Source organism: Salvia splendens, chromosome 2 (genome assembly GCF_004379255.2).
Source record: "Salvia splendens isolate huo1 chromosome 2, SspV2, whole genome shotgun sequence".
NCBI lineage: Eukaryota > Viridiplantae > Streptophyta > Magnoliopsida > Lamiales > Lamiaceae > Salvia > Salvia splendens.
In genome coordinates this window covers 32,699,667-32,770,640 of record NC_056033.1, presented here as the reverse complement: position 1 = coordinate 32,770,640, position 70,974 = coordinate 32,699,667, and the positions used below count along the sequence as shown (strand labels likewise).

Genomic DNA, 70,974 nt, shown 5'->3' with positions numbered 1-70,974 from the left:
TTGTTTATCACCAAAGTGGTCTTGTTATATTGCATTTATTTATTGAAAATGATAAATGATAATAAATTGATCATGATTATAGAGATGCTATAAATGACATAAGAGTTTGATTGATCAATTATTTTATTATCTATATACTGGGAGATCACCCAAAGGTGGATCATTGTATATAGTTAATAAATACAAAGTGGATTAATCATTTATTCATGTGTCATTTAGTATGTAAGCCCAAAGGCAACATGCTTATTTGATATATGTTTAGTTTGATTAATTGTTAAAGAATATATTCTAGCATCGATGAAAGTACGTGTGTTTAAGTATTGCCCAAAGGTTGCTTGAATGCATGTTGTTTAAAGTTTATTACAGTTATCTGAATCTGTGTTAAAGTCTCAAAGCACTAATAGAAAGCATGTATATATGTTGTAGCCTCATAAAATATGTATGCATCTGCAAACTCTGTCGTTAAGTTCGACGGGCAGAACTATGGTGAATGGTCAGAACAGATCCGGTTTTCACTGGGTGTTATGGCGCTTGACCATGCCTTACTTACGGAAGATGAACCCTTAGCCATTACAGAAGAGAGCTCCGAAACGGAACAGTCTCGATATGAGACGGGAGCGCTCTAATTGGCTAAGTCTGAATCTTATGAGGATGATGATGGTGGAAAGTTTTAAGCCATCCATGCCTAAGACAGAGAATGCAAGGATATTCATAGAAAAGATAAAGGAGTGTTCACAATCGGAATTGGCTGACAAGTCAATTGTAGGGAGTCTAACGAGTGAGCTCACTACAAGAAAGTTTGACTGGTCCCAACCTATTCACGATCATGTAACATACATGTCAAACTTGGCAGCAAGGCTCTCGACCTTTAGAATGGAGGTTCACGAACAGTTCTTAGTTCAATTCCTCATAAACTCTCTTCCTATTGAATTCGGCCAATTCCAGGTGAATTATAACACCATAAAAGAAAAATGGGACCTTAAAGAACTAAAGGCCATGTTAGTACAAGAGGAAGGGAGACTAAATAAGATGAATTACCAAGTTGTGAATCTGATAGGTCGTGAAGGAGCCGACACCAGTAAGGGTAAACAGAGTAAGGACAAACGTAAGGATTCTTCTTTTCTGAAAGGCCTCGAAAAGAAAACCCAGAAGGAAATGAAGTGTTTCTTCTGTGGAAAAATGGGACACTTCAAGAAGGATTGTCCGAAAAGAAAGGCATGATTTGATAAGAAAAGTAAACATAACAGTTTCGTTTTACTTTGAATCGAATCTTAGTGAAGTGCCTAATAATACTTGGTGGTTAGATTATGGTGCTACTACTCATGTGTCTCATATTGAACAGGGATTCAGTACGATCCAACCTATAAAAGGAAGTGAACAATACCTGTTAATGGGAAACAGGATGAAGGCACAAATTAAAGGCATCAGGACCTACAGACTGATCTTAGACACAGGCTGTCATATAGATCTTAAGGAATGTCTCTATGTACCAGATTGTGCTAGAAATCTTGTATCTGTTAGTAGGTTGGATATATTATGATTTAAAATCAAGTTTGTAAATAGTGTATTCACATTGTACAGAAATGATTACTTCTATGGAAGTGGTACTTTGTTTGATTCACTCTACAGTTTCAATCTTGATGCAAAGTTTTCTGAATCCTTGTTTAATATAGAAAGTAAAGGCAAAAAACGTAGTATGTCAAGTGAATGTTCGGCTTTCTTGTGGCATCAAAGACTATGTCACATATCCAAAGAAAGGATAATGAGGTTGGTAAAGAATGAAATTCTTCCTCAATTAGATTTTAGTGATCTAGATATGTGTATAGATTGCATAAAGGGGAAGCAAACTAAACACATAGTAAAGAAATCAGCCACAAGGAGTTCTCAACTTCTTGAGTTAATTCATACTGATATATGTGGTCCTTTTGATTCACCTTCGTGGGATGGTAGAAATTATTTTATCACCTTTATTGATGATTTCTCATGGTATGGTTATATATATCTATTGCGTGAAAAGGTTGAATCAGTGAATGTCTTGAAGATATTCATAGATGAAGTGGAAAGGCAACTAGATAGAAAAGTAAAGGTTGTTAGATCGGATAGAGGTGATGAATTCTACAGAAAGTTTAATGAGTCTGGACAACGTCCGGGCCCATTTGCAAAGTACCTCGAAAGTAAGGGCATTTGTGCAAAGTATACAATGCCCGATACTCCGCAACAGAATGGTGTAGCGGAAAGGCGAAATCGTATTTTTTTGGATATGGTTAGATGCATGTTAAGTGGATGTAATTTACCTCTTTCGTTGTGGATTTATGCATTAAAGACTGCAACGTATATGCTTAATCGGATTCCTAGTAAGGCAGTTCCAAAGACCCCTTTTGAACTGTGGACGGGAAGGAAAACGAGTTTAAGGCATATACATATTTGGGGTTGCCCTGCAGAAGTAAAGTTGTATAATCTACATGAAAAGAAGCTGGATTTAAAGACGGTCAGTGTATTCTTCATTGGCTATCCAGATAAATCGAAGGGATATACATTCTATAGTCCTAACCATAGTACGAGGATAGTTGAGAAGGAAAATGTTAGGTTCATTGAAAATGATGAAACTAGTGGGAGTGGTGAACCTCGTAAAGTGAACTTTAATGAAGTTCAAGAAAATGTTGTTCATCCATCTATTGTTGCACCTAAGGTTGTTGTTCCTATTGAACAACATGAAGTGCATAACCCACTTGTTGAGATTGAAGATGAACCAGTCATAATTCAAGAACAGATTAATGAAGCAATGGAACCTTTAAGGCGATCAGTAAGGGAACGTCGACCGGCCATATCGGATGACTATGTGGTATATTCTGTTGAAAGTGAATGTGACTTGAGCATTGATAAGGACCCGATCTCATTCCAACAAGCCATGGAAAGTGACAATCCTGAAAATTGGTTAAATGCAGCAAAGGATGAGATGAAATCTATGAGCGATAACAATGTTTGGGACTTAGTAGAATTGCCCACAGATTTTAAAGTCATTGGTTGTAAATGGATCTTTAAAACAAAACGTAATTCGAAAGGTGACATTGAAAGGTACAAGGCTCGCCTTGTCGCCAAAGGTTTCACTCAAAAGGATGGCATTGACTACAAAGAAACATTCTCTCCAGTTTCAAAGAATGATTCTTTAAGAATTGTGTTAGCTTTGGTGGCTCATTATGATTTAGAGCTCCACCAAATGGATGTAAAGACTGTCTTCCTAAATGGAGTACTTGAAGATGAGGTATACATGAAACAACCCGAAGGATTTATGATAGAAGGACAAGAAGAGTTAGTATGTAAGTTGAGAAAGTCAATATATGGACTCAAACAAGCTTCTAGACAATGGTATATAAAGTTCAATGATATCATTGTGTCATATGGTTTTATAGAAATCATCGTTGATCGATGTATCTATATTAAAATAAGTGGGAGCAAGTTTATTATATTTGTCCTATATGTTGATGACATTTTGCTAGCCGCAATTGACATGGGATTATTACATGATGTAAAGAAATATCTCTCTTCGAACTTTGAAATGAAGGATATGGGTGAGGCATCTTATGTGATCAGAATAGATATATTCCGCGATAGATCACAAGGATTGTTAAGTTTGTCTCAAAAAGGATATATCAATAAGGTCTTAGAGAGATATAGAATGGATAAATGCTCCGTAGGGATAGCTCCAATTCAGAAGGGAGAAAAGTTCAGTAAAATAAAAATGTCCGAAAGTGAATTGGAGCGTAAGGAAATGGAAAAGATTCCTTATGCATCAGTGGTTGGGAGTTTGAACTATGTTCAAACATGTACGCAACCAGATATCACCTTCACGGTTGGTATGTTCGGTCGGTATCAAAGTAATCCCGGAATGGACCACTGGAAGGCTGCAAAGAAAATCCTCAGGTACTTGCAAGGCACCTAGAGCACATGTTTATGTAAAGATGATCTGATGACTTAAATGTCATTGGTTCAGATTCAGATTATGCCTGATGCGTCAATGGTAGAAATTGATGATTGGCTATTTGTCCCTTTAATTAGTGGGAGCAATATCATGGAAAATGGAAAATAGTTTGTCATTGCTATTTCCATTATGAAAGTTGAATTTTGGTTTGCTTTGAGGCCAAAGTTCATGAAAAGTAATTGCGAAACATAAATCTTGAGAGTTGGGATTGTTAACATTATGGCCAAGTCACTAAGATTTTGTTGTGATGATTTCGCAGAAATCTTCTTCATAAAGAAAGATAGGTACATAAAAGGTGATACACACATGAAGTGTGTGTACTTATTTGTAAAGGAAGAAATACAAAAACATAAAATGTCTTTTGAGCAGAATAGAACAATATAATAAGAACGTTTACGTTAAATGAAAGATTCCCCAAGTGGCCATGAAAAGTATATGGGTATCATAGAGAAAGCCTTGCTACGCGAATTATATTGTGCTCATAAGGAGTAAGACACTTGGAATTCAATAAAAGTTTGTTTCTGTGTGTTTATATGTTATCATTAAAGTTTGTATACAGTATAGTTGTTTAGATAATATATGTAGTATTGAGAATTAAAGTTCATCTCAATGAAAGGTTTATTCATATAAAGTTAGAATTGACTTGTGATACATGGAAGGAATCATGTCGACTAAATGATTGTGTGACCGCCATGATTCAATCAAGTCTAACTTTATAGGTATTTAAAGGATATATGAACTTGATGTTAAAATGCGCAGAAAAGTTATTAAACCATTGAAAGATACAAAGGTCAAGTGGGAGAATGTAGGAATATTTATATTCTTATATGTGACCTATGTAGATATTGGTTTAATATTAAAGTTCAAGTTCATACTTAAAGTTGGATTCTAATATAAAAGACGATACCGTGATGGATCGGTTTCGATTAAAGAATTAGAATCGGGTGTATTGATAACCCTCCTCTCTTACTTTATAATAGAATATTATATATACATGAAAAGATAATATATGTATATATAATAATAAATTATAAATATGCATATATTAAAGTAGTGATTATATATGTGTGTAATGCCGTGGAGGCGGTTGGCTTATGGAAAAGTAGTTATTTTAATATAACTTCTATTTGGTTATTATTTTGGAAAGCCACGTCCCTTCAATTGTTAGTTAATGGTATCTGTTGATTATCTATAAATAGATGGAGATATCATACTAATAATACTCCCTCCGTCCCGGGCTACTCGCTCATTTCCTTTTCGGCTCGGAGATTAAGGAATGAGTGTATAGGAAAGTCAAAAATGACGGCTGTAGGTGAAATTTTTTACTAAAAATGGAAAGAGTGCAAGTAATTTGGGACGCCCAAAAAGGAAATAAGTGTGAGTAGTGCGGGACGGAGGGAGTATACGAGAAAAATCATATGCATGCAAAGTGATATGCATAAAAGTATAGCATTATCAAATGCATGAGAAAAGTACAACATCTCTCGGCAATTTACCTACGTAAATATATAGTCCATATATATACATACTTATATGTATATAAAAGATAAATGATTCTTTATCCATTAAAAGAATCATTAAAGGCTAAAGGTTAAAGAGGGGATAACATCAATTATGGAGGATCTAGTCAACGAGAGGACTAACATCAATTGGTGGATTTCAACCTCTACATCAAATGAAGAAAGCATGGATGGAGGTTGGTGATTTTATCTCCACTTATAGTATAAATATGTGGTTGAATTAATTCGAATCTAGAATCTGATTTCGGTATAGAAATCGGTAAAGCATCGACAGATGGCTAACATTTCCCACACCATTAGCAACTAGCAAGCATGATTTAGGAATTTTCCTACTTTTCTTCTGCTTCCTATTTGGATTCTAACTTTTAACTCGTATGAAATGATATGAATACATATAAAATTCTCCTGCAACATCTCGATATGTATTTTTCGATGTGGAATTTTTCGTAGATCTATTTCATCCAATTGGATGTATTGTTATAGGAGTCAGAAATTTCGAAGATTTAAATTAAATTCACCATCTGGTCAGATGCGATCGAGCCAGGTGAACTGAAGAATCATGGAATATAATTATGGCAAGATATGATTTAATTAAAAGATGAACGACGTGGTTCAAAACTATGTACAAACGCAGAGAAATACTGATTTCCGACATTTTTTCAGATATTTTCTTGTGAGCTTGTTGCCGAGGACAACAATTATTTCCGAGTCTGAATTTTTTTCAAAAGTATATATACTTATTAGTTATTACTAATATTTTTCTAAATGTTTTGTACTACTTTGTTTGATATTTACTGATTACATTACACTGATTAGTGCATATTTAATGCTTGTAAGATAGAATCCTGACAAATAAATGGGGTCCATAGCCCCATTCAAACCTCATTTAATTCATTATAAATTTTCAATAATGCTTTGGCTAAATTATATTGGATGCAAAGCATCGACCACTTTTTCAACCATCACCACAAATTTACTGTCGTTTATCGATTGAGAAGCAACGACGGACCCAGAAAATATAGCTCGAACTGAAAATTTATTACTAGTATATAATATTTAAATAATAATTATATAATATATATTAAACAATTATTTTTTTATCATTTTTGTTATCCTTATTATGTTTTTATTACAATCGATAACAAAATTTATAAAACTTGAATTAAATCAATTAACTATGCAAATTAACGTTTTTTAATATTTAACATATTTATAGGATCTACTAAAGCTAAATTAGTTACACAAAATAAACGAGCACATAGTATTAAATATATTAATTAATAGTTCACAGCATCAAACTAAAAAATAATGAAATAAAAGTCATAAATAAAAAAATATTCCTAGATTTACTAAATCGCCGCCCCCTCTCTTCTTCCAAGCAACTAGTTTACAGTTTTCTTCAAATTCAAAATTCATCAATGGAGCTTCCTCTTCACTAAATTTTTACAGTATCTTTAAATTCATTCTTCTTCTCTAAATTTCCTTCCTATTATAATCCACAATATTGGTTTCTCTATATTTCTCTACTCTCTTCTCATTTATTCATTAGTTTTCCGTAGAGGCGGAGTTGTCGCACGTGAGGTCGGGAGGCAGAGCTGCCGTGGGTCGGAGGGCGGATCATAGAGCTTCCCAAGCAGTACTCACGGACCAACTGTGGGGTCGGCCGACCCCGCCCGACCCCACCTGGGTCCGTCGTCGTTGAGAAGAAAAGCATCGAAAAAAAAGAATTGCAAATGATGGTTATTTTAGGCATATCATTTGACAAAAGTCGCATGAGATTCGGCGTCCTTTTTTGTGTTCCACTATGTTTATTACCGGCTTATTCTATTCTTTTTATTTTATAAAATATTTTAGTTTTGTAACTATGTCAAATGAGCTATGTAACTTCGGTATTGGACCCAAAATCTTGATATATTAATTAAAAAACCAATGACGGTGAATTCCAACATTATTAGATACCAACATATTATAGAAAATACTAGAAAGTGTATCCTACATCTGTCCAGAATTATGGCAGGAATGCATTTACACCCATTCGATTGGTTGTTTTCGTTGACCTTGACACTGATTAAATGCCAGCAATGGTTCCCTTGCTCAAGTGAAACAAGTCCCATTCACACTGTTAAAATATTCTCAATTTTTATTTATTTGAACACAAACTTCAACATCTTGACATGCACACTCCACCTTCAACATTAATTAATCAATTTTCGGAAGTCGGAACGCACAATCACATGCAGATTCAAGCACCACTTACCAACTGCTCCATTAAATAATAGGAGTAATACTACTATAAACTTTTAATATAAATTTTTTAATAGTATAATTTTAACCACTTGCACTGATTCTTATATATATGTAGTTCCGCATCAGTTTTTTAAAATCAATCGTCGAATAAAATTCAATCTTCCAAATTTCCATTGGAAAATTTACAATGGAAAATGTTTGGTTGATGTATTACCTATTATCCCCCATTATCCTAATAGCCATGTATAGCATATCCATTCACATCCTGAACAAGCTAAAAAACCAGCCTCCAAGCCCGTTCCCGGCCCTCCCTTTCATCGGCCACATCTACCTCCTCCACAGGCCTTTCCACAGGAGCCTCTCCGAGGTATCGAGACGCTACGGCCCGGCTCTGTTCCTCCGTCTGGGCTCCCGGCCCGTTCTCCTCATCTCATCGCCATCTCTAGCTGAGGAATGCCTCAGCAAGAATAACGACGTCATCTTCGCCAACCGGCCCGATCTCCTCAACGGCCGATACTTCGGCTACGACTACACCAGCCTCTCGTGGTCGTCTTACGGCGACCACTGGAGAAATCTAAGGAGGATTTCATCTCTAGAGCTGCTGTCGACACAAAGACTGCACACGCTTTCGCAAATCCGGGCCGACGAGGCCTTCTGCCTGGCCCGAAAGCTCCATCGCTTGACCAAGGATGAGCCCGAGAAGGTTGTGGAAGTGAAATCCGCTCTTTTCGAGTTCACTTTCAATGTGCTGACGAGGATGATCACGGGCAAGAGGTAGACGAGATTATACATGCTATACACACGGGGTGTTCAGTTTGCAAGATTATATCCTATGATTAAATTTGTATTATGTTTGGTTTATGAGTTGAATCTCATAACTTAATTCTAGATTGATAATCACCTGATAATTAGTCATAGTCAACCCCTCCTACTTCATAATCTCACATCTTATAATATCTAGGAAACCGAGTACCACCGTATTATAATATTTGTAAATTGGTTTTGTGATGAGTTTGGTTTTGTAGATATTATGGCAAGAGCGCGGAGAATTCGAGGGAAGCGAAGGTGCTGGAGGAGATAGCGGCAGCTACGTCGGAGGTAGCGTTTGAGACGAATGTGGTGGATTTCCTGCCGTTGATGAGGTGGTTTGGGTTCGGAGGAGTGGAGAAGAAGCTGATGTCGATACACGACAAGAGAGACGAGTTTATGCAGCGTGTCATTAATGACAATCGGAAACTCATGGAGATGAATACAGATGATGATGATGATGATGTTGATGTGAAGAAGAAGTCCATGGTGCAAGTGTTGCTCGATTTCCAGAGATCAGACCCTCACTATTACACCGACCAAACCATCAAGAGTCTCCTCCTGGTACGTAACTTTTTTTTTTCCCTTTGTTCCTCTTATGTTTAGTCAATGATGATTTTCCAATACTTAATTCATAATAATTGAATAATTAACCTCAATGTATTGGATGCATATATAAATACTATTATCATCATGATGTCAACATTGTGGAATTGGTCATTAAATGAGTACAAATATATAGCTGCACCCGCCAATTGTTTGTGTGTTGCAAATAGAGTCGAGTATTACGCTGCATGATGCATGCATGTAGGGATGTCAATTTAGCCCGCAACATGTGGACTGACCCGAATAGTCCGCCAAATTTATAGGGCTAGGGCTGAAAATTTCCAACCCGATAAAATTACAGCCCGGTTAGCCTGCACCTGATTAACCCGCAACCCGTTAGGGCCAGACCCGAAAACCCGATGGGCTGGCCCGGAAACCCGATAAAATTTCTATTATTTTATTTGTTTGACTCTAATTCGACACTTCATTGATTATTTTATAATATAGATTACTGAAAAAATAACTTTCCATTTTATATATTAAATATATAAATTATATATTAGGTTTTTATTAATATAATAATAGATAAATGAATTAGAAACTTCAAATTCACTAAAAAATATATTTAAATTTCTAAACATGCTTTCAAATTTCTTGATGTTTATGTTTTATTTTGCATAAATCTCAAATATTAGTATTTAATCATATTTATGTTTGAGTTTAAGCATATATCTCAAATTTATCATAATTAAATATTTTATATTTTATAAATATAACTAATTTTCACTATTATTTATTGGATTGATCGCATGTTAATTTTATCGATAGCAACCCGATTAACCCGATGGGCTAGCCCGAAACCTGAGCTTTTAGGGTTATGGTTGAACTTTTATAACCTGGAAAAATCACAACCCGATTAGCCCCCACCCGATTGACCCGCAACCCGAATAGAGTTGGCCCGAAACCCGGTGGGCTGGCCTAATTGACATCCCTACATCCATCTGAGTATTTGTTTTGATTTGTGCACTACATATCTTTAATAGCCACCGCAGTCCGCATATATTAATTACATACACATTTTTGTGAGCACGTCATATAATATAAATCACTTAAAATACAGTAGCTGCTCAATTTCGTACTATAATTTGAAGATAATCCAAAATATTGTCATACATATATGCATTTATATAGTGAGCATGTGCACTATTGTTTCGGAAATAAGGAAATAGTACAGTGACCTGGAATAACACAGGCTGTCACCAGCAATTAAACCTGACACTATCAATATATACTATATTTTATGGATTAATTAATGTGCTAAATCAAGATGTTCATTCTAATGAATCATGATATTCGCTACTTAATTGCCATCTGTTGCTTCTTTGAGTATGTGGATTCCAACTTGCATCACGAGGTTCGGACGATAATCCATAACTAGAAATTATTTGATTGTTTTCTATTTTTAGAAATAATTCTAGATTCTTTGTTATGAACTTATTATGATGGAAATATTAGTGACACAGTTCAAATTATAAAATGTGTACTTCCTCTCAGTGTCTAATAGTTATCCCAGGAAAAATTAGTGAGACGGTTCAACTTATAAAATGTTACTCCTTAGTCCTTTCAGTGTCTAATAGATATCACATCAATGGTAATCTAAAAAAATGAATAGCAAAATTAGTAGAAATATAGTGTCTCCTTATTAAAAATAGTAAAATAAAAATTTGACATTTATTTAGAACCATCTAAATAAAGTATAATGTGGAATAATTAATGGGGATGAAAAGGAGTAATGAATTTCAAGTTAAAGATTTTGTATCGCAAATATTAATGCTACTTGTTACATACAATAATTAAGTATCATGCTATTAAGGGTAAAGCCTACAGCCAACCAGGAATTTAGATTTAGCGAAACATTCATAATTCATTGGTTTCAGAAGACAAAATTAATATTCATTTAATTATAATTAGTTTCATGATGAACTTAGAATAATATAGGTTATGGTTCAACAGGCTCGGGAGAACGTAACATTAATATATTCGTATGAAGACATTAAATATCATATGACAATTTTACTTGTCGGCTAAGTTTTATAGTTGATAGTTTCATACTTACATATATAGCATACTTAAATAATGGCACGTGATGATTTGTGTGACATGATCGTACATAATTATTTACTCAATCATAAATAGACTCCTTAGGCCATCCACAACGCTGTTCCTATACCGTTCCTAGACCGTTCCTTAAACCACTATTTGAGGGCCCCACTGTACTTTTTTACTCCATTCCTTAACTAAGGAACGGAACCTGCAACCCTCCGTTCCTTAACCGTTCCTTAAATTACTATTCATTCAATTTCATTTTTTTTTTATTTCCAACCCAATTCAATTTAAATAAACACACTTTAAAAAACAAACACACTTTATTAAAAAACACACAACATTAAAAAAAATTACAACTTAAACGTAAAAAAATAAAAAGCACACAATTAAAATCCTAAAAAAATAAAAGTACACAATTTTAATAATTTCATCCGCCAAAATTTGCCCAAATGTGCTCAATTAGATCATGTTGGAGTTGGGTGTGGGCACTAGAGTCGCGTGTCCTTGCACGAATAGATAACCGTTCTTGTATAGACGGATGCGCTCCACTTCGAGGCGGACTACTTGCGGTTGAGCTTCCGGGGGATTCGTCGTCGAACCAATTTCCTGCCTCGGGTCCTTCGTCTTGGACAATCATGTTGTGCAAGATTATGCACGTATACATGATGTCGACCATGTTTTCCATGAACCACGTACGAGTCGGGGCTTTGATGATGTTGAAGCGCGCTTGGAGAACCCCGAACGCCCTCTCCACATCCTTGCGAGCAGCCTCCTGCTTCTGCGCAAAAAGAGTCTGCTTTGGGTTCGCAGACCCACTGCACGTCTTCACGAAGGTAGGCCACTTCGGGTAGATGCCATCGGCGAGATAGTACCCCATTTTATAAAGCCGGTTGTTGGCGACGAAGTTGATGGCCGGCGCTTTACCATCCAAAACTTCGGTCAAGAGGTCGGACTGGTGGAGCACGTTTACGTCGTTGTTCGACCCGGGGACCCCGAAGTACGCGTGCCAGATCCAAAGGCGGTAGTCGGCAACGGCCTCAAGTATAACGGTTGGGTGGGTGCCTTTGTGGCCGCTTGTGTAGAACCCCTTCCACGCCACCGGGCAATTCTTCCATTGCCAGTGCATGCAATCGACGCTGCCGAGCATCCCGGGGAATCCGTGCACTGTTTCGTGAAGGTTGAGCAGGAACTGACAATCGGTCGTGATTGGCCTTCGGAGAAATTCGTCGGTGAAGGCTGCCCGGACGCCTTGGCAGATTTTGAGCAAGCACATTCGCCCAGTGCTGTCTCCGATGTGGAGGTATTCGTCGAACATGTCGGCCGTTTGTCCAGTCGCAAGCTGGCGGATTGCTGCAGTACATTTCTGCAGTGTCGTGTGGCTGGGACGGCCGACCGCGTCGAACCCTTCCTAGAAGAACTCTTCCCGGGCTGCCAAAGTATTCGCGATGTGGAGAAATAACGGTTTCCCCATGCGGAAACGGCGACGAAAGTACGTATCTCCCCAAACCGGGTTATCGCAGAAGTAGTCGCGTACTAACCTTGCGGCGGCTTCCTCCCGGTTACGATGGATGTACGTACGGGAGCGTCGTTGGGGCGGCGCGGCTTCTTCCGCCTCCCGTCGTCGATCTTCTTCAAATGATTGTTCCAATATTTGACGCATTTGTTCATAAGGATCCATTAGTTTGATTAAATTTGGGAGAAGGAAAATATAGTTGATTTGAGATGAAAATTTGGGTGGAAATAGAGAGGAATAGATGTGTGTTTGTGATTGAAATGAGTATGAAATAGGAGTATTTATAGAGTAAATAAATAAAATAAAAATTTAAAAAAAAATAAAAAACGGATATAAAAAAAACGGTCTCATTACCTTTGCAAAAAAAAAATTTTTTTATTAAATTCGAATTTAAAAAAAAATGAATTATTGCGTCACCGGACGAAGCCCACTCGCGGGGCAACGAGTGGGCTTCACGAGTCGAATGGGAGGCCGCCAAACGTTCCGTTCCGCGTTCCTCCGGAACGGAACGCGGCACGGCATAGGAATGGCGACGGCAGGGAACGGCGACGGAACGCACCCCGCAACGCGTGCCGCCGCAGAACCGTTCCGCCGGAACGGCATAGGAACCGCAACGGCACAGCGTTGCGGGTGCCCTTATTAGCTGCCTTGATGAGACCCTTCAATATAATATGCCGAATTTATTTTTTTTCGCATTATTTTTCTAAATAAAGTTCAATTTTTAATTGATGCAATGCTATGCTAAAATTAACATTTTCTGATAATGTGCAGCATCATGCAGATAAATTTATCAGCCACCTTTTTGGAATTTGGACATAAATATATTTTTATAATTAATAATATATGATCAGGTGCTACTCCAAGGAGGAACCTCAACTTCAACAATTGCTCTAGAATGGGCATTTTCTCTGCTGCTCGACAATCCGGAAACCCTAAAAAAAGCCCAATCCGAAATCGACCGCCACGTTGGACGCAGCCGGCTGATCGCAGAATCTGACGTGGCGGAGCTGCCGTATCTCCGGTACGTGATCCTGGAGGCCATGCGGCTGCATCCGCCGGTGTCCATACTGATGCCGCACCTCTCGTCGTCGGAGTGTGCGGTGGGCGGGTACCGAGTGCCGGCGGGGACGGTGTTGCTGGTGAACTTGTGGGAAATCCACCACAGCCCGAAGTTATGGGCAGACCCGGAGACATTCAGGCCCGAGCGGTTTGAAGGGCTGGATGTGAAGAAGGATTTGGGGCTGAGGCTTTTCCCTTTCGGGTGGGGGAGACGAGCCTGCCCGGGCCAGAATTTGGCCAACTTGCATATCGGGCTGGGCCTGGGATCGTTGATCCAATGTTTCGAATGGGAGAAAGTTGGGGAGATTGATATGAGTGAACAAGCTGGAACGACTACACCTAAGCTTCAGCCGCTAACGGCTATATGTAGGCCCCGGCCATTTATTGTTGATTTTTTCATATAATTCATCATCTTTTTTTCTATTTTTCATCATGGAATATACACATTTATATGCTTATATTAGATTGTAGTGTAGGGCCGTATAAATAATTCAATAGTTTATGGGGTGTTCGATTTGCAAGATTGTATCCCGGGATTAAATATGTAGTATGTTTGGTTTATGAGATTCAATACCACAACTCAATCTTAGATGGATAATTATGAGATAATTAGTCATAGCTAACGTATAACTAAAATAATCTCACAACTATATTCTAAATTGTATGTTATAGTACTATTTTATCTAGTAAATCGAACCCCACTATATTTGAGAGTATATCAATATAATAAATTTATTTACAACTCAAATTTCAGTTTCTCAATAGTTTTGAATTTAAGGCACCTATTTCAATACTTAGTTATTATGGCTCTACTTTTTATTCAGTTTATTAAATAAAGTAATCATAAATCCGTATTATTTTTCGGCCTGAACTCTTTTCCATCTGCAATAAAAAAAAAAAGATAATTTAGTTTAGCTACTTAGTTATCTTCAATTAATTGAATACCTAAACCTTGCGTAACGTTTTTATCCATCTTCTTCTCTCAGCAAGCAAAATCCGGCGTACCCCTCCATAGATTCATGCGCAACGAAATGGGGCAGTACTCAGTAGTATCTTATGGATTCAATTTCTTTAAAAGCTACGTCATTAGTTTGGGCTTCTTAGTTTACGCAAAATCGGATGTTTAAGTAACGAGTATTATAATCATGAATTAATTGACGCAGTGAAATATGTGGTTACTTTTGGGAATGGATCCCCTGCTGTGGAGGGGTGCACAGCAGGGGATGCTGCTCCTCACACCCCCAATATTTTATAAAAAAAACATTTTTTTAAAAATTTAATTAAATTAATAAAATAATGGTGATGTGAGAAACAACATCCCCTGCTGTGCACCCCTCCACAGCAGGGGATCCATTCCCGTTACTTTTACTTCTCATTCTTCTTTTATTTGTTGGACTCTCCATGCGGAGTGCTACTTCCGCTACACAATAAGAATAATGTTTTGTCATTTTGGTCTATCCCATAATAAATGTCATATTTCACAACATGAATTAAAAAAAATTAGAGTTACCAATCGAGAAGGCATGAATTTAGGAAGAAATTAATAGATCTTGGGAAGGCAATCGAGTGTTGAGATTTGCAAAGAGAGTAGCAAAGAACATATAAAGAGTCGGGCAATAATGCATTTTTTAGCGAGATTATTTCAGATTCTTAGGCCATCCGCATCGCATCTCGATGCTGTCTCTATCTCGCCTCGGAGAGACGAGACCGCATCGAGACAGCGATGCGGGCTCCATCTCGTCCCCAGTCCGTCCCCATCCCGTCCCCTATCTCGCTGCGGAGCCCCGCGAGACAGCTCGCCACGCGCGTTGGCCACGTGGCGAGATGTGGTTCGTCCGTGACGCCCACTCACCGGCCCACAAGTGGGCGTCGTTTATTTCCGCTGAAAATGTATTTTTTTTTGTTTTTTTTTAAAATTCAGAAAAAATTCGAAAAATAAAAAAAAATCCCAAAATTATACTAGCCGTTTTTTACAAATTTTTAATTTTAAGCCCCCAATCACTTCTATAAATATCAAATCATTCCCACAAATTAATCCACCAAAAAAACTCTTTATTCTCACTCAAACACTCTACATTCTTCATCTCAAAACATTATTCTTCTCCCAAATTTAATCCATTCATGGATCTATTTGAGCAAATGCGTCGAATAATGGAAGAATCGCTAGAAGAAGATCGACGTAGGGAGGAGAAGGAGGCCGCGGCGCCTCAAAGGCGATCCCGGATTTACATCCATCGTGACCGGGAGGAAGCCGCCGCAAGGTTGGTGCGCGATTACTTCTGTGAGAACCCGGTATGGGGAGAGACCTACTTCCGGCGCCATTTCCGCATGCGGAAACGACTATTTCTGCATATCGCAAATACATTGGCAGCCCTGGAAGAGTACTTCCAAGAAAGGTTCGACGCCGTTGGCCGTCCCAGTCACATGACGCTCTAGAAATGTAGTGCAGCAATCCGTCAGCTTGCTACTGGACAAACGACGGATTTGTTCGACGAATACATGCACACTGGGGAAAGCACTGAGAGACTGTATTTGATGAACTTCTGCAAAGGCGTCCGGGCAGCCTTCACCAACGAATTTCTCCGGAAGCCAAGCACCGCAGATTGTCAGTTTCTGCTCCGACTTCTCGAATAAGTGCACGGATTCCCCGGGATGCTTGGCAGCGTCGATTGCATGCATTGGCAATGGAAGAATTGCCCTGTGGCGTGGAGGGGGTCATACACGAGCGGCCACAAAGGCACCCACCCCACCGTTATACTCGAGGCCGTTTCCGACTACTGGTTATGGATTTGGCATGTGTATTTCGGGGTCCCCGGATCAAACAACGACGTCAACGTGCTCAACCAATCCGACCTCTTCAGCGAAGTTTTGAATGGTAAAGCGCCGGCCATCAATTTCATCGCTAACAACCGCCAGTATAAAATGGGGTACTATCTTGCCGACGGCATCTATCCGAAGTGGCCAACCTTCGTGAAGACGTTCAACAGGCCGATGAACGAAAAACAGGCTCTTTTTGCGCAGAAGCAAGAGACTGCTCGCAAGGATGTGGAGAGAGCGTTCGGGGTTCTCCAAGCTCGATTCAACATTATCAAAGCCCCGTCTCGTACGTGGTTTATGGAGAATGTGGTCAACATCATGTATACGTGCATAATCTTACACAACATGATTGTCACCGACGAAGGACCTGAGGCGGGAAATTGGTTCGACCCTGAAACCCCAGGAAGCTCTACAGCAAGTAGTCCACCTCGCAGTGGAGTGCATCCGTCTTTGCAAGAGCGGCTGTCTGTTCAAGCAAGGACACGTGATTCTACAGACCACACCCAACTCCATGAGGATCTAATGGAGTATATTTGGGCAAAATTTGGCAACCAATAGACGCATATGATCGTCATTAGACAACTATTTCTTCTGCTTTTTTGAGTTATGAAATTTTGAATTTAGAGAGAGTTAGTGGAATAAATTAAATTATGTATTTTTAATTTTTTTTTGTGATTTTAATTATGTGTTTTTTAATTTTTTTAGAATTTTAAGTTGTAATTTTATTTTATTTAATGAGGTGTGTTTTTATTAATTGAATTTGTTGGAAATAAAAATAAAAAATGAAATTGAATGAATAGTTAAGGGGATGAGATGGTTAAGAGACAGTTAAGAGATGGAGGGATACAAGTGTTGTCTCTTAGTTAAGAGATGGGATGAAAAGTACAGTGGGGCCCATGAATAGTGAAGAGATGAGACAGTTAAGATACGGATAAGAGACAGCGTTGCGGATGGCCTTAGTTGCAAAACTAAAAGGTCTCTAGGGAGAGGGAGAGAGAGTGTGATAAAGAAAAATGAGTAAGAAACTGATGAGAGAGAGAAATTGGAGAGAGAGAAAAAATTACAAAGGAATAAAGTGGTGACGTGGTAATGTCGCTCAACCACCGCTCATCTAAGGAGTACAGCAGAACATTTCTCATATTAAATGAATCCTAAAAATATACTCTCTCCATTCCAAGGAAGATGACCCGTTCCCTGGGCGGTGTGTGAAGTGAAGAGAATAAAGTAAGAGATAGGTAATAAAGTAGAGAGAATGGTGTTTACATTTTTAGTAATGAGTCATCTTGATTGAGACAAACCAAAAAGGAAAGTGGATTATCTTTAATAGAATCGATGGAGTAATTTATAAATAATCATAAAAAATGACATAATGACAGCATTGGTTCAGTGATCCAGAAAGATAATGGGCTTATATAAAAAATGCTTATGGGTAGCATTTAGAGGCTCAAAGTCATAAAAGCACTTGGAAGCCCGCATGATTGATGAATATATATAACTAATACTACTATTTTTATTTCATTTTCAAGGGAATATATATGCATTAATATTCCCTCCATTTCAACTAAGTTGTATCAGTTCCAACTTCTAATTAAATTGTGTCGAATGAAATAAATGAAAATAAAATAAAAATAAAATAGATTGAATAAAATATGAGATATAAGAGGGAGAAATATATATACATTAATATTCCTTTCATTTTAACTAAGTTGTATCAGTTCCAACTTCCAATTAAATTGTGTTGAATGAAATAAATGAAAATAAAATAAAAATAAAAGAGATTGAATAAAATATGAGATATAAGAGAGAGTAAATTAGGTGATGGAATAAAGTAAAACGATCAGATGTTTTGTTTTTTATTAAAAAAAATTACGATATCCTAAAATGTAATACATTCAACTTAGTTGGAATGGAGGGAGTAATATTTTACTAATTAGGCAGGTATATGTGCAACATCATGCATGAAAAATATGATCCTAATTGGTTGAGGGTTATAGGGGGTGAAAGAATAGGGTGTTGTTTGGGTATTTATTTGACAGCAAGTTAAACGTGAGCGTAATAAGTAGACAAGCAGAGAGAAGTGGGGTTAATGGCGAGGCATGAAATACCAACAATATTGCATGTGCCAAAATTTAGTCAGACTCCCGTCACGCTTCCACTGTTTTCTTCTGATCAAATTTCAAACACAAACATTTAAAATTGGCCATCTATCCTGGCTTTAATTCACATCTTAATTAATTTCAACAAAACAAAAATGAAAAAAAGAAACGTGGAGCAAAGTTTGAAGTTGAAATTGTTTTATAGATTTGGCAATTTGGATTGGTAAAACTCGGCCTCAGCTAACAACTTGTTGCTTGTCCAAAGATTTGAAATGAACTAGTCTTTACCCCCGTGCTATGCACGGGGCAAATAATTTTTAAATAATGAATATAAATTTTAATGAAATATAGAAACTAAGAATTAAAAACAATATAAAGATTTACAAAAACATAAATGTGATTATAAATAAAACATTTATAATAAATGAAGAATTTACTCATCAACTGTAAATGAAATATTTCATATTCGACAATTAATTTTATACAATTTTAATTTATGATATAAGTGGAGTAAAATATATGATAAATAAGAGATGTATGACTAATATCAAAGAGTATGAGTTAGTTAGAATAAGATATACAAATAAAGAACATGTTATTTGAGTAGAGATTAAAGAGAAAAATTAGAAAATAACAATAAACCAACCAATAGTTCATAAGTTTTGAAAAACTTCTTGGTAAACAACATTAACATTAACATCGCTTCTATTATCATCTTCATCTCCACAAACTAAAATCTCGAGACCTCCATGACTCGTAAAATCTTGAGACCTCCACAAACAAAGCAACCTCAGAAACAGTAGGAAGGTTATAAGTTCTTTCATCTCTACCTCTCTTGCCAAGTAATCTTAAACTGACATTTGGATGATTTTCTTGATTAATCTTCTCTTTGACCAAAACATTTTCTTCATCCAATATTTTTTGGAGATCAACAACTATTTCTGAATGAAGATTATTCAAATCATTCATCCCCTATAAAATAATATTTAATTCAACACAAATTAGTTAAATTACAAATTAAATAATTTATTTATGTTGACTTCATAAGAAAATAGACATACCTCACCGAGTTTATTCTACGATTAATCTCATTTTCCGTATAATAAATTAAATACATTTATAACTTATTTCAACATATTTAATTAAACTAATATATTTACATATAAAATTGTATATTATTAGACATAACAACAATTAATGTTACACAATATTGTTCTTTGTTTGATAATGATAATAATTTTAGATTTTTATTAGTAGAAAGACAATTTTCTTTCATTAAATACCATGTTATCAATATCATTTAATTTATTTTTTTAATCTTTTATTAATAGTAAGAAATTTCCAATTAAATATATGAATAAATTAGATCATAGAAATTTAAAATATCCTTGAAACGCCAAGATTTTAAAAAAAAATTGGATCATTCAATAATCACATCTTAGTTGACTACTTATTTTCTTATGTTTAATTTCAGACTATGGAATAACTTGATATGCATGACCAAAGATTAAATGCAATTTTTGTATACGAAAAAAATAAATTTCTTATTTCCACCATATATACATATAAAAAGTAAATTATCACTTAAAATAAGTGATAACAGTTCATCACTTCAAATCTTTACTACACTTTATATCATAAGAAGTCATACAAACTTTATAAATTTAATTTAAATTTAAATATTTATAATTTCATCTAATTTCATAATTTATTCTATAAACTTTGTAGTATTGTTTAATTAATTAGAAACTAACTAAAATATATTATAAAATTATATACTACTTTTTAAAATATATTAAAATTTTCAATTAAGTAAATATAGGATGAGACAAACCATTTTCAATATCTGTGTTGTCATTTAGCTTGATTATTAATATGGAAGTGAGTATTGCAATAAAGGATTTCGATTTTCCTCATCACTATTATTTTAATATATATATATATATATATATATATATATATATATATATATATATATATATATATATTTCAATAATTTATTTTTTAATCTTTTATTAATAGTAAGAAATAAACAATTAAATATATGAATAAATTAGATCATAGAAATTTAAAATATCCTTGTGACGCAAAGATAAAAAAAATTGGATCATCCAATAATCACATCTTAGTTGACTACTTATTTTCTTATGTTTAATTTCAGACTATGGAATAAATAACTTGATATGCATGACCAAAGATTAAATGCAATTTTTGTATATGAAAAAAATAAATTTCTTATTTCCACCATATATACATATAAAAAATAAATTATCACTTTAAATAAGTGATAATAGTTCATCACTTCAAATTTATACTACACTTTATATCATAAGAAGTCATACAAACTTTATAAATTTAATTTAATTTTAAATATTTATAATTTCATCTAATTTCATAATTTATTCTATAAACTTTGTAGTATTGTTTAATTAATTGAAAACTAACTAAAATATATTATAAAATTATATACTACTATTTAAAATATATTAAAATTTTCAATTAAGTAAATATAGGATGAGACAAACCATTTTCAATATCTGAATTGTTATTTAGCTTGATTATTAATATGGAAGTAAGTATTGCAATAAAGGATTTCGATTTTCCTCATCACTATTATTTTAATATATAGTCCATATGTATATATTTCAATATTTTAACAGTATTAAAAAATATATAAGTAAGATTCTTAAAAACATTATATAATTTAATAAATTAGATCAAAGTAATTCAACACTAATGAATGTATACAAAATATAATAAAAATATAGAAAAGAAGAACTCAAAGCAATGTGAAGATTTAAAAAAATGTACTACTCCTTAATGAATGTATTATTTATATACAATTTTAATTTATGATCCAAGTGGAGTAAAAACAATAAATTTAGTGACAAAAAAATATGTGTAACTAAGGATCAAAGAATATAAGTTAATTAGAATAAATATACAAATAAAGAAAATATGTGTGAGTAAGATCAAAGAGTAGTGGAATAAGAAACGTACAATAACAGTATACCCATATTAGATAATTCAAAAAATATTTTAATTAATTAACTATAAATTTTAAAATAAATATTAACTAAAACACTTTAAAATATATAATACATATAGAGCAATCACACTTCAATGACATACTACAACTTCGTATAAAAATAGTAGTATTATTTTAATATTCAGTTAAACTCAAGAATAATTAAAACTTTCGGTCATTCAATTGAATCGAATATAAAAAATGTCTTTATTTTTATGAGGATGAAATATTAAATATTTTAATTAAATAAAATTCAACTCATTCTTTCATTAATCACCTCGGCCCACTTATCAATTTTTTAAAAAAAATTGCAGCCCACTTTACTTTAGCCTAATAGATAGCCCAAATCAAAATAAAATGAGGCTACCCTCAAATTATACCGCCTTCACCCATCGTATCTCTCCCTCATTCACATTCTTTATTTTAATTCTTCCCCAAATTCACCTTCCAATTGAAATCCCTAAAAAAGGAATAGAGAAGCCGACGCCTCTCTCCCCCACGCCTCTCTCTTCTCCGGCGTCGGCGTCGGCGTCTCTCTCCCTCACACCAGCTTCCCAATTAACATCAGTCTCAGCGTCGCAGCAAGGCACAATACTGTAGTCGTGCCTCTCGGCCACCTCCCAAACCAAATCCATCTATCTCTCTCGCTCGCTGGCTCTCTCTCCCTCGCCGCCCTTCGCGTTGCCCCGCCTGCACAGCCGCGTCGCTAGCGAGCGACGCCGACTCTTCTCTGTATCTCTTTCCTCTCTCATCGCTCTCTCTTTTCTTACGCCACAACCGCTGCTGCTTCCGATTCCGCGCCGGCAATGATATAATCACTCTCCGGCTGTTAAAGATTGGATCTTTGGATGAATCTGGAGATGGGCGAAGCAGCGGCTAGAAATGCCATGATAGGGAGATGGAGGTGGTGGGTCTGCACAGATGCAGTCGGCACCGTCGGGCTTCTCTCTTCTCCATTCCTATTATTTTTCTTCTTCTCACCGGTCTCCTTTAACAGCAAGCACATGTATTAGTGTTATATTATCTGTAATTTCCTTGAGAAGCTTTCTCTCTATTGGACCAATATTTGCCCAATCAATTTTGCAGTTTCTGTCCAATGTTGGCATATTGAGAAATGACAAAAAGGATAATCACAATAGCTGCACACTTTCCCGCCAAAAAGGGTAATATTGACTTTTCAGCAAACTGTCACTTTATATTAGTATAGATAAGTAGATTGAGCAGTAAAAGGTAAATAGCTAAAAGTGAAAAACAGTTGCAAATAATTAATTAGAAGGTAAAAGCCATGCATGGTAGTGACTGGTGAGGTGGGGCTGTGATTGTGTGTGCGGCCATATGCTCTCAGGAACATAATGCAAATTCCTACTCAAACAAAAAATCAAGCGTTGGTATTGAAATCTTCAAGCTGTGAATTAGATGACAGGACAATGCAGATACAGAATTAATACTCCCTCCGTCATACAAAAATATGAATATTTAGGACGGCACAAAAATTAATGCACAATTGGTAAAGTAATGGAGCTCACCTTGAAAGATTAATGGGCTAGATTAGATTAATAGGAAAATAATTCTATTGGGCTTGGTCCAATGTTACAATTATTCTATTATATATATGGTCTATTGTAGAGAACAGAAGACACATAAAACCTAATTTTCTAAGAGAGAAAAGCAGCGCTACGTTCACCAAGAGATTTCCTAGGTTTCTCTATAGAACGATTGTACCGAGGAATTGTTCCTGCATCGGATCAGAATACTGATAACGCTAATTTCATGCATTGGTTAGGAGGATAAACTCATGCATTTACGGGGTCTAACGCATTTTTTAAGCCAGGTGTGTGGAAGATATCGCCAGACCAATGAAGAAAGGAAGACAATTGCCTGGCGAAGGAAATTTGGCAATAAAGTGAGCATTATGAAGGAAAAATAGCCAGACGAAGGAGATCGCTAAGCTGAAGGGCAGAACAGAGATTTCAAGTGAAGGCTTCTAGAATATCACCTCTGCATCTATATAAGAGAGAGCATGCAATTTACAAAAAGAGGGAGAGAAATTTTTCTTTTGGCTCTCAGCTCACTCGCACACACTTCTACACACTTGGGTTTCGGAATTTGAGAGGGGTTCGGATTTCACTTTCGGTTTGATGTTGCGTACCACCGTCCTCACGTAGGGCGAAGAAACAATTTACTGTTTTCATTTCAGTTTCTGCAGTGAATTTCACCGAAACTTCACTGTTCGAAGCTCGGCTTTTGTTGACTGTTGAAATACTATTGATCCTTCTATGCAATTTCTATTTTCCGTTATGATGATGTTGATTTCGAGTATGGATGATGTTTGTTTTGAGTTTGTAGTTGTTTACTTGAATGGATGCTTTTCACACTTGATATGTTGAATTGGAGTAGAATCGTGGTTGGTTTGTCGTTGATCGGAGCAGATTTGTTGAATCGGTGTTTATGGAGTTGTTTTTGGTTGTAGTTGAGTCCGTATTGCTTGGATCCGGAGTGGATTGAGCGTCTGAAGTGTGGATCTGAAGCAGAGTTGTTTGATTGTGCATGAATTTGATGACTCGTTTCTGTGTTTTTGTTTCCCTTCATCTAGTATATGTAGATCTTTTCTGTTTCCGGTTAATCGCCAGTTTCCGACGTCCGAATTATTATATTCTGTTTGAATCTAGTTATTTGCTTTGTTTTCTCCATGTTCGTGTTTGAATCAGGTAACGAGATGCAGGTTGTTGTTAGTTTGTTATCTGCAGCTTTTGATCCGTACTTTACTGTTTCTGGAAAATGGTCCCCACTGCATGTTTACTTTCTGTTTAGCCAAATTAGGTAGCCGTTTACTAGGTCAAGGAAGTTTGTTTGAGGTATTGAAGTTAAGAATGTGTTCGATGTTTGCATGTTGTTCTCTATTTCCTAGGTCTAGTGTTAGATTTTATTCTTAAGTCTAGTAATAGCTTTCCTCAACCCAAAATTTGTGTGGCAGCAGCCAATCACTTTTCCAGAATCACCTAAATGCCTTCATACGCATCCATCTTCGTGGAATTGATCCCTACTTCCCTGTACTAATTTATAGTATAGCGGGTTAAGGGTTTTGAACGCGGAATTTATGTGTCCGACTACCGAGACTTCCAGGATCCTCCGAGTTCCTAGACCTTGTGATTTAGCGGATTCTCTGGATTTGAGAAGCTTGACCTAGCACAAAAGTACACACAATTCTTACGCACAGTCAGTTCAAATACACTTGGATCCGATAGTAGTGGATTCAACTTGTAGGATACAATCGTAGAAGAAAACAACATAACAAGTAAGATTTAGTTCCGTTGTGTATTACGTGCTCAACTTACAATATAATTATGAATCTAGATCTGTTATTCTTGTCTGCAATTTCCGCTGCACTCATTAGATGAATACAAGAATTCCTAACAGTGGTATCAGAGCCCGGGGTTTGATTCATAATTAATTTTATTTCCTAATTAATTTGTGGATGATTTTGGAAATCAAAATTCTGAAATTGGATTTCAAAATTCTTTCATCGTCTTCACCGGGCAGCAGCCGTAGTCTTCGGACAGTGGCGGTTTGCTTTCCGGGCAGCCAAGGCAGCGAGCGAAGGGCTGGACAGCAGCAACGCTGCAGTCACAGCAGCTCCTTCTCAACGTGCTCCAGCAGGCAGCAGCTCCGGCGGTAGGCAACGAACAGCAGCTGCGTCGTCCTCAGGCGGCGGTGGAGGAGCTGTCCTCGTCGGACAGCAGCTGTGTTGTCGCCGGGCAGCAGCTGCACAGCCACTGGACAGCAGCGGCGATCAGCTCCAGATCTTGGCAGCAGCGACGTCATCTTCAATCTGCACCACGTCTAACAGCCGTGCTTACCGCCGGCTCGTGGACAGTGGCAGCCCGGACTTCGGTTGGGGCAGTAGCCACGGTGTTCCAGGTAACGGGGGCAGACGTCTACTGCAGTGGGAGCGAGCCGGCGGCTGTGTAAACGAGGGCAGTAGCGGCGGCAGCAGCTTAGGCTGTGGGTGGCGGCCCAAACCCTAGTTAGGGTTTTGGGCTCATCATTTTGACGAGATGTTTTGTTGCCTTTTGTGGATTAATCATATGCAATTATTATAATATAGATTATTATTTAAATTCATTAATTCGATTACTGAATACTAATAATAATAAATATATTATTAATATTAATTTGGAATTAATATTAAATATGTGATTATGTTACTTTAGAATTAATACATAAATTTTAAGTCCACATTTAAATAGAGAATAAAGTTTGATTTTATTCATTGAGAATTATTTGATATCCTATGTGATAAGCATGCTATTTGATTTATGCTTATTTATTTAACTATAGTAGTTAGAGACCGTTTTATTGTCTGGGTAGAAGGCGCCCACTATGTGCAGTCCGTGTTATACTATGTCTGGGTAGACGGCGTCCAGTATGTGTAGTCCGTGTTATACTATGTCTGGGTAGGCGGCGCCCAGTAATTGTTTGAAATTTAATATTGGATATTATATTCACAAAACTAGTATCACACTTTTCCCCATAAAATATAAGTATTGTTTTTTAAACAAACGCATCGTCCATCATAATTGTTTGATGTACCTAGCCTTTTCGACCACGAGTTTTACGCCAAAGTGTTTACTCTAAATCTACAAGGTCTAGGATCGATCATTCATAGATGTATGGTTGACATCGTGTGATGGGGTTGACTTGCTTAAATTGTTTAGTGACGCCAAAGCGACCTAAATAGTTTATGGATGCATATTAATTAGATTAATAAACCAAGAATTGCAAAATAGTTGTTGCAATTGGCTTGGAGGCCTACCTTGTGATATTATTGTAATGATCAGCCAAAGTAGGGGCTGCAATAATATAGACTTGAATCTTGGACCACTAAAATTTATATTTGATATAAATTCGTATTTTATGTTTAGGGGACATAGTATATGTTAAAATTAGTGGGAGCTAATCAATACAATAAACCTTTTGTTTGATTAGTGATACAAATGTGATCTTTATATGCTTTTCTAATTTGCTTTCATTTTATTTTCTGTTCAGATAAAATGTCAAACTTGGCTTACAAATGTTTGATGGAAAAAACAAGTCGACTGGGTCAAATTTCACGGATTGGCTCCGTTGTTTGCGCTTGGTGCTAAGGCATGACAAGGTTGAGTATGTCCTGGACAAACCAATCGGTGTCATCCCCGATAAGGAATCTCTTGAGTTTGCTACGTTTGACATTGAAGCTCATCAGAAACACATTGATAATGCTTATGATGCTCAGTGTGTCATGTTGTCATCTATGAGTTTGGAACTGCAAAGACAACATGAACATATGTTTCCATATGAAATGCTTAAGCACATGGAGAGTTTGTATGCTTCACAAGCTCAAACTATGGAGTATGAGATACTTCGCGATCTCTTCAAGTGAAAGCTTCATGATGGAAGCAAGGTTTCTGAGCATGTTCTGAAAATGATTGGTTTGATTGAGAGGTTAGCATCGATTGGAACGGTGCTCCCCGCAAATGTCTCAACAAATCTAATTTTGCAGTCTCTTCCTAGTAGTTTAGAGAATCTCATTGTGAATTTCAACATGAACAACACGAAGGTTGGGCTGCCAGAGCTGCACAATAAGCTTAAGACTTATGAGTCTTCCACTGCTAAGGTAAAATCTGTGCTCATGGTGAGCTCTTCTGCGAAGTCTTCGAAATGGAATAATAAGCAGCAACAGAAGAAGAAAGCATCTAAGGATGCTGTTCTAAAGCCTAAGAGTGGAGGGGCCAATAAGAAGTCGAAATTATCAAAGCATGAGTGTCTTTTCTGTCATGAGAAGGGACACTGGAAGAGAGACTACTCAAAATTCAAGGCACAAGGTGCAAAAAGTGGGAGCTCAGGTATGTTTGTCATTGAGATAAATATGTCTTTGAATAATTCACAATCTTGGGTATTAGATACAGCTTGTGGCTCACACATTTGTAATAATGTGCAGGGGCTAAGTGACTACAAGAAAGTGAGACCTGGGGAAGTTGATTTGCGTGTTGGAAATGGAGCAAGAGTTGCTGTCGAATGCGTGGGAACTTATAGATTATATCTTCCCTCAGGACATAGACTAGATTTACATAATTGTTATTTTGTTCCAGTTATTTCAAAGAATATTATTTTCATTCCGATGTTAGACATTGATGGTTTTTCCTTCCATTTTGCAAACAGCAGATGCTCGTTTTCTTTTAATGGATTGTTTTATGGAAATGCCACTCTTGAAAATGGATTATATATGCTTGAATACAAACGAAATATTCTCAATGTGCAAAACAAAAGACCTAAGTTAACTAATACGAATAATGCAACTTATCTTTGGCATTGCAGACTTTGTCATATTAATGAGAAAAGAATAGCAAGATTGAGAAAGTTAGACTATCTCACTTCATTTGATTTAGAATCCTATGGAGCTTGTGAATTCTGTCTCAAAGGGAAAAATGACAAGTAAACCATTTTTCTGGGAAAGGGGTGCGTGCCAAAGATTTGTTAGAGTTGATTCACACAGATGTGTGTGGACCGTTTCCAACTCAAGCAAGAGGTGGTTATTCGTACTTCATAACTTTTACTGATGATTTATCAAGATATGGATATGTGTATCTTATGAAAAATAAATCTGAGGCATTCGATAAATTTAAAGAGTTTAAGTGTGAAGTTGAGAAACAACTTGGGAAAAATATCAAGACTCTTCGATCAGATCGAGGAGGGGAATACTTGAGCCAAAAATTTCTTGATTACTTGAAGTCACATGGAATCCAGTCGGTCTGGACACCTCCCGGTACACCTCAAATGAATGGAGTATCTGAAAGGTGAAATCGAACATTATTAGATATGGTTCGATCTATGATGAGCTTCGCCAGTCTCCCTTTATTCCTATGGGGTCATGCCTTACTAACGGCTATTTACATTCTAAATAGGGTTCCTTCTAAATCAGTCGAGAAAACACCATATGAGTTATGGTGTGGCAAGAAAACAAGTCTTAACCATATCCGGGCCTGGGGTTGTCCAGCTTTTGTTAAGAAAATGATGACTGATAAATTGGAAACTAAAAGTGAGAAATGTTATTTTGTGGGATATCCTAAAGAAACTAAAGGGTACGATTTCTACTGTCCTGAAAATCACAAGGTGATAACATCAAGGAATGTGACGTTCCTTGAAGACAGTTATGTCTGCAAGGAACAAGGTCAAAATACAGTAGATCTTGAAGAAATTCAAGAACCACAAGTTAACAATGAGGATGAGGTAGTATCCACTGGATTGGACAATAACTCAGTGGGAGTTTTTGATAATCTATTAAGAGGGGAAATTACTCTTAGAGAGGACCGTAGAGAGACTCTCGAAGGACCTCCTCAAGACAATGAGATGCATCAAAGACAAGATGATACAATAGCTGCATCACCTCTACCTCAAGAAGATCATAGTGATATTCCTGAACCTTCTCACATACAGAATGAACACCCTGGTACCTGAACCAGAGCAAAACCAACTCAATAGGCCTAGAAGGATTCGTCGTGCACCTGAGAGACTAAATCTAATGGTTGAGAACCAAGATGATGAAGTTGATTTAGATGATGATGAGCCAAAGACCTATACCGAGGCGGTGTCAGAAACCAATCGAGAGAAGTGGCTTGAAGCCTTGATATCTGAAATGGACTCGGTGTACTTCAACTTAGTCTGGGAACTAGTTGACTTGCCAGATGGGGTTTACCCCATAGGTTGCAAATGGATCTTCAAAAAGAAGAGAGATGCAGATGACAAAGTACAAACCTACAAGGCTAGGTTAGTGGCAAAGGGTTATAGTCAGCGCGAAGGCATTGACTATGATGAAACCTTTTCGTCAGTTGCTAAGATCAAATCCATTAGGATATTACTTGCAATTGCTGCATACTACAATTTTGACATTTGGCAAATGGATGTCAAAACCGCATTTCTCAATAGAGAATTAGAAGGTGATGTCTATATGACACAGCCTGAAGGTTTTGTATCGAAAGAAAGGCCGAATGTAGTGTGCAAGCTAAAAAAGTCCATTTATGGACTTAAGCAAGCTTCGAGGAGTTGGAATAATTGTTTTGACAGAACAATCAAATCGTTTGGTTTTGTCAGAAGCAAAGAGGACCCATGTGTTTATAGTAAACGCGAGAATGGTAACGTTGTCTTCCTTATCATATATGTTGATGACATCTTGATTATGGGAAGCGGTCGTTCCATGATGTAATCCGTGAAAGAGTGGTTGTCTAGTTCTTTTATGATGAATGATCTAGGTGATGCTTCCTATATCCTTGGAATTAAGGTCTATTGAGATAGACCAAATAGGATGTTAGGATTATCACAATCCACTTACATAGACAAGTTGCTAAAGCGCTTCTCAATGGAGAATTCTAAGAAATGTTTTCTTTCTATGGGACATGACATTGTATTGTCAAAGAAGGATTGTCCTTCTAATGACAAAGAAATAGACAACATGAAAAGGATCCCTTATGCTTCGGCTATAGGATCTATTAAGTATGCCATGATCTCTACTAGGCCAGATGTGGTCTATGCGCTTAGCATGACAAGCAGATTTAAGTAAAATCCCGGTGAGGAACACTGGAAAACTGTTAAGACTATTCTTAAGTACCTTAGGAGGACTAAAGAATATTTCTTAGTCTATGGTGGACAACCAGAGTTATCAGTTACTGGGTACACTGATGCTGGTTTCCAAACAGACCATGACGACTATAAGTCTCAGTTTGGATATGTTTTTGTCCTCAATGGTGGAGCAGTGAGTTGGAATAGTTCCAAACAAGGTACAGCTGTCGATTCCACCACCGAAGCCGAGTATATTGCTGCATCTGAAGCTGCCAAAGAAGTTGTTGCTTTGTTAGAGTTCGTTAAAGAACTGGGTGTCATTCCGAGTGCCAATAGTGCAATACATTTGTATTGTGACAACACCGGTGCTGTTGAACAAGCAAAAGAACCCAGAGCTACGAACGGGAACAAGCATGTTCCCAAAAGATATCATCTGATTAGAGAAATAATTGAAAGAGACGACATAAAATTAGAAAGAGTACCCACTGATGATAATTTGGCTGATCCTTTCACCAAACCGTTATGTATAGCAAAACACAACAAGCACTTTGAGAGCTTAGGTGTTAAGCATGTTGGTAGATGGCTTTGAATCAGTGGGAGACACAGTTTTATATGTTTTAGAAATATTTTGTGTTAAGACAATATTACTTGATCACATTATATGAAAATTTTATTTCTTATGGGTTTTGTGCACTTATTGGAATAATTGTTTAAAATGTTTGTATTTATTCTAAATATTTGTTCCCTTGACTGTCGTTAATGGTGTGAGAAATTAATGATATAGTATAATTTTAAAATAGCCCTAACCAATGATCATCAAGAATGAGATATTGATAATATGTTATAGGTTAGCATGGGGTTTGCATCACATTCTTCGAGAATATAGTTGTTCTCACAACTATGAGATATTAGATACTCGTGATGGACACATGGTATACTTTGGAGAGTATTGGTATACCCTACTATTAAACTGTTTTGTTAAGTGTCTACAGTTTATTAGTACATGAAGTATGTAATAGTCATTGGATCTGATGTCATTACACATTTTGTTTGTTGAGTGGTGTGCTTTGATCTTGTTCAACGCTTTGCCTCCCAAGGGAGGATTGAGACACGAACTTGTGTTGGGTATATCATAAGATAAATGGAAATGGTAGTTGAGCCAAGAAGAGATTCATTCTTCGATTAGAATTTCGAGAGAACACTCAAATTCTCTATATTACTTGACCACTAAGTCATTGGCCAATGCAAATATATATTCAATTAAAGTAATTGAATATGATCGAATGAGTCATTTAATAAAGATGAGATAAAGTGATTGAGCTATTTGGATGACACATGACAAATCTTAGGCTCAATCGGGTGGTTCGTGAATGAAAGGATATTACTATAAACTTTATGTAAAGGCTTGTTTACCGAATTCACGTAAACGTCCTTCATATATCGAGCTACGCTGCCAACGCAGTCTAGGAGTTTTGTGCAGACTTCGATTAGATCGTCTTCGATAATGAGGGCCTAAAGGGTTACACTATATGTGTATTTTGATCCGCTAAAGGTTACAATGTTAGAGCTGTGTATTATATCTAATGATAGTCTAAGTGGGAGATTGAAATATTAATGGGCTAGATTAGATTAATAGGAAAATAATTCTATTGGGCTTGGTCCAATGTTACAATTATTCTATTATATATATGCTCTATTGTAGAGAACAGAAGACACAGAAAACCTAATTTTCTAAGAGAGAGAAGCAGTGCTACGTTCACCAAGAGATTTCCTAGCTTTCTCTATAGAACGATTGTACCGAGGAATTGTTCCTGCATCGGATCAGAATACACGTGAACGTCGATAGTAGTGGATTCAACTTGCAGGATATAATCGTAGAAGAAAACAACACAGCTAGTAAGATTTAGTTACGTTGTGTATTGCGTGCTCAACTTACAATATAACTATGAATCTAGATCTGTTATTCTTATCTGTAATTTCCGCTGCGCTCATTAGATGAATACAAGAATTCCTAACATACCTTATTAGAGAGAAAGAAATTACTAAAAATAGAAGGGAATATTTTTATGGGACATCCCAAAATGAAAAATGTATGAAATGGAGGAGTATAAAAAACCACTTTAACATCCACTAGATCAGAAAATTAGCCGTCCTTGGAGAGATCCATGAGGTGGGTAGAAGTGTCATGTATAGTCACAAATAGAGCCACAAGCACGGGAAGCACACTGCCAAGATGATTGTCGGACTCCAAAAAGCTTTGGAAATCTAATTTTATTATATAATACTACATTGTAAATTAATTGAAAGAAGAAAATTAATTAAAAATAAAAAGGTGGAGTCATAAATAGTTAAGGAAAAAGGACGATCGGTTATAAGAGTTTTATCTTTACTCTTAAGTAAGAAATGAGGTCAAAAAATGTTATGAAATCCATTAATAATCTATGGAGTTCCATAGTAATTGACTATTGCATAGTTGATTATATATTTCTTATATTTGCTAATTTCATTTTGTTATCAACCTTTAACTGTATTATTTACTAGAAAAGGATCGTATACATATTAATAGTGCTTTATGGTACGAGGGTACTCGTATCGGTCCCGGCAGCGCGAGGTTGCCGGAGAAGGGTTAGGTTCGTTCGCGGGATCCTCCCATCGAGCAGCCTAGGGTTCTCGGTCAATTAAGGTTTGACGAGATGAACTTGCGGAAAAATAAAGTACGAAAAGATAAAAGAACGATAAAAGATAAATTGATTTGATATTTCTCCGATGATTCAAATGAATAACAATGTCCACTATTTATAATAGTGGATACCCTAACTTAACGAACAAGAAAATAATCCTAATAAATATGAAAAGATATGGAGAATCAATAACTAACTATGGAAATGATAAGATAAATCAATGCTAAATGACTAATAAGATATGGAGATAATTTAGGAATATGCTCGTATCAACTCCCCCATAGTTAAAATTCACCTTGTCCTCAAGGTGGAAACCACGACAAAACGAAGAGTGTCGCGACCAGAAGCTTTGGCGAGGTATCTCCTCCCGGATCAAACGCACACCGAACAGTAGAACATCTCCCTTCATCACCTCCATCAAAAATCATCAAAGGATGACCATTGTGGTTGCCAAAATTCATCATTAAAATGGGAAGCTTGTCCACGCGTCCCAGAATGCTCAAGCACGACGTGTCCTTGCGCGGAGGAATCCACCGTGTATCACCGTCAAGCGATGTTGGTCAATGATTCGTTCTTGCAACATCACCATCAATTGAATTCGCGTCATCATTAAAACCTATATCATCCAAATTGTGAAATGTCTGTGGAACTCTACTCTTGCCGAGAGAACAACTAATGCAGTCGCGTTCCACACCCTTTGAAATCCTCAATTTTATAGAGCCGGGGAAAACAAGAAGTACAAAATGAGTGACCGATGTTGGAATAGTATTGGAGTCGCTCGACTGAGAGATCACGGCTAGTGGGAGTGGGTCATCGTCGTCGCCCTCATCACCAGTGATATCGGGGCTGCACGGAGGAGCTAGCGGGGAGTTTTGCGTTGGTGGCTGCTGCAGGTTGCCTGCGATGTCGGAGTTGATGTGAGGTTGCACGGTGTAGGGTGCAGCTGAGTAGTGCGATGCTGAACGGAGGGGCTGGTGGACGCTGAACGCTGGGTCTGGTGGAGGACGCATTGCAGCGTGTGAATCGCTCAAGCGACGTTTGTTTGCATCCATTCGAGAAACTAATTGCTCGACAGTTGCAGTCAAGTGCTCTAGCTGTGAAACCAAGGCAGCCCACTGTAGGTTCAGTTCCGAATTCGGCGTCACCGGATCACGTGCCCCTCCGAGAGGCTCCATATGGCCGACACTGTTGTGAGGCGGTTGGTAGGGAGGCAATGGTGGCTGGAGGGGCTGGTAAGACGACTGTGCGGCGGTGTATAGCAGAGGCCCGTCTGGTGGGTCAGGTTCGGGTCGCGGGTAGGACACCGAAGAGGGCCTTGGCACACTAATGGGAGGCGCTGGAATCGGGCGAGTCGGGTCTGGATAGGAGTATCCAAATTGCACGTTCTGACTCTAGAGGTACCAACACGATGTGGGGCTCGGCATGGGCAGTGGCGAGAGGAATGGTCTATTGAATTGGCGATGGACGTAGTCAGTGTAGGTGTATGACATGATGCCGGAAATACGGAGGATGAGCTCTCAATGAAAGCACCAGATGATACGAGGGTACTCGTATCGGTCCCAGCAGCGCGAGGTTGCCGGAGAAGGGTTAGGTTTGTTCGCGGGATCCTCCCGTCGAGCAGCCTAGGGTTCTCGGTCAATTAAGGTTTGACGAGATGAACTTGCGGAAAAATAAAGTACGAAAAGATAAAAGAACGATAAAAGATAAATTGATTTGATATTTCTCCGATGATTCAAATGAATAACAATGTCCACTATTTATAATAGTGGATACCCTAACTTAACGAACAAGAAAATAATCCTAATAAATATGAAAAAATATGATAAATTAATAATTAACTAAATAATATAGATATGGGGATAATCCTTAGAAATATGCCGTATCACTTTATCTCCTACTCAAAATTAAAGTAATAATATAGAATGAGTGGCATTATCTTGTAATGATGCCATTTCGAACTCCAATAGAAATCTATAATCGTTTCTACGTACTAAATAATTAGCTCTTGGACACACCGACTCATAAAAATGGTGCAGCAAAAGACAATCTATTAAATAGTGTTATGTCTGGAATAATTATTGAAAATTAAACCACGTCTTTGTCTTTTTGGATGGCCTACTTTTTTATCATGTAATCACTATTGTCAATTTTATTTAGAAGATTGTCGCATCATTGTTTTCTGATTTCTTATACTAAACAATATTTAACTACTGGATAACTATTGCAACGAAAAGAAGAAAGCAAGAAAATTAGTAGCAGTACTAGTTAAACTGTGTAAACCTAATGACAGAAACGTTGTAGTAATGGGCTGAAAAATCCAAATAATGGGCCCTACTTAATAATGAGCCCAAGAGCTCAGTGCTGACCCACCGCAGCCCATTTTACAGATGCCATCCTCTTTGTGCCACCACACGAATAAAACTTTATCTGTGTGATATATATATTCCTCTTATCTTATCGTCGACTTTGAAGTTTCAACATATATTTAGTAGATTTGCATTACGATGTACTTTATTGGGTTGAATTGGGCAATTTTCTTATGTTTTGCAAATCCATCTAAAGATTAAATAAAATGTCAAATCTTGGCAACCAACCAAGAAAGATTCAATAATATCTCTTGATTTAATAATTATGCCTTTTATCTTCCGCGCGTTTGCCAGCACACAACTTCAACTTTGAATTTAAATCCACGCATTTTGTTCGTTATCATATAATATGAATTTTAATTTTCAAACGTCGTGTGGTGAAGCAAACCATATCCCACATCGGAGAATGAACAAGAGTTGCAAGCATATAAATGGGCTATCCCAACTCCATTAGTATGAGGCCTTTTGGGGAGTACCCCAAGAGCAAAACCGTGAGGGCTCTGCCCAAAGCGGACAATATCATACTAATGTGGAGTTCGGGTGTGCACCACCGATACCCAACACGTTGAATCTACATTAATTAAAAATATGACAAATTGGGGGTTTCCCTACCCAAAAAGATATACTACTACACATCATAATTGATAATACAAATGGATTGGAGCCACCAGACACCAGCTGTGGAGGAATGAATTCTAAATCAGAGTGACACCAGAATTTGTAGATCAGTTTTGGAGGACCAATCAATTGAATGAATGAATGAAGAAGAAGCCCATAAACTGATACATATATGTGAAATTATTGAAGTATTAACATTACTGAATGTGACCCACTCATCATGCTATCCTAATACAGAAAATAATGTCACTGTCACTCATTTTTCTAGTACATTCTTTATCACTGATTATGCCAATATTTCACCTACCTAACACCCTCATATCCTGCCAACTTGAAATCACAAATCTTCACTGCCTTTTTACAACATTTTGGTGAGTCACGTTTGTTAGTAGGAGATGGAAATTTGAAACATACTCAAATACATTTATAGTACTCCATATAATTAGGCTCGAATAATGAGGATTGAATATGTTAGCTGAGTTAAGCTAATGTGGCCGGCTAATAAATAAACCAAACTCTCAAAGCTCGGTTCGATAATACCTTAAAGAAATAAAGATATAAAGGAACATTGCCAAATAATTAAATGTGATTGCCATAATGATCGTAGTGATTCACATGTATGAATTGAATACATGCATGTGCCCAACCCGGACTTATATAGGCAAATTTAATTTCGAATCATACTTAAATTTATTTGGGTGCGAGTATTACATACTGCTATTCTAAAACCACAAATCAAATCAATATATGAACAACAAATCAAAACCAAAGTTTCCCTTCACATTACACAAATCCAATGGCTAAACAAGTAAAAAGTAAACAAATCCAATGTCTAAACACAAAACTACAGTTTCATCCAATGTTAAACACTCTTCAGTATGTTATATATCTCCGATTATCTTAACGACAATAGCAACTGTACCCTTTATTGTTTTTCAAAAACCAGAATTAGAATTTGTTGTTGAAGCCTCTAAATATGCTATTGTTCGAGTCTTGATAAGCAAATTAGTTTTAATTAATAAATTTTCTCGGAGAGTGACAAAACTCGCCTATCTCACATAATCTTTTCTCGTAGCAAAATGCTAGGAAATCTCAAGACTTATCGACCAGACTGGTGAAGAAAAAAAAAGCAAACCGAGGAAAATGATTTCACTTTATTTATATTCGTAGTTTAGGGGGTCTCCGGTGATAATTTTTTCCAATGATCACAAAAATAAGATTCCAAGTACTAAATAGGCTCAAGTATTACTAGTATTTAAATCATACTCATAGTATTCACTTCTAAATTCTAATATTTGTTTAAGTTTACGATATCAAAGTCAAATCGAACTTGGCACCCTTTAAAAGTTACTGTAAAACAAAATGGATCAAAAAAAAGTGAAGTGAAAGTGAAAATTGAATCGGGCATGGCAAATGTATATGATTTGCTAGTGTTAGTAAAAACTCAGGAAACCCCAACAAAAGGGTCTCAATTGCCAACCCCAAGAAAAAAAAGGGAAAATCGGGTTTATGGGGCACTTTACACTAAAGATTACGTAAATGTACCCATTTTGTTATCTATTCCAAAAATGGAAAAAACGCCAACCACATTGGCGTTTCTATTAGTAAAAACGCCAACCTCATTGGCGTGTTTACGGGTAAAGACGCCAACGAAGTTGGCGTTTTATACTTGTGTCGTATTTTTGCCGTATTCTCTCCAATTGCAATTACGTTAAAAAATGCCAATGTAGTTGGCGTGTTTAACTAAAAAACGCCGATGAAGCTGGCGTGTTATCCTTGTAGAAACGCGGAACAGATTCGCGTTTTTACGAAAAGACGCCAACGCGAGTGGCGTATTTACTTAGTGAAAAACGCCAATCAGAATGGCGTGTTTACGCAGCATCATATACCAGGCGTGCCTCCCCCAAATCGCGAAAATCTCACAACACACACACCATTCGCGATTTCTCCAGCAGCTGCGCGCCTCCTCTCCGTGATTTCGGCTTACATTCATCAATCGGTGCTATTCTCCCCCAAATTCATCTATTTTATTCGGTTAGTATGCTTACCTTTTACATTATTAGAGTAATTGGTGGATAACTAGGGTTTGTAATGGGTTGTGAATTGAGTAGAAATATTATGCATTTTAGATTGGGTGAATAATATTGTTGTTGATTATTATGTTGGATTGTTTGGGTTTAAGTGAATTTGTGTATAAATTTGATTATAAACCTAAACCCTAGGGTTGTTATAACTAAAAAATTGGGCAAATTGTTTTGGTTTTTATGGGTTTTGGTTGATGTATGTTGATTAGTTTAGATTGTTAAATTTGTTTATATTGTTAGGTTTGTCAAATTGAAATTGGACAAATTGAAAATGTTAGGTTAGGCAAAATTGAAATTGGGTAAATTGAAATTGTTAGGTTGGGCGAATTGTTAATTGTCAACATTGAATGTGCAATGTTGTGTAAGTGAATTATTTGATGTTGGTGTTCAATTTTGTGATATTGGATTACATTGTATCTAATTATTGAAATGGTTTATGGTTGGTTATTGTTGAATTTGGATTATGAATTTGGATGAAATGTTATGGTTGGTTATTGTTGAATTTGGATTATGTAGGTAAATTATGGCATCATCTTCCACCTCTGGTCGTCGGCTTGCATGTGGTCCTGCGGATCCATCTGTGTTATATTTTCAGAGACAACACGTCTCTAACAACATATGGGCAGGAGTTTCATCCGAAGATGTACGCTGCCGACGATATGAAGGAATAATTTGGGATGTTCCCATCCATCAATATGTCTTGGCAATAGTGGACCAGATGGGGTTTGGGGGTATGTTAAGGTGTGGTAAACCAAAAGACATTGACCACCATCTTATCACAGCTTTGATTGAACGTTGGAGGCCAGAGACTCACACGTTTCACTTTCCAGTCGGTGAAGCGACTGTGACACTGGAAGACGTGGAGGTCTTATGGGGCCTGAAAGTTGATGGAGAGGCTCTGACAGCTTACATCCCCCCGACGGAAGCGGGATATTGGAAGGACCGGTGTTTGGATTTTCTAGGATTCATACCGGACGCATCCGAGTTGAAGGAAATGGCTTTTAAGCAGACGAGCTTATCTCGTCAATTGAGGATTGAGCTGTCTGGTGACCACGACCACTACATATATGCACAGCGGGCTCGTATCTATTGTCTGCTATTACTTGGTGGTCTGATGATCCCCAACGCCTCCGGAAATAAAATTCTGTTCTTCTACCTACAATTTTTCATGGATATAGAACTGTGTTCTACATATAGCTGGGGTGGGGCGACGCTTGCTTGCTTGTACCACAATTTGTGTGAAGCGGCCGTTGCTAAGAGGACGGATGTAGGGGGAGCCTTAACTCTATTACAACTTTGGGCTTGGGAGAGAATCCCAAATATTAGACCGAGGATGCTAGATCCCGTGCATACAGACTATCTACCATGTGCAAGCGCGTAAGTTGTTCATTATTTCATTTTTTAAACTTAATGTTCATCAATTTTCGTGTTCTTCGCTCATAATTTAAATTTTTTAGATGGAATGGTCCGGCGTCATATGTAAAAGCACCCGGACATTGTATTGAAAATTTCCGCGATCAGTTCTCCATGATGCATCCTAATCAGGTACTTCATATACTTATAAAATGTTTTTTGTTTTTTGTTTTGATGGTAATTATTTTGAAAAATTTGTGTCACATGTAGTTTATTTGGAGGCCTTATCTCCACCGGGAGTTGCCGGAAAGTTGTGATGCCGGCCGTGCTATATGGATGTCGGTAACAACGCTGATTTGTTGGAATCTGGCCGAGCCACACCTGCCACACCGAGTGGTGCGCCAATTCGGGATTACCCAACCGTATATCCCGGATCTCCCCCGGTTCCACGGTTCTGATTTTTTGAAACAGGATCGCCGTGGAAAATCTGGTCGGAATTGGGTTCAATGGCACGCCAATTATATACAGGAGTGGGACAACAGGCACTTAACGGTATGGAATGATCTGGTGGAGGACAGTACTGAGCCTGTTGCAACGGAAGAATATATGAATTGGTTTCGCCAGATCACTGTGGTGTATTTAACCAAACCCGGCGTGCATGCTCAAGAGGGATTCCACGAAACGGCATCTTCTCATAACTTTACGGTACATTATTTATACTTAACTAAACCCTGATTACTTATTTAAATTCATATTATGATATGTACTTAACTTTGAAAAATTATAGGTAGAGACGCTTCACAATATACGTCACTTTCTAAGTGCCCGAGCTACGACAGGACATTTTTGTCCGGATATGGTAACCATTTCGAGGATGGTTGAAGAAGGACTGCAGATATCCGGTGAGCCTCAGCTGATGGACTACCCTCCTTCGCAGCGCTCTGCAATGGACGTGGACGTACCCATAAGGCAAAAGGCAAAACGACGAACCAAACAGAAAACCGCCCGCGGAGAGTCGTCATCTCAGTTCGTACACAACTCCGATGACGATTTTGTGGAACCACCTCCACCGAGCTCTGCACTTCGAGGCCGTTATTCTATCAGCCATACCGGTGGTACCGGAGAAGATATTGGCGTCAGTGATGTCCCCGCTTCTCCACCGCGGTCGTCTGTGCAGGAGGATCTTGAGAACGCTGTTGTTGAAGATACTCCTCCCTCAAGGATCCCTAGATCTACTACATCCAATATTGGGAAGGGGATACGGCGTCTGTTTATGCGGAAACGGCGTGACGAATGAACTAATTTAAACTCTTGATATTAGTGTAATTTGATATTGATGTTTTTTTATTTGCTTTGAACTCATTGATTTTAAGTCTTAATGATTAAGCCTTTTGATGTCTGAATTATTAATTCTTAGTTGAAATGAAAACAGGTAAATTTCCAGATATAGGAAGAAATTTTGGTAAAGTAAGTTAGAATAAATTTTGTTAAACGTAAGTCTCTGTGGAAAACGCCAATGGTATTGGCGTTTATAAGTTAGACGAAATTTTGCTCGTTTTTTCCACGAAGTTTCTGAACAAAAACGCCATTCCCGTTGGCGTTTTTGTTAACACGCCAATGTGACTGGCGTGTTATATAAAAACGCCAACGTCATTGGCGTTTTTAAGTTAGCGTAAATTTTCCTTGTTTTTTCCACGACGAAAGCGGACATTCTGAATAAAGCCGCCAGTCCCGTTGGCGTTTTTAAGCTGAAACACGCCAGTCACATTTGCGTGTTTAAGCTAAAAACGCCACTCCCGTCGGCGTTTTTTAATAAAAAACGCTACCCCTACTAGCGTTTTTAGCTGATCAGTTCATCATTTCTCAATATATAAGTACATACAAATATTACCCAGCGTTTTTAGCTGATCAGTTCATCATTTCTCAATATATAAGTACATACAAATATTACCCAATACATTAGTCCAAATATTGCTAAATACAGAAATCCAATATTACACACTGCATACGTTCAATTGTCTCGCCTTTTCCGCGTAAAAAAGCTACGGATCCCCTTCCCGATTCTGGCGGTTGAGAGTCTAGACGGAGGAGTCTCTCGCACAACGACATTCTCTAAATCAACCCCGAAATATTCGTCTCGCACAGAAGACCGAGGTGGAGAATGTGGGACATCACTGAGACTGATGTCTTCGCCTGTACCACCAGTGTGGCTGACAGAATGACGACCTCGAACTGCAGATTTTGGTGGAGGTGGAGGCATAAAATCGTGATCGACATCATGAGTGTGACTGACAGAATGACGACCTCGAACTGCATATCTTGGTGGAGGTGGAGGCATAAAATCGTCAGCGGCATCATCTACCAACTGAGTATCCATCCTTGAAAGAGCATTCGGGCAGTTGCGCCTGTCGTGACCTGGTTGACGGCAATGTTTACATCGGCGTCGGGCTCGTGGCTGGTCAGCTTCACGGACATCCATCTGATTAGGAATCCTAGTAGTACGGTATCGACCGCGACTTTTAGGCATTAACTGAGCTCTTGAACATTGCAAAGTCCATTCAGGCACGGCCCAATAATCTTGGTGTCTGGGTGGATTGAACACCGTAGAATATTGCTGTACCCAAACACTTGTGCGGTATACGGGATTAACAAGCGACAGCATGTTGTCGTTTCTAAAACGCGCAACTGCCGCTGCATGTGAACATGGAAGTCTCCACATCTGCCACTTTTGACATTTGCAGTGCGAGTCCAAGTACTTTACCTTCCACTTATTAGCGCCCTTTCCACCAATTCGACGCTTTGTTCGAACCACATAATGCCCTGCAATTGTGTTGGGTGCTCTCACATTATGCAATTGACCTTTTGCATCATTTTTGCACACCTTTTCATGCGCCCACGGGGTAAGTGGTGTGGCACACTGTGTTGATGCAATTGACCGGTCATTGAACCATTCTATTGTCCTCCAGAATATCATATCAATGCAAGCTTTAATTGGAAGTTGTCTTGCGCCTCTCAACACATTGTTGTAAGATTCCACCATATTAGTGGTCACCTCGCCCCATCTTTTGTGTTTGTCATACGCCAGATTCCATTTTTCTAACTCCACGGCATCAAGGTACTGCAAAGCCTCGGTGTTGACGTTTCGAAGTAAACGACGTCTTATCTTAAACTTGCGCTTCTTGGTAGCAATACCAATTTTCCAAACAAGTCTTTTGACCATGATACCTTTGTGATTCTGCAAAACATTCTTTCTAACATGTACCAAGCAAAATCTGTGATGACCCACATTGGGTTCTTCTTTCCATATGGGAGAATTCATCGCATCTATGATTCCCACATGCCTATCAGATATGACACATATTTCATTCTTTGCTACATGAAGTCTAATGCGTTCCATAAACCAATTCCAACTTTCTTTGGTTTCCTCATCAACAATGGCATATGCAACAGGCAAACATTTCTTATTAGCATCAAATCCAACAGCAATAAGAATTTTACCTCGACATCGTCCACGTAGATGAATTCCATCAACCGTTAAAACTGGTTTGCATAGTTGAAAAGCCTCCACAGCTGGTCCAAAAGCCCAGAATACGTACTTGAATACCTTGTTTATACCTGTGCTTAATATGTCATCGTGCAACCATTCCACAATTGTGCTAGGATTTTGTCTTTGTATTTCATTCAAATAAGCTGGTAACACTTTGAACGACCACTCCCATCCACCGTATACAAGCTCAATCGCTGTCCTCCGAGCATACCATGCTTTTTGTAACTAACTTTGACATGAAATCTGTTTTCAATATCCGCCACAATTGCTTTTACCTTGTAGCAAGGATCGTTTTCTATTTGATGGCGAACACTCAACGCTATCATACCAGAAGAAAGATTAGCGTGGCCATTATAGTTACGATCCCCCATGCAAGTATGAGCAGTGCTAAACACTCTAATTTGCCAGTGTTCATCATGCTTCCTCAGTGTTGCTCGGCACTCCCACAAACATGGCGGTAAGGACTTATCTTTCGGATTTCCCTGTGGCCACTTACAAACTGCATGCCATCTCTTTCCTTTACTTTCAACAACTGTATATTGTCGGATTTTTTCCAAATGCCAATGAGTCACAGCTGCCTTCAATTCCAACTTCGTTCTAAATTTAGTATGCAAACAGACATTGGTAGGATCCTTTTCACTCCAATAATGCACACTGGGATCATCACACTCAAAGTTTTTGGGATCAAAACTATCATATGGACCTGGTAAGGTGCGAAAGTAGTTGATTCCAGGCTGTGGGAACTGTGGAACTACTCTTCCTCCAACTGCCCTTCCACCAACTGATGTTTCTCCAACTGCTGTTTCTCCAAGTGGAATGGATGGTCTTGAAGCAACAAATTGTTCATCATCCGACGGATCACCATCTGAGTCTGTACTAACCGTGTCGGAATCTTCAGAATTATAAGGTGATTGTGGATCAAGAAAGTCGGCTTTATCAGGACCTATTATGTCCTCCACCACATCACAATTGTCACGATCCCCTAAATGCACGCCTCCAGCTTCAAAATCTTGTGTTGCAGCTAAATATGGTTCTTCGGCTCTCGTAGACGTACCAACATCAAAATCTTGTGTTGCAGCAAAATATGGTTCTTGGGCTCTCGTTGACGTACCAGCATCATAACTTATGACATGATGACTATGATGTTGAGTAATTGCCGAATACTCAACATATAATTCAATTACACCTCCAATAACCATACTCTCACTAAACATTAGTTGCATGCATACTTCTTCTAGTTGAACACCTATAAACGTGACTCCAGATCCAAAGCATATAGTACGTTTCCATATTATTTGAATATTGTTTTCATATATGCTTATCCCCATCCTTTCACAAATTTTTTCCACAAGGTCATCGTACGAAATTGTTTCATCCAACATAATGAATCCTTTAGCAAAAGGAGGATCATACGAAATAACTGCTCCGGGAATTATCTTTCCACCCCAATATAAATTGACACACCACGTCATACTATCTGCAATAATGTAAAACACAAATAAATATGTATTATTTTTACATTCATCATTATGTAGAGTCAGCCAAAAAATTGACAAAATAATTCTATTAAATACACTACAATATGTATTATCATAACAATCCATAAAATATACTATAACATATAATAGCATAACAATTTGTCAAAATATTTCCATTAAAATATATACTATCATAATAATCCATCAAAATATTAGTGTACCCATAATAATTGGTCAAACTATTATATTAATTACACTACAATATATATTATCACAACAATCAATCAAATATTGGAAGACTAATGTTTAGAAGAATGAGTCTAAAATTTGATAGACTAACCGATTAGAAGGACTAATGGTTGAAAGAATTAGCCAAATTCAAAATATCCACGCTTAAATCCACCACCGGGTCGACCCGAGCGAAAGGTTTTTATGCGTTTGGGAAGGGTTTTCGCGTTTTGGGGAGGGAAAGTGTTTAGGGTCGCGATGTTGGGGGAGATCTGATAAGGATATGGTTCAACAGAAACACGCCGCTCAAATTGGCGTTTTTAAGAATAACACGCCAACCTCAGTGGCGTTTTTATTAGTAAATACGCCTACTGCATTGGCGTTTTATTAATTAAACACGCCAACTACATTGGCGTTTTAGCTTAAAACACGCCAATGAAGTTGGCGTTTTTTACCGCCGCTGTATTTGGCGAAAATACACCTCCAATACGACGCGAAGATAAACGCCAATGAGGTTGGCGTTTTTACTAATAGAAACGCCAATGTGGTTGGCGTTTTTCCCATTTTTGGAATAGATAACAAAATGGGTACATTTACGTAATCTTTAGTGTAAAGTGCCCCATAAACCCGATTTTCCCGAAAAAAAATTGAGGGAGAGAGAACTACTACTCCTATTAAACTAGAATACTCCAAGAAAAGATTGTCAGAAGAAAAAAAAAGCTGGTTCTTTGAATTGAAAACAATACTCTACAAACAATCCCTTGAATTATTTGTATTTTTCTCAGCCTCCCACCAAATTAGCAACAATCTGAGATCTCATTCTGACACTAATCTATCAAGATTTTCTCTCTGCCAACAAAATTCCAAGAAAGAGTTTCTTTTCTTTTTGTTATCCAATCTGCGATCCAGGAACAAGCTCTGTCACCATCAAACTTGTATGGGTTTTTCCAGCTAAGGCTGTTGTTGAAAGTTGGCACAAAAGCTATGGAAGGCCCCCAGGTTCAAGGTATGAAAAAATAGAGAGAGAGAGAGAGAACGCCACCCAATCCATATTCTCTGTCTCTGCACTTCTCAGCTAAAAATTAACTATTGCTTTATTGTCTCTGCAGAGACAGATTTTGAAGAGTAAATTCGGCCCATACCCTTTTGGTTTCCTTCAATTTGTATCTTGTATATTAATGGTGTCTAGCCCTTGTACGGCTGTTGGGTATAACACTTCTGCTATGCTTAATCTGGAGTTGAGGTTGGGATCGATGATGAACATGTTGTCTGCTGGCTGTTTTGGATGATATCTGCCTGTGTATTTATAGGTTTATGGTTTAATTCAGTTGTTGTGATTCTTTGTTAGATAGATCAATTGGACATGTAGGTTTTATATGTGTATTGTTACAACTTTTGTGTTGTGTTGTATCAAGTAGTTGTTGAATAGAGTAAATGATGGTGAAGCCTTGTTGGAGACCATGTGTTGAGGGAGATGGGAGTGGGAGTAGGGATGATCCAGATGGTAGGGCTAATGGGCTGTGGTGGTATAAGGATCTTGGCCAACATGTTAGTGGAGACTTCTCAATGGCTGTGATTCAAGCCAACAATTTGTTGGAGGATCAGAGCCAGCTTGAATCAGGGCCACTGAGTTTGCTTGACTCGGGGCCTTGTGGTACCTTTGTCGGAGTTTATGATGGACATGGAGGGCCGGAGACCTCCCGATTTGTCAACCAGACCTTGTTCACCAATCTAAAGAGTATGTCTCTCAAGAAACTTATTTGTTTGCATCTTTAATTCCTTTTGTGAATGAGTCTTATTCATCATTCATCATAAGATACCAATACAAAGGGACAGAGAGAAGAGGTGGTATAGGTTTAGATTGACACAAATGCATAACTTCTACCATATGTTAAGTTGCTGCATCCATTATTTCATTATGAGATTGATGCTTACTTTTTTGGTAAAAATATGTTTAATGCATAATCCAGTTTATGACTCTGAATTGTTTGGTGGTAGTTAATCCTTGTTAGCTTAAGCTCGTGCCACGAGTTGTTGATGACACGGTCTATGTTCTTTCCTGTTGCTAACATGACAATACTAAGTATGAAGTTTATCTAGAATAAACATGTGCATAATCATATCTTCCTAAATGTCAATTGTGTGTTCAAGTTATGTGATTGGTGTTGTTGGTGCAGGATTCGCCTCCGAGAGTGAGGAGGTATCTGCAGATGTAATTAGAAGGGCTTTCTTGGCAACGGAAGAGGAGTTTCTGAGTCTAGTAAGGCAGCAATGGTCTACAAATCCTCAAATGGCTTCAGTGGGGACATGCTGTTTGGTAGGGGTGATATGCAACGGGGTCCTTCATGTTGCCAATGCTGGAGACTCGCGAGCTGTCTTAGGCAGGGCAGATAAGAGTGGTAGAGGAGTAACCGCCGTTCAATTATCCACGGAGCACAATGCTAGCTTTGAATCAGTTAGAAACGAGCTCCGGACCTTGCATCCTGATGATCCACATATTGTAGTTTCAAAGCACAAAGTGTGGCGCGTGAAGGGCATCATCCAGGTAACCACCTTTGCATTTCCTCGTCTTTAATCCAAAAAATATGCGGCTACCAAGATGATAATGGAGCTGGTTTTATTGCAACAACAGGTATCAAGATCCATTGGCGACGCCTATCTCAAGAGGTGGGAGTTCAACAGAGAACCACTCTTGGACAAATTCAGGCTGCCTCGACGGTTCAGCAAGCCAATTCTCAGCGCAGAACCGTCAGTACTCGTACACAGGCTCAACCCTGAGGATCAATTTCTCATCTTCGCGTCAGATGGTTTGTGGGAGCACCTAAGCAACCAGGAGGCAGTTGATATTGTCGCCAGCAATCCCCGTAATGTTAGTCTCTCGTCTCTCTGATTCTGCTAGGAAATGAAACCAAAGAGTTTGAAGTAGTTTTTCAAGCAGCGTATATGATTTTTGGTACAACGTTGTTGGACAGGGCATAGCTAGGCGACTGGTTGAATGCGCTCTTCGAAAAGCGGCCAAGAAGAGAGAGATGCGCTATGCAGACCTGAAGAAAATCGAACGAGGCGTGAGGAGGCATTTCCACGATGATATAACGGTTGTCATCGTTTTTATAGATTGTCAACCATCAATTGCTCGATCAACTCCCGTTGTTTCCATAAGAGGGGGTGCTCGCCTTCCCAGTCGTGCAAATTCTTAATGTACCTACCTTATCTTTCGTTTTGAAAAGATAAAATGAGAGAAGGAATATATTGTTTTATTGAATCTCAGATGACTAGCTCATTTGGGAATTGGGATATTAACCATCGACTCAACAGATAGGTCATTCCATTTCACATCTTTATTTTAAAAAACAATGACAACTTATAATGATTTTGATATAATTATCAGAAATAACAATACCCTTATCAACATATTTAATTTCTCTAACTTGTCTATGTCCATTCTCTTTACATTTTCATTTAAGTCACTAAACATACCCTCCTTAATTTCCATACCCAAAAAAAACACCCTTTGAGACGGATCTTGTAACTTATTACGAGAAAGATACAGTTGGAAAAGGATAATAAGAATTAATTCACAATCATTCACATACAATTTACAGATTCATTCACAACAATTATCTGTTTGCACTAGCGTAACACATGTTGTATGTTCAATCGATTTTTGAGAGACTGAAATCATCCATAATAGAAACAGATGGTATATAGAAAGATCTGGAAACATCCCTCTAGCCGACCAACCAAACTATTACAAGTTCACCAAGCATTCCATGCTAACTTGCATTGCTAATTAGGAATTACTACCTGAAAATAAAAGAAACCTTGCTAGCATTGCAACAACTATTTCCTGCAGATTCAATTAGCATTTAGCTAATTCACCTGGCATGACCATACATGGTCAACAACCACAGACCACCTCCTGAACGGCATTTCATCTCAAGGACGAGCCAACCATTTCAAAATCACCATATGATAAGAAAATATTTAACCATCATCCAAATTTTAAATAACAGAACTACCAAAACATCAAACAAACTAGAAGGTTTAAAATCATTTTAACTGATACTACCGGAAAATCTATCAGACCAAATACTTCTCAGAAATTTTCTGGAAAAATAGCACAAAATCACTAACATAGGGAGAAGAAAAAAGGGCCGTTGAGTAAACCAGCATTAACCTTATCAAAAGTTGATACTTTTTTAAATATCTCTAAACAGCAACGATTTGAAACGCATATCATCAATCAAGATTTTATCAGTCACTTCCACATAAGCAAGCCACAGGTGGGCATATAGCAAACTACAAGCACAATGACAAGTCAAGGTAGCAAATATTAGATCAAACACATTCTAACAACACCTAACAGAAGACTTCACATGGACCAATATGACCACTTGTTATCCAGTTCATACAAAAGTACTCATGCCTATCAATGCTAGCGGTCAGACAACAAGATGCATGTATGAGAAGGAGAAAAAAGCTGAAAATTACATAGAACTACACATCTAAAAGACCTTTTAATGCATTAAATTTTTGAAATGGATGGCATGCCGATTCAAAAGCACTGACATAGAGGAGGTGGTTGTTGAATGTTGCAGGCCAAGAACCCATAACAAAAGGAGTCCAAATTACATAAAACAAAAATCACTTGTCAATCACGGATGGCTATGCAAACGGGTGTTCATGTCAGGTTGTCAGCAAGAGGGTAGCAGGGGAGTTGAAGACATTACCCTAACCTACCCATCCTGGAAAAAAAAGAGAATGATTCATCAAATTAGGAAATGCCATAAAGAATAAGTAACTGAGCTTTTAGGTTGACAGAATCTTAAAGACGAAGAAGAACGAGGTTTGAAAAGATAAATTTCAGATGAATGTCTTACTATCGATTATAGACCAATATTTATTTAGGTTCCTCCAACAGCTTTGCCAGATATTGCTGTCTTCTGAAATGTTAAGCCCAGGAATGAGAAAAGGAACCAATATATATTATTGCAAAAACACTTTCCACAACAATTATTATTATTATTTTGATAAGAAACATAGCATCTCATTCGTATATTTATAACTGACCACCTCAATATTTCCTTCTCCATTTGCCTTCGGGCTAGACTGAGGCTGCGAAAATCTGCATTGTAGCAGTCCAACTCATTAAATTAACTCTAAAAAGTTTCAACTCTTACAAGATTTTATAATGATTAGCACAATTTTCAATTGTGAGTACATTGAAAGTATACTTTCACCAACATTATAATAATGGGGTAAAAAAATGTGAACATGCTATACCTGAGTGCCCTTGCTTTCTTTTTATCTTCCTCTGCTAAATCAGTCACAGGAGTTGACCCAAACCTAGCAAGTCTAGCTTTTTTCTTAGCTTCCTCATCAGCCGATACAGCTGATACGGGTTTGGTAATCCCAAACCTGATGAACAATTGAAATGGGTAAAATGAATTAATCCAATTAATCGCTCACTTTACAGCAGCTTCAACAAGAAAACACACACATAAGCACACAAGGAAGGGCAAAGAAGGGTCAAACCTCTCTGCTCTAGCCTTCCTTTTCAGATCTTCTGATTGCTTTGATGAATCCAATCCATCAGCACCAGAAGCTTTACCAAACCTGTTTAAAAGCATAAACTTAAATAAGCTTATCTGCAACCATATTCAGTGAGACAAAAAGTAACACAATATTTTTTTTAAAAGTCTTAACACTAACAATAATAACAGTACTAGTTAGCACCAAAAGAGTAGAATGGGGTATACAAGAATAACCATCACAGCATACCAGACCGCTACACTCTGATTATCATTTAAAGCCAACTATAAACTATAAATTGCAAATTCAAAGTATACACAACCAAATTAAAAGACTACATAATCGACCCATAATGTTCTACTATAATTTTTATGTCTAACTTAAAAAAATTAAGATGGCAATCCATAAATGATAATTAGGTCGCCGCAACTTCCCAGCACCGATTCGTGAGCAAGAACTTGATGAGGTGCAATTTTCTCGAATTCACAGCTCAAAACACCAAATGTCGAGCCATAACCCTCACCGTAAACACAACATTAAGGTAGAAGTTACATGGAGTAATACACAACCAATTAGTGGAGGCAACATTATATATACCTCTCGGCTCGAGAATTGCGCTTCTCCTCTTCCGAAAGGTTTACCGGCATCCCAAACCGCTCCGCACGCTTCATCTTCTTCTGAATATCCGTGGCCGCATCGCATCCGTCTACATCGCTGGTTTTCGCAGCCGCCGCATCCGGAGTCGCCTTCGTTTGGTCGCCTGGAAGTTCAGAAAGTTGCTGAGTCGATAAGGCATCTTCAACGGGCGATGGCGCTAAATTGAGGTCTGTGGTGGTTTTAGGGTTTTCGACTTTAGATACCGTCGCGGTGGCCATTGGGGAGAGAGAGATATTGGAAATCCTGAAGGTGAAGGAATTGAATAGGGGCTCAAAATCGTAAGTCCAGAGAAAATATACTACAATATGTATATACAAAACTCCATATTTATTCTATACTTAAAAGCATCCACGTTAGGAACTAGCACTTCCCAAAAATACCTTCTACCACGTAACTAGGATTTCCCATCCCACTGCTATATCACTAGGACCTCCTACTGCACAATAATGAACTAGCATTAGGACAAGCACTATGACTTCCCAACAAACAAATTCACATTTTATATATGGAATTTAAATACGGAATTAAAATTTCGACACGAATTCGGAGAAAATACAATCATAATTTCATTAAATTAAAAATATTAAAAAAATTCAATTAAAAAAAACAATTTCAAGAAATTACATTAATATCAACGTGCACCCCTCCGCGTCCACAACTCTTCAATTATATCCTGCTGGAGTCGAATATGGGCTTCTTGTTGGCGCATGTCGGCATGTGCTTGGAGTTGTCTGGTGTCATCATGAGGTATCCCCATTCGTACACGCGGTGGCCACGTCGTGGCTTGGCCCGGCGGCATCTTCATTGGTCCAATCAGTCAGTTCTGAACCTTCTTGTTCGACGATCATGTTGTGTATGATAATACACGCGTACATGATATCAGCAATGCAGTCGTCATACCACAAACGGGTTGGACCCTTCACCGCGGCCCATTGAGCCTGGAGCACACCAAATGTCCGCTCTACATCCTTGCGCGCTGCCTCCTGTCGGCTCGCAATGTAGACCTTCTTTTCTTCGATTGGACATCTGATCGTCTTCACAAAGATGGGCCATCTAGTGTATATCTCATCCGCCAAATAGTAGCTCATATGATGCTGGTTGCCGTTGGCGACAAAACTGATGGCCAGACCAACGCCCATGCACTGCTCGTTGAAAAGGGGCGACGACTGGAGGACATTGATGTCGTTGTTCGACCCGACTACCCCAAAATATGCATGCCAAATCCACACTCGGTAGTCAGCTACGGCTTCGAGGATCATCGTGGGATTCTTGCCTTTGAAGTCGGTCGTGTAGTGCCGCTTCCAGGCGCTGGGGCAGTTCTTCCACTCCCAATGCATACAATCGATGCTGCCCAACATTCCCGGAAACCCATGCTGATTCCCATGTGTATCCATCAGAGCCTGGCAGTCTTCGGGGGTAGGCTTCCGCATGTACCTCTCCCCGAATATTTGAATGACGCCCTGATAAAAATACTTGAGACAGTCGCGGGCAGTGGTCTCGGCAATGTGGAGGTACTCGTCGAACATGTCGGTCGCGCCTCCGTAAGCCAACTGCCTAATTGCAGCAGTGCACTTCTGTATAAGCGAGTGACCGGGTCTGCCACTCGCATCCTCCCTGAATCGGAAGTACTTGTACCAACGCTCTAAAGCGTTCACGATACGCATAAATAGATCTCGGTGCATCCTAAAACGCCGCCGGAATAAGTTGTCCCTGTTGGAGTTTGTATACTAAAAGATGCTTCAAGCGTACATGCCTTTATACAGTCAGCTTGTGCATGTGTACGAGAAACGCCGCATCCACTTGTTTACCTAATTATAAGAATAAATAATATAATATAATATAATGGTTTATTTATTGAAATATAATAAACAAGTCTAAGACTTCTTACTAAGAAGGTCAAAGTAGGGAAATTCGATGAATCCTCATGAGTTTTCCATTAGGGGACTTGACCAGATCTAGTAAGAAGAAAAACATATTCACAACCTAGATAGGCTTTGGCTACCTATTGTTTGTGATAATTCTCTCTTAGCTAAGAAGAGATTAGTAACACCGGTGTGGTAAAGCATTGAAAGGATCTAATATGAAACGTATTCTTTATTGCTATTTACTGAAAGAATATATTTTCTAGTCCATGAAATTGATATCAATATTGTTTATTTAATCAGACGACACTTTGACTTATCATTATGTGAGAGTGTGTACGTAACTCAAACATGATATCTTGGGTGGTAGTAATTGAATAACATGAAGGTTTTGGAATATTATTTCATAGAATTCGCGTGCCCAGTGTGGTATGATTAAATCCCGAGTTGTTTGAAAAAGGAATTTATTATTCAGAAATCTGCACAGTTGGAATTTATTTCCACGAATAATAAATAAAGTTTCAAACTAGAAAATTCTTTGGAGAATTAATTTAATTCAAGTCACGTAGCAGACAAAGAATTAAATTGACGGATTAAGATAATCTTAAACGCGGGAAATATTATAAAATAAAATAGACCCAAGTTATTTGTAATTTGGTAATTTAGATGGGAGTGCAATATTATTCTTTAGTGAAACAAAATAATATTCCAATGATAATATATTAAATTATGGGTCATTTGATTTAATTAAATATTTATCTAATGAGTGAGCCCAACATCTATCTCATTCCATGGATCCTCATCCTAGCCCAACAAGTCCAAGTCTATAAATGGTGAAGAGGTGGGAATCCTAGCACACCTCAACACAACACTCCAAACCCTAACCCTAGCCGCCTAAAGTCGGCGCCTCTCTCTCTCCCTCTTGGCCTCACTTTTCGTGCCTAGCACATGGGAGAATTAGGGTTTTGGTTTTTGTTCTTGTTGTATCCAAATTCATAGGATTAGATCAAAACAATTTCGTGTTTGTGATTGGTTTTCCCTAGATCTCATATCACTTTTATTTGATTGTTCAAGATCCGCCCACACGGATGAATAATCGAGGATGTGAGAATAGTATAGAAGATTCGTGGCCGATAAATCAATGATCTCCGGGTGGTGCAGCTAGCAACGTTAATCCTATGATGGATCAAGAGGTAACAAACATATGTACGTCAAAATCGCATGGTGTATGTGTTTTGATGTGTTTCATCTATAGACCTAGAATAATTGCATGAAATTGGAATAGAATGCATAATCACCTAAATAGATCCGTAAGGACTTGTTTATTTTCCATGTCCCAACAGTCCTCAAACCGCGGCTGCTCAGTGAAATAGTCGTCAAACAACCGTTGGTGTGCAGCGACGTGGTCGCGGTGTACTACAGCTCGATGTTGGATGGGGCGAGGTACCACCGGCTGTTGCTGCTGCATGGCCTCCCTCATCAGGCTATTAATCTCAGGGGACGTATAGGCCCGTATCTGTTCGCGGATTTGCCGCGCTGCTTCACTATCCCAGCCACTCCACCCTCACCTAGACGTCACCAAACCGAACCGGCCCGGCTGAACCGGCCCGGAACCGTCACCGGCGGTTCCGAACCGGAACCGGAACCGTGGTCGGCGGTTCAAACCGGCACCGGAACCGCCGGTTCCGACGGGCCGGTTCAGGTTCAATTTTTGGCGAACCGTAACCGGCGGTTCGGAACCGCCGATTTCGCCGGAACCACCGGTTCGGAACCGGCGGTTCGGCGGTTTCCGACACAATTTCAGGCCTACTCCCTAGCCTTTTCAGAAACCACTCCCGCGGCCGCCGGTTTTGACGAAAACCGTGGACGGAAACCGGCGGTTCCACCGATAAAACCGGCGGTTCCGGCGACAAAACCGTCGGTTTCCTGCTGCATTTTTCAAAATTTGAAATTTCAAACGGTCCTCAAACCGCCGGTTCCACCGAAAAGCGGCGGTTCCGGCGGGAAACCGGCGGTTTCGCCGTGATTTTTTCAAATTCGATTTTTTTTTATTTTTTTAATCACAATTTTCCCCTATAAATACCCCCCTCCTCTTCATTTCTACTTACCCCATTCTTGTGTTAATAAGAATTTATCTCTCAATCTCAATGAGGAAGAAGGAGGTCCCGTTCCCCAACAAATCGACGTCCTAGATTGGTGGGGATCACACGAGAAAGATTTTCCCATCCTTGCATCACGAGAAAGATTTTAACTTGTAATTTGTAATTTTAAAGTTGTAATTTGTAATTTTAAAGTTGTAATTTGTATCAATAAAATTACATTTGTACATCGTTTCATTCTAATTTTATTTACGCAAGTTTTTTTTTTCATTTTTAACTTGAATTACAATTTACAATGTAAAAAAAAATCGGATGAACAGCCGAACCGCCCGAACCGGCCCGGAACCGGATAACTACCGGCGGTTCAGCCGGTTCAAGTGAACCGCCGATTCACGGTTCATGAACCGGAACCGTGAGGTCTTGGCCGAGCCGGTTCAGGTTCCACCAATTCTTGAACCGGAACCGCCGGTTCCGAACCGTGAACCGGCGGTTCACGAACCGTGGTGACGTCTACCCTCACCACTACCACTACCACTACCACTAGTCATTTCAGGATGTCGAGAAATGTAGAGTGAAACAAGATAAACTCGTTAATACAAGTGGTGCGAATGAAAATGAACTGAAACGAGCCGTATATATAGATTTTAAAAAAATTAATAATAATGGAAAAATGCTCTCGTCCGTCGGGTGCCCACAATAGCCGATGAGCCGACGGACAGCACGACGGACGAGCGCCTTACCCGACGAACGAGGGGTCGTCTGTCTGGCACGTCCGTCGACCGCTCGCCGGTCGCAATAGTGGACGAGCAGCTCGCCGGTCGCTCGTCCGCCTACTCGTCCACTATTGTGGATGCTCTAAGGCTATTCAGTTCTTAAATGAAAATTCGTAATCACTAAGTTAAAAGCCCAAAACTCATTCACCAAGCCGCTCGTCCGCCGGCTCGTCCACTATTGTGAATGCTCTAAGGCTATTCAGTTCTTAAATGAAAATTCATAATCACTAAGTTAAAAGCCCAAAACTCATTCACCAACAAACACTCCTACAACATTGTCAACCCCTGTATACTAAAAAAAACTCTTGTTTTTCATTTTTATTTCTCTATAAATTTATGACAAGTTAAGTCACATTTTTTGCATTAAAATTTGTGTATTACACTTCAAATATTATTTTCATGGACAAATAAAGTGGAATATAGTACTTTATTTCATTTCATAATCTAACACATGGATTTATGTAGTATTATTCGTTAGTTAAATAAATATAATAAAATAGAGAATGATGTTTCTACTTTACAAAAACGTGACAATTAGAAGGTGATATTCTAAAAAAAATGTGTCACTTTGAATAGAAAGGAAAGAGTATTAACTTTAAAGATAAATGGTGATAACTATAGGATAAATAGCAGATTGTGTCACATCATTTGAGGTGTTTACTCAAAAATATAAAACCGTTTCGATAAGTTGTCATTTTTTGTAATAAAATTTCTTATAAAAAAACCTACAATAGAAACATTGACATAGCCACTGAAGTTACACATCACTTGCCTATATGTCGGTGGACATCTAATATATAACTTGCAGAAGTGTTAGCTTACACGATTTATATATTTAGTCGTTTTTATCAAATTGTTAAAAGTTTCTACCCGGTTATGTCTTGGAGTAGTTTTTATCACAATGCGAAAGATAAAAACCGATTAGCAGACCTTACAGAATCCACATATTCTGCACCACCAGATTGCGGAAATTGTGCTTCCGTCTCAGCTACCACAAGCTCGCTTTTTTCAGTGGGTGTGAAAATAGATCTTGACGGCACAATTGAAACTAGAGTGAGTTTTGTCTTTGTTAAGGCGGGATGGTAATAAGACCCAAACCCTAGGGATAAATTTGTCATGTTCGGACTAAATACATTCCAATAAACCAAATGATTGACATAAATCTAGCAGTGTGTGGTGCATCACTGTGGTGGATAATCAACTACTTGTCTAGCTCATTGGCGGGCGCAGTGTGGGATCAGAGGCGTCCCATTCCATCATAGCCTCACCTCCACAACAACACCACACTTCTGTTCTTCACTCTAACTGCAGAAAAAAAATTAAGGAAAAAAGAACAAATTTCCGAGCCACGAAATTGGTTTCCACAATGCACACCAATTCAATCCAAATCCATTTCAATTTCGATTTCAATCTGCTCAAGTCTTCCCCAGTCAATTGCCCTAAGAACGTCGCCAGTAGGTTTATTCTTCGCCGCTCTCGCCCCCATTTCTCAGGTTTAATCTCAAGCATGCATTTTTATGTAAAATGATTCTCTGTCACATTAGATGTTGGTGGTGACTTTTACCAGTTATTTTGGAATAATTTCAGGTGGATGTTGTTGTAGTAGAAAGTACCATTTAACGTCAGCGATCTCAGAAGGTGTTCTGAGCAGCAAGGCCCCAAGGAGACTTAGTGCGAAAAAATATTCGACAATTACTTGTGCAAGGAAGACCGAGCATGAGGAGAAAGCTTCTATTTCGCGAGATGATACAGGTGATCTTTTTGTTCTGTGTATGTGTGTGTTGATCTGCTCATTGAGAGTTTTCTGCATATAGAAGTGTCCCGATTACTTTATTTTGCATCATTTATGGTGGCCTTACTTGAAGCGATATCTTGTGGATCTTCATTAACAATAGGTTGTAAAATTTTGCAGCTTTCATGTGTGGAACTGCATGCATAAACGGTTGTGCTGATTTGTTATTTTTTAACGGAAACTGGTCCCGTATATTGCAGCTCATGATGTATCTAGATATCAGTCATCCAATGGCATGGATGACCGCGAGGACTCATGTGATGATGTCTCCCGTGCTGATGCTGAAGAAATGAATTTGAGGACTGATTATGCTTCATCTCTAAGAACTGTGGGCTTGTGTGTATGTGTTTCCTGACTGTATCCTGGCCATGCTTAAGTTGACTTATATCCGTGAATAAGGTGAATTGAAGTCTATTTAGTAACCTTTGTTGTAGGTGTTCTCGGCTGTGGTATTTGGTGTTGGTGTTGGTTTGAAAGATGGGGTTGGAAAGGCATCTGAGTTTTTTGCTGGGTATGATTACCGATCTTCCAGTAGCACACCTGTTCTTTTGGTTGTATGCAAGTTCTTCACATAAACATTACCACTGTTCCTTTTGGTGTTCTATAATCTGTTTTACATTTATGCTCCAAGCATGGCCTTTCAAATACAATATTATCAGAGAATTTGACTAATATGGAAAGTTCAATTATCTCCATGCATGAGCTCGTATAAATTGAAATATGTTATTCACTTATTCTTCTCATAACTTGTTATATAGTGACATTTCCTCTTCCGTATGTTTTTTGTATTATAGCTGGGTTGTTTTACTCTTTTCAGAAGGATGACAAATGATAATTTTTTAATATCCTTAGTGTTTGACTATAATTTCCTATGCACAAATGTTGTATTTTGTGTTTATGCATTTCTATTCATGGTTGACTATGTTTAGGTATCTGCTGGAGCAGAGTTTATCCGTAGACAATCTGTTTGTATTTGTCCTAATATTCAAGTATTTCAGAGTGCCGATCAATTATCAGGTTTAACACCATAGTCCTATTAAGATATTTGACCTTTTACATTATGTCATTTCTTTAAAGATAATTAAATGTAGTATGCTTACTTAGTTTTGTGTTGGTTGATGATTCATTATGCTTGAAATTAGAACCGCGTGCTTTCTTATGGTATTGCTGGTGCTGTAGTCTTTCGATTGTCATTGATACTTCTTGGGACAGCAACACTTCAGGTCAGTTGTAAAGTTCAATGTATATGCATGCTAAAATGTAGAGGACTACATGCATGAATAATGTATCAGTATCTCTATCCCAGAGGCCATTCAAAAAAATTATCTTCTGCTTTCTTCTAATTATGGAGTTGGTTTCTCTTGTCATTATAGAGATTTGAAGCTGTTAACCTATTTCTGGCAGCAATACTCCTCTATTCCTCATTCAAGGTACTATCCCAATATCCCTCTGGTTCATGTGACCACCATTGTGTTGTCATTCACGTTTCATATCTTTCACAATATCATTCCAAAACTCATCAGCAATCAGAGATTGCATTTGAATATAATTATGCACATAGAAGAGGATTTAAATTTATATCATTTGGAAGCTATCGTGAAGATAACTTTATTTTTGCCTTCTCTGGTAGTCTAGCTTAATTCTTATACCTTTTGATACCTTTGCATGAAATTCAGAAAGACTTTCTCCAGAAATTGTGAAGTTCTATTGTCCTGTGTCTGAGTAAAAATCATAGGATAATATCTTATCATGCTGCCTTACAACTTTATGTTACTTTGGAATCCCCCTGATTCTCAGCCATATCAAGTAGAGCAAGATCGGTCAAATCGACTTCATGGATATATACATTTGTTTTTTGACCATGCACAGTGGCCACTCTATGGACCTCTGTGGAACCTTTTCAACTAAAACATCTGCTGCATTCCATGAATATCATGAAATTAGATTCATTTTCTGCAATATGATTTATACTAGTACTTCTTCTGTGGATATATGTGATCCTATCTGCTGCATTCATGCATTACTAGCATGTTGTAGAATGGTTCCTATTCTTAGTCATATATCTTTGGTTATTAGGTTTTCTTGTTGCTGCTCTCTTATTCTGGCTATATTTTTCTTATCAGCTATTTGGCGAGGAAGATGAAGATAGTGATCTTTCAGATAATTTCATTGTGAAGACATGCAAGAAGTTCATCCCTGTAACTTGTAATGTTCCTCATCCATCTTCATCCCTCTTCTTCTGGAAAATCATTTGTCATAAAAGCACCAGGCACATGCCTGACTCCCAAGCTCATCCTTTACATTTCTGGGAGTGCCTTTGTGAAGTTCCTTTTTCGTTTTTATTTTTCCTGTTTGGGCATGGATCACGTTGTAAAGTTGAAATGTTGCTCTAGAAGTGTAAAATTTAATTATGTTTTTATAGAGGTTTAGGTTAGCGCTTAAATTCAGATCATAAAACTATGTCTGTTTGTGTCTTTGCTTACCCCATATCATTCAGAAACTTATTGGCATTTGGTTCCGATCCCATCATTTAGCTTAACAATGCCTAGCACCATCTATCATTTCTTTTATTTTGACAAGTTAATGACTCTAACTCCTTCCACATGTGGAATCTGCAGCTGACTATGATGGAAATCGATTTTTTACTATCCAGGATGGCATCTGGAAAGTAAGTTCTCAATTCAATATCTCACTATAACTAATGTGACCTCACCTCATGCTGAGACATTTTTCCACTTGATGCATGGAATTTTGGGCAAAGGCCTTTTCTAATTTCAACCAAGTTCCTCGACTCTCTCATTCTGAATATTTCTAACTGTTGCAAAGGGGACCTAAAAGCCTCTATCATGTGTTTCACGTTTTCAGCATCCCATGTGCATAATGTTTTTAAGAAATTGATTTCCAGCTTCGTTTCTAACAGGAGTCAAACATTTTGGACAGGCTACACCTTTGCTTCTGACAGTAGCAGTTATTGAACTCAGCGACATTGCATTTGCTGTAGGTGCCCTATTCCTCAACTATCTGAAATGCACATTTGGAAGCTAAAAGATTACTGGTGTATCATTGTCATATTTTTCTTTCTTGTCAGGTGGACTCTATACCAGCAGTTTTTGGTGTCACTCGCGATCCCTTCATAGTTTTTTCGTCTAATTTCTTTGCCATTTTAGGTACTACTTGTCTGTTTGTGTCCCTTTCTTATAGTGTGTACATAGTATGTAAAAATGATCATGTTAAGGAATGATTGATTATGTTGATTAAACCAGGTATTTGAGGTAGTTTTTTGAAACCTGAAAGTAAGCAATATGAAACTATATAGTAAGTAGTATATTTGAATCTTAAATTAAGCTATATCAGTTTAGATGGCGTCCTCAAAAACTGGTTGGATGACATTAAAAATGTACTACTACTAATTTAGATGTTTTTTTAATAACCCTGATTACTTTCCTCTGGACTAACTGGCATACAAACCTGGTTTTGATGTGCAATGATTCTGGACATGGAACTAACTTCATCAGAATTTTGTTTGGCTTGTAGGGTTGAGGTCCTATTACACACTCATCTCTGAAGGAATGGCAGATTTGGAGTATTTGCAGGTGAAATTTGCTTGATTGGTTTAAGATTAGATGTTTATCATGGTTTGAGCCTTTGAGGCTATGCACTCCACTCCACGGTCATAGGTTTAATTTGAGTTACCATTTCTTTGATATGATCAAAAGTTTGTAATGTGGCATTTGGTTGTCATCATAAGCTACTTTTACCACATACTAATGTAATTGCCAATTTTCTGCCAATCAGCCTGCTATTGGGGTGGTTTTAGGATTCATCGGGTGCAAAATGATACTGGAATTCTTTGGTGAGTGTTTACTATTGAAATAAGCTCAGCTCATGAATATCTGTAGTCTCGTTTAATGTATGTATTTCATTCTGACGTTTCTCCAGGTTTGCATATATCTACTGAGGTTTCCCTTGGACTGGTTGCCACATCTCTCACGAGTGGCGTCTTGCTGAGTTTACTGAAGAAGTCGACAGAGTGAGAAGCCGATGATGAACTCGCTACCCGCCATTGACTCTTTTATTACGTGATTATAATAACTTCTGTCGACCAACATCTGATGAAATCAGAATTGAAATATGTATTCTTATTTGAATCATGATATCACGAAATAAAGCTCTACGCCAGAATTTAATACAATTGCTTTTTAACGATTTATAATAATTCGTTGGAAGTCTTTTGGATGGAGAAAATATGCGAACCTATCTATATTCATTATTTCCTTATTGCCATAACGCGTCAATTATTAATCAAACTTTTTTTTCCTTTCAAGGTCGGGACATAATTGATTACAGTTGGGATTTTAATTGAATTAATAGCTGCATTGAACTTCATTATAGCGAATATTCACACTTTCACCACATTTTCCGTACACTTGCACACTTTCAAGTTGAAGTTTGTTGATTTTGAAATTTACACAGCAGTCAATCAACTACGTGTTTAATCCCTAACTGCATATTATTCACAATCTCAAATAATTTTGCAATTGATTTATGATGATTTGATCGATTACTATCTGCGCGCAAAATACACTCAATTAATTAGTAGATGAAACTATCCATCTCTTTGTAATCTTAGTAGCAAGAACGATTTCTTCTACTTTTAACTCACAAATTTGCTATCTTAATGTAAAACATTCTACATTTTGATGAGATAATTAAGATGCAACACTGCTCTCCTCATTCTCTTTGCATTTATATCCACGTCTTAACAATGTCGTGTTTTACTACAGACGAGATGACACGTTCCTTAAGAACATGTTCGCATCATTACAAAAACAAAAATTCAAGATATTAATCTCATAAATCAAATTTATTCACGTAGCAATCCAATTCTATAAAATCTTGTCATTCACTCATTATACACTATCGTTGTCCATTGTACAAATCAGATAATAATAATAGTAATAGCTATATACATTCTATAACTGTACGAAAACCAGTCATCTACACAATTATCCAAAACAAATACATGCACCCTACGTAGAAGACGATCAAGAAAACAACGCATGACACAGAATAATCCAGACATTCACAGTAGAATTCCGAGGAAAAAATTATTTAAGTAATAGCACAAACCTCAGAAACGGTTGTCAGTTTGTTCTCTTCTGGGGCCAACGCTTCCATCAATTCGTTTCTTATCACCTTTGCCTTTTGTTCTAGGAGGAGTGCAAGGTTTCCAGAGAGGGTTCTGAGCAGGATGTGTTTCAGAGTCGTACTTCTGTGAAGACAGATATGTCAGAGCTGTGACAACGTCTGCAATCATGGGTCGCAGGTTAGGCTGCTCCTGAACGCACATTGCTGCAATGGCGAGAGCTTGGTAAAGGCCTCTTGTTGGGTATTGACCTTGGAGCACAGGATCAGCAATCTGTGGGAATTTCCTCTTGTCCTTGAACAACGGTCTTGCCTGTAGAAATAGCAAAGGTCCATCAGAATCAATTCAAGCAGCTGAACCAAGAATATAGAACTAAGCGACAAACTTACCCAAACGACGAGATTGTGCTCGTTCCCATTCTTTGAATTGTCAACAGCTTTCCTGCCTGATATGATTTCGAGAAGAACTACACCAAAGCTATAGACATCTGACTTGAGAGTCAGTTGGCCAGTCATTGCATATTCAGGTGCACAGTATCCATAGGTGCCCATGACCCTCGTGGATACATGCGTGTTATCCCCAACAGGTCCCAGTTTAGCCAAACCAAAATCAGACAGCTTTGGATGATAACCCTCACCGAGCAAAATATTGGAGCATTTTAGATCACGATAAATGACAGGAGGGCTAGCTTTGTCATGTAAATATTCCAATCCTCTTGCCGCACCGGCAGCAATTTTCATTCTTGTGTTCCAATCAAGTATTGCCTTATCAGGCATTGGATCTGCACAGTAATAGTCCAAATCATTAGCACTGCCAAGTAAAGTGGGCAAGGTTAAGTAACATACCATGAAGATGGTCCTCCAAAGAACCTAGCTCCATATATTCGTAAACTAGAAGTCTCTGGTCCCCATCAGCACAGTATCCAATTAGATTGACGAGGTTAGGGTGATCAAGCAGACTCAACATCAATACTTCAACAAGAAATTCTCGGTTTCCTTGCAAGCCATTCCGATCAAGTTGCTTGATTGCAACAGCCTACAAAAATGTGCGAGATAAACTCAAAAACTAATTAAAGGTAAAAAAATTGAAATAGGGGGGGGGGGGGGGGGAGAAGTACTTAAAAAGATAAAATGCCAACAATCAATGTTGTTTACATACTTGACTGGTTCCTTCCAGCTGTCCTTTATACACTCGGCCAAAGCCTCCCTCCCCTATAAAAGATTCTCCACGGAAATTTTTTGTGGCAGCTGCCATTTCACGGAAAGTAAAAGTCCTGGCTGCAATTTTATTGGACGATCCATCTTTGGTGGCATCTCCAGGTTTACCTTATAGACAATGAGATAAATACTAGGTGAAGAATGTCACACTAATACCAGACAAGTAAAAAGATAAAAAGATCCAGATATAACTACGTATGCAACTTTGAAAATGTTAGGCACACCAGGTGCACAAATAAGTACTTTTGAGGACAATGATTAGTTGTTTCGAGCTGTTAGTGTTAGGAAATAAGCACAGATAATCACGAACATAAATGAAATAAACACAAGAATTGTTTACCCCGGTTTGATACGATGTGTAACTACATCTGGGGGCAATGTCATGCCAAAGATTTCACCAGATACAATTTACAATGAGAGAGGGGATATATAGGCAAAAAATTGAACCATAATCCTATCCGCAATAGGTTTGGGCTGCCCCCTGCGACCCCAGCCAACTCACCGACGAGTTGGATCGCCATTGTCGAGGATCTATTCACTTCATTTCAGGCTCTATACTCAACAGTTAGCACTTACTTTTATTCATTAGCACTGAATGAATAGGATCTCAGATAATTGTACAAGACAGAAGTACTCTTTTCAATTTTCAAAGAATGCAAACAGGTGTCATAGTTAACTCGCCAGTAAATCTGCTTTCAATTACAACACCAACTGAGTCATGCACATTAGTTGATTCAATAACAACCTTGTACTCAACACTAACATCTTTCTCTGGTACGTTATAATGGAAAGTGACAGCTTTATCACGAGACCCGCATATCATTTGCTCCCGGGATTTCAGTTCATTGTCAATATAAAGAACTCAAGATCATATCTAGTTTTAGGAGACACCTTCAAATTTAACAGAGTGATCCAACTTGAGGTCCATATTTAAAATTATAAGCTTATCCTAAAAACTCTACTATAGAAACTTTAACCCTAGCAATAAGTGATGTCTGATGATGTTTGATGGTCAATAAAGGATGTCAACAAAACAAGAAATCTCTCTGTTATTTTGTAATAATTGGTAGCAAAAACATTAACAGTTCCCAAAATTCAACAAAACGAAAGCCATAGTTAAAAAATCCCAACTCCCTCGAGGTCTATCAAGAATTACACCCTCAAATCAAATTACATAATCGAGAAAGGAAAGCGTGAAATGATAGATTGCTGGAAGTACCACATAATCAACAACATTCAGAAGAGTTGACAAATTTCAAAATTCAAAGCAAACATGTGAAAAAGGTCAATCTTTATGGAAGCCCTACCTGAAGAGGGCTCGACTGGATCAAGTGACCTATTCTTCTTCCCCAGCTTTTCCTTTGACTGTCCCGAGCATGGGAACCATCCCATTTGTTGCCGTCTCTCTCTCTCTCACACACACACGCACGCACGCACAGTTGCTGCGTTGGCTGAGCGCTGCAGTCTGCAATGCGACGTTGAATACTGCTCGAGAGAAATCAAGAGAGGTGTATCACTCAGTAATTTAATTCAGTAGTATTTCCCAAATGAATCAGTAATCTAGTATATGCCTTTTCTGTGTCCTTTTCTTTTTTGAGTTAAATAATTAATTTGGGAAAAGCTCTTTGCCGTAATATGGGTTGATTATAGTAATAAAACAATACGTAATTTAACAAATAAGGTATTGAAGTAATATTAAGTTATTAAATGCAAAAAATTATACTACTAGTACAAAAATTAAAATATTTCGTGGGCAGTAGCAATTATGGGTGTCATAATCAATATACTACTAAAATTAAAAATAATTTATGAGGCGTAGCAATTATGGGTGTCATTTATGTAAAGGCGATGTCGGATCTCTGCCCACAACTTGAAGGCACCATTACTGTAGAGAATTGATCATTAGTGCGAGCCCATTAACTTCAACAATGCCGTCCACATCCCAATACATATGATCACTATTATTTCATTTCAACTAAACTCAGTTGAAAAGCAAGAAAACTTTTTGGACCAATCATCGTTGCTCTAGTTTTTTCAAACAAGAATTCAATGATTCACCAGTCTCCGACTCCATCTCCAATAAAGGAAGAAATACAGAATAAGATAGCCAATAATTAAAATTTGGTTACATATTGTTTGATTGTAGAGAATGATGAAAAATGCAGAAAAACAAATTAAGTTACATTACATCCCAGTTAACATGCCTCATCAATGATTGGGAAGTCCGAGCAAAATCTTCTCTCTCCTTGGATGGGTTCAGTTTTTGGTACTTGTCTTGGATGCCTCTACATTTGCAGTTTTCATTGGCATGGCATGGCTGTGTTTGCCTTCATACGTCGTTATGAATGTGCCTGGATCTTCAGAGGTTCTCTCTACATACTTCCTCACGTTGCAGTCCGGGTTGGTGCATCTGTAGTAACTCCTGCAAAAATCATTCATACCATGAATATGATAGGATCAGTACTTGAAACATCAGCTTTGTAAATGAACTACTCATATTTCCATTTAACTTTCATTAATCAAGAAACTCTTGTTGTTTGGTCAAAACATACATAATCTTGACAATCAGAATTCTTCACCTTTAATATCATCTTGAACAGGTTCCATGGAATATGATTCGTAACAGTTCAATGTATTATTATGAATGCTGAAATAAATGAACCAGATAAGCATATTTAGTGCTAAGTACTAACCTAGGGTACTTCTTTCCCCTCACTACTTTCTGGCCGTACTTCCTCCAGCGGTATCCATCCCCGATTATGCCAGAATCAGTATGGTTCTGAACGACAATGGATGAGGCTTCCCCAGCCATGCTTGCTCTGGGTAATTGGTTGTCGGATTCCCTAGAGCAATAAACAACAGTTTGAGAAGGCCAAGTAGTCTGGTACTGTATCTTAGAATAATGCATCTCTAACATGAAGCTGCACAAAATAGCAATCTTGAACATTAAAAACGAAAATTTATTTACGTTCTTTTGCTTCTGAAGGCACCACCTTCTGCATCGACAAATCTACCAACTTCATCACATTCACCCAGCGAATTATGGGACACTGAGGGGCCAGCATTGCATGCTGCAGATGCAACAGTATAATTGGTTGGTGGAGTAGCGGAAAAAGTTGATTGGTTAGATGATTCGGTAAGATCCTGAATGTCTGATCCCCCTTGATGAGCTCTCACTGCGTCAGATTGTTGATTTATCACATGACTTTGCACCTCTTTCCGAGCGGCATCATAAACTGGCATCTGTGTGTGTCCATCTGCTGGAGTGTGATCAGGTGGCTGGGGCTTTAAGTGGTTATGCTCACCATTGTAAACTATCTCTGCAATCTGCCCATCGAGTGATTTTTCTACTTTCTTTTTTACGGGACAGTTCGGGTATGTACACTTGTAGTAACTTCGAGGATACTCACTTCCTTTAACCTGTTTCTGTCCATATTTACGCCAATTGTGACCATCATATGAAGTCCGATCCCTGATATTTGCAGGGATTGAGAATTTGGTTTCCTGTGCATGATTTTCTACTGAAGTAGTTGCCCTATGTTCCGACTGTGTGGGGAAATCAGGATGGATCTTTAATTTGGTGCCGGATTGGTGAGTTACTTGGTTTGATGAAGGTACTCTATTACCATCCTTGCCAACTTCTTGTGTCGGGGCAATACCATTACCCCCCTAAATGATCGAAAAGAAAACATCAAGATCTTGATGGAAAAAAAAGCATGGGTAAAAGATGTAAGCCAAAGCTATAAAACAAATTTTTACAAGAATTGTGTTTCCCCAGGAGGCCTAATTAATAGTGGTATAAAAGAACATATGTGGGTCTTACATAGTATAACATAACATAGTTTATATACTAACCAAATTCGACAGGAGAGAAACTGTTGTCCTTGAAACAAGCTTAGCTATTGGTTTGTAGACCACACTGCACGCGGTGTTAGATTCTAGGGCCCTTTTAGTTGGATGGCAAGCAGCAGCCTCATCCTGGAGTCATTATATATATTTGAGAAACAACAAAGATTACGGAAGTTTTCATAATAAGCAAACAGAAAGTAGTCTTTGATAATTAACAGCTCCAACCAAATCAAGATTGCTGTCCGGCTTAAAGCGCACTGTCGTTGGTCTTATGACTGTAGCAGCTTCAGTAAAAGCAGGAGGTGGAGAAGCATCAGTTGTAACAGAGAGAAGGACCGATAATGATTTCGAATTGGAGAAACGAGGTCTACATGCAACTGGTTTGGCTATCACGATTTTCTCTTTCTCCTCGATTTCCATCATGACTGTAGCAACTGCTATGACTCTCCTGCAAAGATAATGTAATAAATAGGATTGCAGGTATAAGATCCTAATCCAAACTTATGAGAAGCAGATTAAAGAGCTCCATGTTCATCAATTTTGAGATTAAGATTAAGATGAGAAACATCATGCATCCATAACCTCCATTGACAAGGTCAAAACATATCTATAGACAAAGGAAACAAGAGACAAGATTTAAACCGTTTTGTCTAAGAACCTAACAAACATATTTGCATTTCAAATAAAAGTGATATCAATATTATAGCATACATTATTGCTTAATGAAGGAGAAGTAATATCCAGGAGCATAAACGCAGCATAATGAGACATAATGAGCCACTCACCCATTAAAAGGCCTTATAAGGGGAAGGGTTATCCACACTTATATAGTTGAGCTAGGATGGTTACCAAGTCGAAAAGGGACAAGAATTATGAATTTTAACACTTATGCCATTTTTCTTCAAGGTTACTCCCTAAACCCATTCCCCACACCTCCATAGATTGTTTGTGATGGGAAATAAAATAGTGGTCACCGATTAAACAATCTTCATAAGGTCATCATTTCAAGCCATTTCTGCAGACTGCAGTAATAAACAGTAATGGGAACATACAAACAAGAACCTTTAGTAATGTACTGATTCCACTGTCCATCTAAATGAAGAGATAGAAGGCGCCCAATCGAATCTAACAAATCAACAGCCCTAACAATCATTTTCAAGTGTAAATTCATATCTCATGATACATAATTCTCAGCCACACGCTCTAAAATTGCAAATGCATGACTTACAAGTAGATTTCTAGAGCCAATCTGCATCCATTCTCATCACTGAATGATAAAACTGCATTCAAAAGATGAAATTAAAACGGAAGGAATATTATTGGGAGCATTCGCAATGGCCAATAATATAGCTCAAAATTCAATTTTTATTTTTATTTTTTAAAAAGATAATTTTCTGTGGAACCCTTTCTGCTCTTCTTTCCAGCTACAAGGATTATTGCCCACTCCAATGGAATAGCAATAGAAAAAGAAAAGAAAAGAAATAGTATCTCTCTGTTTCTGTTTCAAAATTGCCCTTGTACTAACGACAAAAGAGGAACACAGTTTTGATCAAAGTAAAAGTGTATAACACTGTTAATGGAGGGGAAGTGGAGAAGGCGAGGCAGAGGTGAATTTTGGTCTTGCTGTGGATTTTTTAGAAGAGATAGCATGTCAACTAACTGTCTCCACACCTCATCTTCATTCTTCTAATTAAGTTTAATTACGTGTGCTAACTCAGTTTAGCATAACTAATAATGATGGCCTAAAATATAATCGGCTTCATATGCATTATGTTTGATGTGAAAGTGGTGGAATACCATTCGGTGGGGGGGTCGAGTCGACTCGCCTTATTTTAACCTTGCGAATGGTAGTTGAATTTTGGAGCACACTCAATGCGCACGTGCTAAAACCACCCACCAATTCATCTTTACACTCATGCCTATCAATTATTTAATCTGTATTCTGTTTCTATTTTTTTTAGTTGGTCAATTTATTAATAAGTACGTATCTACTAAAATTTGGAACTCAAAAATCAATTTTACATTACAAGACACTAAAGTTGATTTTTAACGTTTTATGTTTGATGAATCCGCGAATTATTGATGATGATGAATGCTCGTAAAAATAAATTACGACACGGTGAATTTACGTGGTTCGATTTACTGAGGTAAATCTACGTCCACGGGAAGAAGGGAGGGCAAGATTGTATTGCTTGATCTGGGATTACAGCTTACAACACAGACTTGCTATATGATTTTATCTCTAGAGAGCTTAACCCTTTTCTATCTGATCTAAGTTCTATTTATACATTGAACTAAGATCGTGGTTTGCAGCCCCACTAACAAGATCGTGGGTGAGCAATAACTGCTCAATAACTGCTTCATACCACTAAATAGATCGTGGGTATAGTGGAGGTCGTGGAGGCCTTTCATGAGTCCACTAACTCCTAGTTCGGTCGAATGCTGAGACCGGGCTGCTGGACTTTACCGATCAGCTCTTGCCGATCTGAGAGGAGAGCTTGACTGATCGGCTTTTACCGAGCTGTAGGCTGAGTCCGAACTCTTTGGTCGTGCCGAACTCTTTGGTGCCGAACAGATGATGGGCCGTCACTGTTATTGGGCTTGCCATTAGGGTTTAGTTCGTACCCCATCACTACCCCCCCCGAAAAGCGAAGTGAATCACTTCGGCGAGGTGAGTCACTTCGGCATTCTGGATAATGGTAAGGGGGAGGCTGACGTCAGGGGACGTGCCTTGCGCGTGCCTGCATTAAATGCGACAGTAAAATCCGGCCGTTGAATCCTGAAAAGGTGGGATTCGAAACGGCGCAACGATCTCGAAATCTTTCCCGAATCTGATAAGTATGCTCCTTTTTCCTCATTTGAACACTTTTGCTGTTGCGTCTTCTATACTCTCTCTTTTTCGAGAAATTTTCTTCCGCTTTCAAGAGCTTCTTCAGACTTTCTTCATCTTCAAAAAGTAAGAAAAATGTCTTCTTCTTCTTCGGAGTCGGGTAGCGGTAGGAAAGGGGATAAGGGGTCTTCTGGCCGGAAAGAGTCCGGGGAGAAGACCGTAGAGTATTTCCCTAGTATTTTGAGTAAGGATACTGTGATATCCCTACCCGAAAAATACTTTTTTCCTGGGGGGAAGGCGGTGGTACCTGACGGTGATCATAGGGCTGACTCCCCGCCGGAGGGGTACGCCACCGTGTACGAGGCCTGCTTAGAATGCGGGCTTCGTTTCCCCCTCCCTTCTGCCTTTATAGATTTACTAGATTTTTTTCAGCTTCCTTTAGGCCAAGTGACTCCGAACTCTTGGAGGCACTTGTCGGCCTTCGCTGCCGAACTCCGTAGGTTAGGAAGGGATTTGTCTTTGAAGGCGATCCTTAAATTCTTTCAATTTAAG

The 70,974-nt window shown here is 38.1% G+C and overlaps 7 protein-coding genes and 1 long non-coding RNA gene across 9 annotated transcripts; 5 read left to right on the top strand and 3 right to left on the bottom strand.

The window, feature by feature from the left end:
* Positions 1–7,899: 7,899 nt before the first annotated feature.
* On the top strand, positions 7,900–14,335 carry LOC121766724 (cytochrome P450 81Q32-like). Its single transcript, XM_042162985.1, has 3 exons — positions 7,900–8,520; positions 8,772–9,117; positions 13,570–14,335. The coding sequence occupies exons 1-3, from the start codon at positions 7,934–7,936 to the stop codon at positions 14,179–14,181; spliced, it is 1,545 nt and encodes a 514-aa protein (XP_042018919.1). The 5' UTR covers positions 7,900–7,933; the 3' UTR covers positions 14,182–14,335.
* Positions 14,336–22,054: 7,719 nt separating this feature from the next.
* On the top strand, positions 22,055–22,856 carry LOC121769616. The gene is made up of 2 exons (XR_006043642.1): positions 22,055–22,724; positions 22,805–22,856. It is a non-coding gene; the product is annotated as an uncharacterized LOC121769616 (long non-coding RNA).
* Positions 22,857–39,999: 17,143 nt separating this feature from the next.
* On the top strand, positions 40,000–40,857 carry LOC121780527. Its single transcript, XM_042178112.1, has 2 exons — positions 40,000–40,117; positions 40,200–40,857. The coding sequence occupies exons 1-2, from the start codon at positions 40,019–40,021 to the stop codon at positions 40,707–40,709; spliced, it is 609 nt and encodes a 202-aa protein (XP_042034046.1). The 5' UTR covers positions 40,000–40,018; the 3' UTR covers positions 40,710–40,857.
* A 4,526-nt stretch (positions 40,858–45,383) lies between these two features.
* On the top strand, positions 45,384–47,961 carry LOC121764652 (probable protein phosphatase 2C 38). Its single transcript, XM_042160677.1, has 5 exons — positions 45,384–45,671; positions 45,775–46,403; positions 46,843–47,210; positions 47,298–47,534; positions 47,638–47,961. The coding sequence occupies exons 2-5, from the start codon at positions 46,100–46,102 to the stop codon at positions 47,860–47,862; spliced, it is 1,134 nt and encodes a 377-aa protein (XP_042016611.1). The 5' UTR covers positions 45,384–45,671; positions 45,775–46,099; the 3' UTR covers positions 47,863–47,961.
* A 382-nt stretch (positions 47,962–48,343) lies between these two features.
* On the bottom strand, positions 48,344–51,137 carry LOC121764637 (protein MODIFIER OF SNC1 11-like). 2 transcript variants are annotated; one of them, XM_042160661.1, is made up of 6 exons: positions 50,795–51,137; positions 50,201–50,281; positions 49,949–50,083; positions 49,736–49,790; positions 49,546–49,608; positions 48,344–49,410 (listed from the first exon to the last, which is right to left on the bottom strand). In XM_042160661.1, the coding sequence occupies exons 1-5, from the start codon at positions 51,070–51,072 to the stop codon at positions 49,570–49,572; spliced, it is 588 nt and encodes a 195-aa protein (XP_042016595.1). In that variant the 5' UTR covers positions 51,073–51,137; the 3' UTR covers positions 48,344–49,410; positions 49,546–49,569. The 2 variants fall into 2 exon arrangements, with proteins under 2 accessions (XP_042016595.1, XP_042016603.1); XM_042160669.1 differs by having other exon boundaries at positions 49,739–49,790.
* Positions 51,138–56,760: 5,623 nt separating this feature from the next.
* Positions 56,761–61,572, top strand: LOC121792269 (thylakoid membrane protein TERC, chloroplastic-like). Its single transcript, XM_042190140.1, has 14 exons — positions 56,761–57,081; positions 57,176–57,340; positions 57,581–57,720; positions 57,815–57,891; positions 58,310–58,397; positions 58,523–58,603; positions 58,754–58,810; positions 59,504–59,585; positions 59,999–60,048; positions 60,321–60,377; positions 60,469–60,547; positions 60,915–60,973; positions 61,176–61,233; positions 61,320–61,572. The coding sequence occupies exons 1-14, from the start codon at positions 56,955–56,957 to the stop codon at positions 61,412–61,414; spliced, it is 1,215 nt and encodes a 404-aa protein (XP_042046074.1). The 5' UTR covers positions 56,761–56,954; the 3' UTR covers positions 61,415–61,572.
* Positions 61,573–62,225: 653 nt separating this feature from the next.
* Positions 62,226–65,312, bottom strand: LOC121792270 (probable serine/threonine-protein kinase PBL7). Its single transcript, XM_042190141.1, has 5 exons — positions 65,051–65,312; positions 63,685–63,851; positions 63,372–63,561; positions 62,916–63,307; positions 62,226–62,838 (listed from the first exon to the last, which is right to left on the bottom strand). Exons 1-5 carry the CDS (start codon positions 65,133–65,135, stop codon positions 62,512–62,514), a joined length of 1,161 nt encoding a protein of 386 aa, XP_042046075.1. The 5' UTR covers positions 65,136–65,312; the 3' UTR covers positions 62,226–62,511.
* A 511-nt stretch (positions 65,313–65,823) lies between these two features.
* On the bottom strand, positions 65,824–69,289 carry LOC121792268 (WRKY transcription factor 44-like). Its single transcript, XM_042190139.1, has 6 exons — positions 68,821–69,289; positions 67,818–68,040; positions 67,599–67,721; positions 66,712–67,412; positions 66,437–66,586; positions 65,824–66,165 (listed from the first exon to the last, which is right to left on the bottom strand). Exons 2-6 carry the CDS (start codon positions 68,013–68,015, stop codon positions 66,000–66,002), a joined length of 1,338 nt encoding a protein of 445 aa, XP_042046073.1. The 5' UTR covers positions 68,016–68,040; positions 68,821–69,289; the 3' UTR covers positions 65,824–65,999.
* Positions 69,290–70,974: the final 1,685 nt, after the last annotated feature.

Bases quoted from the DNA above. Each gene is read 5' to 3' on its own strand.
- LOC121766724 (XM_042162985.1), top strand. From the start codon at position 7,934: ATGGAAAATGTTTGGTTGATGTATTACCTATTATCCCCCATTATCCTA. The intron at 8,521-8,771 runs GTAGACGAGATT...TTGGTTTTGTAG, and splicing joins AGGATGATCACGGGCAAGAG to ATATTATGGCAAGAGCGCGG. The intron at 9,118-13,569 runs GTACGTAACTTT...ATATATGATCAG, and splicing joins CCATCAAGAGTCTCCTCCTG to GTGCTACTCCAAGGAGGAAC.
- LOC121780527 (XM_042178112.1), top strand. From the start codon at position 40,019: ATGAATTGGTTTCGCCAGATCACTGTGGTGTATTTAACCAAACCCGGC. The intron at 40,118-40,199 runs GTACATTATTTA...GAAAAATTATAG, and splicing joins CATCTTCTCATAACTTTACG to GTAGAGACGCTTCACAATAT.
- LOC121764652 (XM_042160677.1), top strand. From the start codon at position 46,100: ATGATGGTGAAGCCTTGTTGGAGACCATGTGTTGAGGGAGATGGGAGT. The intron at 47,211-47,297 runs GTAACCACCTTT...TTGCAACAACAG, and splicing joins GCGTGAAGGGCATCATCCAG to GTATCAAGATCCATTGGCGA. The intron at 47,535-47,637 runs GTTAGTCTCTCG...GTTGTTGGACAG, and splicing joins TCGCCAGCAATCCCCGTAAT to GGCATAGCTAGGCGACTGGT.
- LOC121764637 (XM_042160661.1), bottom strand. From the start codon at position 51,072: ATGGCCACCGCGACGGTATCTAAAGTCGAAAACCCTAAAACCACCACA. The intron at 49,791-49,948 runs GTATAGCATGTT...GCTACAATGCAG, and splicing joins AAGAAAGCAAGGGCACTCAG to ATTTTCGCAGCCTCAGTCTA. The intron at 49,609-49,735 runs GTCAGTTATAAA...TTAACATTTCAG, and splicing joins GAGAAGGAAATATTGAGGTG to AAGACAGCAATATCTGGCAA.
- LOC121792269 (XM_042190140.1), top strand. From the start codon at position 56,955: ATGCACACCAATTCAATCCAAATCCATTTCAATTTCGATTTCAATCTG. The intron at 57,341-57,580 runs GTGATCTTTTTG...CGTATATTGCAG, and splicing joins TATTTCGCGAGATGATACAG to CTCATGATGTATCTAGATAT. The intron at 60,548-60,914 runs GTACTACTTGTC...TTTGGCTTGTAG, and splicing joins TAATTTCTTTGCCATTTTAG to GGTTGAGGTCCTATTACACA.
- LOC121792270 (XM_042190141.1), bottom strand. From the start codon at position 65,135: ATGGGATGGTTCCCATGCTCGGGACAGTCAAAGGAAAAGCTGGGGAAG. The intron at 63,562-63,684 runs GTATGTAAACAA...ACATTTTTGTAG, and splicing joins AGCTGGAAGGAACCAGTCAA to GCTGTTGCAATCAAGCAACT. The intron at 62,839-62,915 runs GTAAGTTTGTCG...CTATTTCTACAG, and splicing joins AGCACAATCTCGTCGTTTGG to GCAAGACCGTTGTTCAAGGA.
- LOC121792268 (XM_042190139.1), bottom strand. From the start codon at position 68,015: ATGATGGAAATCGAGGAGAAAGAGAAAATCGTGATAGCCAAACCAGTT. The intron at 67,413-67,598 runs GTTAGTATATAA...TCGATCATTTAG, and splicing joins TTTCTCTCCTGTCGAATTTG to GGGGGTAATGGTATTGCCCC. The intron at 66,166-66,436 runs GTTAGTACTTAG...TGATTTTTGCAG, and splicing joins AGGGGAAAGAAGTACCCTAG to GAGTTACTACAGATGCACCA.